Source organism: Nicotiana tomentosiformis, chromosome 4, assembly GCF_000390325.3.
Source record: "Nicotiana tomentosiformis chromosome 4, ASM39032v3, whole genome shotgun sequence".
Taxonomy (NCBI): domain Eukaryota; kingdom Viridiplantae; phylum Streptophyta; class Magnoliopsida; order Solanales; family Solanaceae; genus Nicotiana; species Nicotiana tomentosiformis.
In genome coordinates this window covers 104814002-104885450 of record NC_090815.1, presented here as the reverse complement: position 1 = coordinate 104885450, position 71449 = coordinate 104814002, and the positions used below count along the sequence as shown (strand labels likewise).

At 37.2% G+C, this 71449-nt stretch overlaps 7 protein-coding genes and 2 long non-coding RNA genes across 11 annotated transcripts; 7 read left to right on the top strand and 2 right to left on the bottom strand.

Moving 5' to 3' along the window:
• Nucleotides 1-1314: 1314 nt before the first annotated feature.
• LOC104107868 (uncharacterized) lies at nt 1315-4917 on the top strand. The gene is made up of 3 exons (XR_688889.4): nt 1315-1719; nt 1947-2067; nt 4658-4917. It is a non-coding gene; the product is annotated as an uncharacterized lncRNA (long non-coding RNA).
• A 14425-nt stretch (nt 4918-19342) lies between these two features.
• LOC138909061 (uncharacterized) lies at nt 19343-21627 on the top strand. 3 transcript variants are annotated; one of them, XR_011415564.1, is made up of 4 exons: nt 19343-19628; nt 20725-20809; nt 20906-21025; nt 21115-21627. XR_011415564.1 is itself a non-coding variant. In XM_070200100.1 (4 exons), exons 1-4 carry the CDS (start codon nt 20453-20455, stop codon nt 21227-21229), a joined length of 345 nt encoding a protein of 114 aa, XP_070056201.1. In that variant the 5' UTR covers nt 19637-20452; the 3' UTR covers nt 21230-21627. The 3 variants fall into 3 exon arrangements, 1 of the variants encoding a protein (XP_070056201.1); XR_011415563.1 differs by lacking the exon at nt 19343-19628 and adding an exon at nt 19637-20509; XM_070200100.1 differs by lacking the exon at nt 19343-19628 and adding an exon at nt 19637-20509 and having other exon boundaries at nt 20757-20809.
• A 7024-nt stretch (nt 21628-28651) lies between these two features.
• On the top strand, nt 28652-30412 carry LOC104107869 (small ribosomal subunit protein eS21-like). Its single transcript, XM_070200102.1, has 4 exons — nt 28652-28792; nt 29326-29434; nt 29552-29684; nt 30186-30412. Exons 2-4 carry the CDS (start codon nt 29385-29387, stop codon nt 30249-30251), a joined length of 249 nt encoding a protein of 82 aa, XP_070056203.1. The 5' UTR covers nt 28652-28792; nt 29326-29384; the 3' UTR covers nt 30252-30412.
• A 14124-nt stretch (nt 30413-44536) lies between these two features.
• On the bottom strand, nt 44537-46843 carry LOC104107870 (purine permease 3-like). Its single transcript, XM_009616781.4, has 2 exons — nt 46085-46843; nt 44537-44957 (listed from the first exon to the last, which is right to left on the bottom strand). Exons 1-2 carry the CDS (start codon nt 46784-46786, stop codon nt 44598-44600), a joined length of 1062 nt encoding a protein of 353 aa, XP_009615076.1. The 5' UTR covers nt 46787-46843; the 3' UTR covers nt 44537-44597.
• A 3387-nt stretch (nt 46844-50230) lies between these two features.
• LOC104107874 (uncharacterized) lies at nt 50231-51492 on the top strand. Its single transcript, XM_070201512.1, has 3 exons — nt 50231-50440; nt 50528-50632; nt 51283-51492. The coding sequence occupies exons 1-3, from the start codon at nt 50231-50233 to the stop codon at nt 51490-51492; spliced, it is 525 nt and encodes a 174-aa protein (XP_070057613.1).
• Nucleotides 51493-61668: 10176 nt separating this feature from the next.
• On the bottom strand, nt 61669-62366 carry LOC138910283 (proline-rich receptor-like protein kinase PERK2). Its single transcript, XM_070201510.1, has 2 exons — nt 61845-62366; nt 61669-61710 (listed from the first exon to the last, which is right to left on the bottom strand). The coding sequence occupies exons 1-2, from the start codon at nt 62364-62366 to the stop codon at nt 61669-61671; spliced, it is 564 nt and encodes a 187-aa protein (XP_070057611.1).
• Nucleotides 62367-62506: 140 nt separating this feature from the next.
• Nucleotides 62507-64173, top strand: LOC138909060 (uncharacterized). The gene is made up of 2 exons (XR_011415562.1): nt 62507-63583; nt 63932-64173. It is a non-coding gene; the product is annotated as an uncharacterized lncRNA (long non-coding RNA).
• Nucleotides 64174-69580: 5407 nt separating this feature from the next.
• On the top strand, nt 69581-69913 carry LOC138910282 (uncharacterized). Its single transcript, XM_070201509.1, has one exon. It carries the CDS (start codon nt 69581-69583, stop codon nt 69911-69913), a length of 333 nt encoding a protein of 110 aa, XP_070057610.1.
• Nucleotides 69914-70207: 294 nt separating this feature from the next.
• Nucleotides 70208-71248, top strand: LOC138910281 (uncharacterized). Its single transcript, XM_070201508.1, has 2 exons — nt 70208-70838; nt 70887-71248. The coding sequence occupies exons 1-2, from the start codon at nt 70208-70210 to the stop codon at nt 71246-71248; spliced, it is 993 nt and encodes a 330-aa protein (XP_070057609.1).
• The last annotated feature ends 201 nt before the right edge of the window (nt 71249-71449 follow it).

The window sequence follows — 71449 nt, the reverse complement described above, 5'->3', positions numbered from 1 at the left end:
GGGACAAGATTTCGGGGAAGGGGTGGGCTCTGATGGAGTTTTTAGCTTTTTAAATTTGGGGGGGGGGGGGGGGGGGGGTTCTGTGGCAAGGTCCAAATATACCCATGTACTTTCGAAAATGGTCTAAGAATACCTTTCGTTATATTATTGGGTTATCTATACCCCTACAGTCATACTTTGGGTTCAAATATACCCCCCATTTAAATGGAGGTACACGTGTCATCGTCCTTTTGGTCAATTCTAAATACCTCCTAATTAATTAAAAAGACCCATTACCCATACCCGAAAAGTAAATTTTTTTTTTTTGTAAAAACTGGAATTTTTTTTTACTAAAAACTAAAAAAAACGAATTTTATTTTTTCAGTGTTTACAAAAATACTACTTTAAAAAAAACTGAAAAATATTTTCTAAAATAATATTTTTGTAAAAACTGAAAAATAATTTTCTAAAGCAATTAAAAACTGGAAAAAACTGAAATTTTTTTAACTAAAAACTGAAAAAAAAAATCTTTTTTCAGTTTTTACAAAAATATTGCTTTAGAAAATTGCTTTTCAGGTTTTTTTTTGTTTTGACAAAAACAATTGCTTTAGAAATTATTTTTCAGTTTTTTTAAAGCAATATTTTTCTAAAAACTCGAAAAAATATTTTCGATTTTTTCAGTTTTTAGTAAAAAAACATTCAGTTTTTTTCAGTTTTTACAAAAATATTGCTTTAGAAAATTGCTTTTCAGTTTTTTTTTTTCAGTTTTTACAAATTATTGTTTTAGAAAATATTTTTTAGTTTTTTTTAAAGCATTTTTTTTGTAAAAACTGGAAAAAAAATATTTTTGTTTTTTTCAGTTTTTAGTAAAAAAAAAATCAGTTTTTTTTTAAGTTTTTACAAAAAAAGTGCTTTAGAAAATTGCTTTTCGGGTATGGGTAATGTGTCTTTTTAATTAATTAGGAGATATTTAGAATTGGCCAACATGACGATGACATGTATCCCTCCGTTTAAATGAGGGGTATATTTGAACCTAAAGTATGACTGTAGGGGTATAGATAACCCAATAATATAACGAGGGGTATTCTTAAACCATTTTCGAAAGTACATAGGTATATTTGGCCCTTTGCCATTTTTTAAATGGGTATAGCGCATGCATTAGATGCGTTATACGTGACTGTCTTTTCAAATTTAAGTATAGCGTATCTAATATATGCGCTATACCAAGAGTTTGACCGCCTTTCCAAAATGTAATTCATGCGGTGTACTTTAACGGGTGGCTATAGCATATGAATTATATCCGCTATATATAAAAATATTCCCAATCATTCTTTCACCTATTTTGGTATTTTAAGTCCAAAATAACAACATTTTGATTCCGGACTCCTGCACAGCCTCCATTACCTGCTAGATTAGAGGTGTGCCACTGTTGGATTGTGTAATCGGACAGTGAATGTACACTTCAACGACGTCATCTTATCCCTGACTCATAGCTACCTTCCTAAACCGAACACAAATTCTACTTCTATTTCAAAAAAAAAAATACAAATACTGAACGGTCTTTGGCAGCACAAAACTATTATTCAACGTGTTAAAATTCACCATCCCTTTTTATTGATACTTTCAAGTTTTTCTTACATCTTACATCTAGGATTTCGAGGTTCCTTCAGTTTTTCTTTCAATGGCTTCTAGCTCTCATAGAGGCGGTGATTTCTACGGTGTTGCTTCCTACAGATCCAGGTATATACCAAAATAAGAAAAAAATTATCATCTTCTAAAACTACAATTCATTACGGTCTAATTGCTTAAACGATTTGAATTGTGATAGAGAAGTGTTCTTTAACAAAAAAAATTACCAAAAGCATAACCTAATTAGGAGAATATTAACATAAATACACTCTTTTGCATTTTTTGGGTTTATTTTTGAGAAATTGAGTTGTTTTTTTTTATTTTTTTTAATTGATCAGAGATGGATTGAACACGAGGGTGGTACGCGGTTCAGATGAAATACAATTGCATATTTATCATGCACGGGGACCTACATGACGAGATTACAGGTCTCCGTAAACAAGTAAAATAGCTCAAAATGTATGTTTGCCTATCACCTTGTCTTTGGCTTTGAATTTTTGTTTTGTATTTGTGATAACCCGATAGGTCATTTTGAGTATTAACCCTTAATTCCGTGTTTCGAGATCTCCGTTAGCTTTGTTTGATATTTCTTGGTTTGCGTGTGTGGTCCGTGTCACAATTTGAAAAGCTTTTATGAGAAAATTTGAAGAAAATATGATTTTTGGCTTTAAAAACAACTTGAGTTGACCACGGTCACATTTTGTGAATACGACCTTGGATCGATATTTTGACGATTTTGGTAGGTTCGTATCGTGATTTTAGACTTAAGCGTATGCCCAGAATCGAAATTGGAGGTCCCTAAAATGATTTGACTCATATTGCCGAAAACTAGCATTTTGAAAGTTTGAGAATTTACTAAGTTTGACCGTAAGTTGACTTCTTAGCTAATGGGTTCGGATTTTGATGTTGAAACTTGAAATAGGTCTGTATCGCTATTTGAAACTTGTTTGCAAAATTTGGTGCAATTCGGAATTGATTTGACATGATTCGGACACTTAAATATGATTCTAGTTGTTCTTGAGTTTACTTTGAAATTTCATTTGTTTTGAGGGTTGATTTGTTGATTTAGATGTTATTTTGGTTATTTGATTGCGCGAGCAAGTTCGTATGATATTATTACACTTGTGTGCATGTTTGGTTTGGTGCCCGAGGGGCTCAGGTGAGTTTCAGACGTGTTTCGGATGAGATTTGCTAATGTGAAGATAGCTGGTGCACTTCTGTTGCTGGTGTTCTGCTGCAGATCTCGCATTTGCGAGGCCTGGCGAGCCTCGCTTTTGCGAACAAGAGTTCGCATTTTGCGAGCATGGGCTGGACTCGGTAATGTTGCATTTGCGAGGAACATGTTCAGATTTGCGAACTATCAGAGGTCGCATTTGCGACTCAGTGTACTCTTGAGTCTGCTTCGCACTTGCGAAGTTCTTGACCGCATTTGCGATGGTGGTGTCTTCGCAATTGCAATCTTTTTGTCCCATTTGCGACTTTTGCTCTTCTGTGACAGGGTTCGCATTTGCGATCCTTGTCTCGCATTTGCGGTGTTCGCAATTGCTAACATGACTTCGCAATTGTGACACTTGCAATTGGGTAAAAGAGAGAAAAATGAGACTTAGCTCATTTCACACCATTTCTCAACCCTAAACACTCTAGAGGCGATTTTCCAAGAGACTTTTCTTCCCAAATTCATTGGTAAGTGACTTTAATCCATTTCTTTTCAATTACCCATTACATTTAATGAGATTTCGACATTAAATTTAGGATTTCCAAGGTAGAAATTAGGAATTTGGGTAGAATTGAGAGTTTTGTAAAATTGAGATTTAGACCTGTAATTGAGGTCAGATATCGAAACTAATCACATAACCGGGCTCGGAGGTGAATAGGTAATCGGGTTTTGGTCCGAACCTTGGGTTTTGACCAAATGGGCTCCGGGGTTGACTTTTGTTAACTTTTTAAAAAATGATCAAAATTGAACCTATTTCGTCTGTGGGTAGTTTCTAAAGTTTATTTTGAGTCATTTGGTCAATAATTTACTTGATTTGATTGGTTCAGAGGTTTGTTCAAAAGGCAAGGTCGTGGTTGATTGATTGCTTGAGTTACGGAGTGAGGAAAGTGTTGGGCCTAACCTTGATTTGAGGGAATTAGGAAGCCTTGAACTACATGTTATGTGAATTATGTGGGAAACGGCGTATATGCGAGGTGACGAGTGTATATACGCCGTTATGATATTTGCTTCCATGTTTTCGTTATTTCATAATATATCTTGTTTCACGCCTTAATTGCTACATGCTTTATTGACTTCTATGCCATAGTTGTTATTTGTCATTTAGTTATTCTTGTATCAAAATGTCCATCCCTTCCATGGAGTGACTCCATGCTTATTTGCTACTTGCTTTACTTGCATATCTAAAATGTCATATGTCTTACTTGCTTTATAGTTTTGTAGTGTTTGTTGCTTTCTATAACGTGGTTACACTTGTATGAGTTGTCTAATTGATAGATACCGATGAGTTGGTAATGTTGAGACATTCGAGTTGTTAGAGATTCTTTGATTATTTTGTGATTCTTTATTGCTTCGTACATTTACTCTCTTGATGTATAAATTCTTGTAAATTTTGGTTGTTGAATTGCTACTGTTGATTGAAATTGCTTGGGGAGCGGGTTGCATGCCGCAACGGGAATTGAAAGGTAATGAATTAAAATGGAGGAATAAGGACGAATTGTGAAATTGACAGATGATGATATGGTGGGATCGGGTTGCGCACCGCAACGGATTGTATATGTTATAATTGTTTGTGACTAATGGATTTGCCTCGGTATTTTGAGATGAGTTTATGAGATTTGTTATTCTGGGCTCTCTGGTAGTTGGATTTCGAGTTCGTTTTTATGAGTTAACTGCTTTACTTTTATTTTTGTCTTTCCTATTATTATTATTGCATACATGTTATTGTAAGTGACCCTCCTTAGCCTCGTCACTACTTCGTCGAGGTTAGGCTCGGCATTTACAAAGTACATGGGGTCGGTTGTACTCATACTACACTCCGCACTTCTTGTGCAGATACCGGAGTTGGTCCCAGCGGCGCTAAGTGAGATTGCTCGGATCTAGCTATCATTGAAGACTTGAGGTATAGCTGCACGGCGTCCGTAGCCCTGAAATCCCCTTCTTTTTCATCTTAGCTGTTTATTTTGATTCAGACAGTTATATTTTATTCAGACCATTATCTGTAGTACTCTAGATGCTCATGTATCTGTGACACCAGTTTCTGGAATTGTATTTGGATTATGTCGTTTATTAGTTTATCACCTTATTTCAGACTATTGAGTTTTATTGTTGTTATTTGATTTGAATTGTTAATAATGGTTAATAAATATAGCTAACATTGGTCTGCCTAACAAGTGAAATGTTAGGCGCCATCACGGTCCCGGGGGTGAGAATTTCGGATCGTGATAGTATTTTTCTTGGAGTATATCTTTTCATAACCTGTGGCGTCTTTAAGATATATGTACACGTCAAATTTGGTGATGTGTTATGTCATGGTGAGTATATCCATTTTAAATAAGGTGATGCGTTGTGTTGGGACACTGATAGCAATATTTCTTAGAAAACCATTTTGAAACTTGTTAGGCATAGAGGCATGTAAATACGCTTCTTGAAGATAGTTGAAGACTCTCCCATGAACAAACGAAAGTATACTGACAGTACTATTTCGGCATTCAACTAAACCAAACAAGGTTGTATTCAAGAATGTTACTCTCTATCCTTTAATTTAAAATTTCACCTTGGTAATAGAAACATCGATATAATGTGTTATCTTTATTTTGTCGTACCGTACTGGATAAAGAAATTTTTTAATTAACCCAAAGATTGTCGCCTAGTGGTCAATAAGGTGGATACAAATGTTGGAGACCAGGGTTCTAATCCATCATAAACAGAAAACCTTAAGGTAATTTATTCTCATCTGCCTAAACCTTGGTGGATAGAGTCATCCAATACTTGTACCGTTTGGAGGTAGCAGGTACTCGATGGAATAGTTGAGATGCACACAAGTTGATCCAAATACCAATATTATGAAAAAGATTTTAATTCACTCTTTGGCTTTACATTTTCATTGGAAAAGATATTCTGGTGCCCCCTCCCCCGAGATATACTTTGCATAATAGCACATTGTATAGGAACTTCTTGTTGGATGGAATCAATTGTTAGATTAAAAAAACATGAAGTTTGACTGTGTATGGAGCAAGCAATGATTTATTCCTAGTCACCGGTCTTGAAGAAAGGTTGTGTTTCACAATAAAATTTAAACGACTTTGAAGCCTATGTTGCGTGGACTCTTAATTTTAGTCGTCGCATATGTATCGAGACGACACTAGTACCGGTACGGATGTGGGATTCGTACTGGGTGTGGTCAATCGAGATCGGGTATTTTTACCATAATCCATAGACAAATATGAGGAAAAATAAAAAATGAAAGATTGAATTTTAGTTGCTCCTTGCTAGTGCCTAGTGCGTACAACTTGAGAAATTCCCAAAATAAAATATTGAATTATTGGCAGCACTCCACAACCTATAAACTTTTCACATAATATTTCTCATAATTTAGGATATTTTTATAGATATATTTTTAGAATTTTGAATTATTTTTAGCCGAATCCCCGCGCCCGTATCCATATCTAGATCCAACCCCCAAATTTTAAAATTTAAATTATCAAGGATCTTGCCTCTAGATCCGCACCCGAATCGGATACTCGTACCCCAGTCCGAGCAATATAGTTTGAAGCCCATGATTCCTTGTTTCACTGGTTTGTTATGTCTCTACCTCCATACTTCAACTGGTCTTTGAGGTAGATGCTAAAGAGACATGACTGCTTATATCTAGATTGTTAATTCGTCCTAGTAAAATCTAAAAATGGTGGATCAATGTCATGTTATCCATATAGTTCATTCACGACTGGCTCAAAGAGAGGTTATCATTCCTATATCCTGTTTGTACAACAACAACAATAATAATCCAGTAAAATTTCACTAGTGGGGTCTTGGGGGTAGTATGTACACAAACCTTACCCCTACCCCGGAGGAGTAAAGAGGTTGTTTCCGATATACCTTCGGCTCAAGAAAACGAAAAGAGACAATAAATCAGTAACAGCAACAGAAGCCAGAAAGAAAATACCGGCATCATAAGAGCCAGAAAATTGATGGAAAAGCAATAACAATAACCATTAATAATGGCATGGTGTCACGACCCCAAAACCGGTAGTACAAGTCATAAGCTATACTGAGTTCACTAGAAAATCTCTAAGTACAATTATTCCAGAATAGAAATAAACTGTACAAAAATAATATCCGAAGGCGACTCCGAGGCCTGCGAACGCGACGGTCGGTATACCTTGAAGTCTCCACAGAAATATCTGATCCGCTATCTAACAATCAACAGACTCTGAAATACCTGGATCTGCACAAAAATGTACAAAAGTACAGTATGAGTACACTACGGTCGGTACCCAGTAAGTATCAAGACTAACCTCGGTGGAGTAGTGACGAGGTACAAGTCAAGACACTTACTAGACAAATTAACTTGTACAGTATAGAAGTATAAAACTAATAATGGAAAGCGGAAATCAGTAAATGACAACAAGAACCAACAAGTGATATAAACAATAAAGCAATAAGAACACCATGAAGTATCATTAAAACCAAATAAGGAACACAAAGGACAATCAATTAGTCAAGCCGAACTAACACAAGTTTCACAACGAAATCACTCTGTGATGCTTCATCTCATAGTCACAAGTCACGGGTCTCAACCCACCATTATATACTCACGGCACCTCGTGCCCACATCTCGCATCGCAACCGCACGGACAACTCACTTGCCAAAATCCTAATCCGTCCGGCATGATCACAGGCTCACATTCACAATCCGCCCGGCATGGTCACAGGCTCACAATCACAATCCGTCCGGCACGATCTCAGGCTCACATTCACAATCCGCCCGGCATGATCACATGCTCACAATCACAATACGCTGGGCATGGTCACGGGCTCACAATCACAATCCGCCCAGCATGGTCACATGCTCAATATCAACATGGAACAGATAATACAAGAACACATGGGCATAATCAATAAATGTCAAGTTTCATGCTCCTAAGCTAGCATGCTACGGTGTATGCTTGTGCGAGTATGCTACTGTTGCCCAAGTCAACAAGTAATATTAAAGACATCGAATAGCTCATCGAACAACAAAGCAAGTCACGTTAGGTGTATGACAAACACAAGAAAAAACACACCATCACACGAAAATCACCAACACAATGTCACCAAACCATCACACATCGTCCCTGATATTGCCACCCGTATCACTCCGCCCTGACATTATCATTAGCCACCATTATCTATCTTATAACCACCCGTATTACTCCATATAATAGCCACCCTTTCGCTCCGCCCGGACAATAACACAATAGCCACCTGTATCACTCCGTACATTCAATAACAGTGAGATGCCACCCTTATGCGCCGCATAACAACAACGGTGAAATGCCACCCTTATACTCCGCATAACAACAACCCAACCACACAACAATTCACATATGCTATCATCACAACAACACAACATATCAACTCGTATCACAAGTGCCCGTAGGCCACAAACTTTCCAAAGATTCAACAATATCAATATTTTTACCACAAATAGCCCATGGCTCAACACACCGTATATAGAATCTCAATAACAACAAAATGAACGGAAAAGTAATACAACAAGGAACAATACCCCCTTTAAATATAACTTCAATTAGAATAAATTAATGACTCTCGATAACTTCAATTCCAATTAATTGTTTAAGGATAACCTCGATAGTGAAAGTACTTCCATGAAATGGTAAACTTTGGACTCTAGTGTATGAGTTAGGCTAACAATGAAGGAGATGGCATGAACTAGTACCACGTCTAAATGCATGAGAACAACCCGGCAACAAAGGGATATAACGTGACAATAATTTCAACTAAGAGTAGCTCCACAATAAAAGAAATCACATAATGATAAAAGTGATAGCAACTCCAAATAAAGCATATAAGAGCAAACTCGACATGTAAAGAATGTGACATGTAACGGCAACTTCAAATAAAGCATGTGATAGTAGACATGACGAATAAAAGATATAACATGTGCTAACAATTCCAAATAAGTACATAAAACATGCCTAAGAGTCTAGACCGGTTAATTTCCACATATAAGCCCGAGTACTTACTCGTCACCTCGCGTACACGGCTTTCACATGATACAAATAGTACAAACGACTCAAATCCTAAGGAGTAGTTCCCCCACACAAAGTTAGGTAAGATACTTACCTCAAAGATGCTAGACCGATACTCTAAAATGACATTCTCGTGTGAAACAACCTCCGGACGGCTCAAATCTAGCCAAAATAACTTAATATTATAAATAAAAACTATAGGAAACAATTTCGGATAATAATGCTTCGATCTTTAATGAAAACTAAACAGTCAACCCCGGGCCCGTACCTCAGAACCCGATAAAATTCACAAAATCCAAACATCCATTCCGATACGAGTCCAACCATACTAAATTTATCCAATTTCGACATCAATTCGTCCTTCAAATCATCATTTTATATTTTTGATAGTTTTCACAAAATTCTCATTTCCCCCCAACTCAAACCACTAATTTAATGATAAAACAAGGATGGAATCATAAAATAAAATCAAATCCGGATAAAGAACACTTACCCCAATCCAACACGTGAAGAACCCCTCAAACATCGCTTAAATTCGAGGTCCACAACTCAAGATATGATAAAAATGGCCAAACTCTCGAAATAGAGTACTTTTATATTCTGCCTAGATCTTACACATCGCGATCGCGGAACATTCCTCGCGATCGCGAAGAACAAAATAAAGGCTGCCAAAAATAACCTTACGTGAATGCGCAAACACAGCCGCGAATGCGACTCACAACGACCTCCGCTTATGCGATCGCGAACCAAGTTGTGCGAACGCAAAGAACAATAAACCTGGCCTCCCCAGCATAGTCGCCCACTACGCGATCACATAACACCTACCGCGAATGCGATGAAGCAACCTACATAAGCACGCGATCGCGGACCATTCTTTGCGAACGCGAAGAAGGAAAAATGGTCAGTCACAAAACAGCCTAAGCGATCGCGACTGGCACTTCGCGATCGCGACTGGCACTTCGCGATCGCGAATAAGGACATCAGACACCAGAATTCTGCAGTCCAAAACATGGAGAAATGGCCCGTAGCACATCCGAAATACACCCGGGGCCCCCGGGACCCCGTCGAAACATACCAACAAGTTCCATAACATAATGCGGACCTGCTCGAGGCCTCAAATCAAATCAAACAACATCAAAACTACGAATCGCGCCTCAAATCGAGCTTAATTAACTTATGAACTTTCAACTTCTACAACTCGCGTCGAATCATATCAAATCAACCCGGAATGAGTTAAATTTTGCATGCAAGTTCCAAATGACACGACAGAGCTATACCAACTCCCGAAATCGAAATCCGAACTCGATATCCACAAAGTCAAACTCTAGTCAACTCTTTTCACTTAAGCTTCTAAAACCAGAACCATCCTTCCAAATCAATCCCGAATCATCCGAAATCTGAACTCACCACACACGCAAGCCATAATACATAATACGAAGCTGCTCGAGACCTTAAGCCACCGAACGAGACACGAATTCTCAAAACGACCGGTCGAGTCGTTACATATGGTATGAAAACGGAAAAATAGTATAAACACAACTTTAATCACTAGCAGTCTAAGACAAAACACTATCAGACTAGCCTCACCCCGGCACGATTAAAGAAAACGTTCAACTACCTCTTAACTTTCAACTCTAATGCTCGACATGCACACCTTCCTGTCAAGGGCCATTTCCTCGAAAATCTGAAGTCGCGTCATGTCCTGCTTGATCACTTCTCCCCAATACTTCTTGAGTCGTCCTCTACCTCTTCTCATACCCGCCAAAGCCAACCGCTCACGGCTCCTTACCGGGCATCTAGACTTCTTTGCACATGCCCGAACTATCTCAGCTTCGCTTCCCGCATCTTGTCTTCCATGGAGCCACGCCCACCTTCACCACAATATTTCATTCCTAATTTTATCTGGCCTAGGGTGCCCGCACATGCATCTCAACGTGCTCATTTCTGCTGCCTTCATCTTCTCGATATCACGTATCCTGTCTGTGGCTCCATAAAATGAAATCATGAATCTTAAGCCTGAATCCCTCCTTTTCTGGTCTAAATCAACTTGGCCCATAAATATCGATTTCTGAATTTGGGCTCAGCACCTCTGCTTTGATGTAATACAACTCCCCATTTTTCATAATCGACTGCCAGTCTAGCCTTAATTGATGCCTGAACCCACATTAATATCGAAAAGCTTCAAATGGTACCAAAAAATATTACTGTTGCTCTGTCTCCAACTACTTCCCATATATTATATACCTTAACAATTAAGTTTTTGTATGTTGGAGTTTGTTTGGTGTTTATGTTCTGAAGGCTGGATAACAATCTAACTCTCTCCTTCTATAATTGCTAGGCATTGTAATTGTCATTACTGTAAATATTTTGAAAATGATAGTGTACTCGTAGCCTTCGTTTGCCTTAGGTACTCCATGCCAACCTGCCTGAATGCCTTTGTTGCTCTATGCTTTTCTTACAGGTTTTCATGTACTTTGAAAGATATACCCTTGTTAGATCTAATGATAAGCCCAAACTTGATTCCATTTTTCTCTTTTTTTCTTTGTACTTAGGGTAATATGTGCTGGGATATTGGACTACAAACTGTATAAATTCAACTGATTGTAAATCTGAATATGTATTTTTAAGAGTTATACCGTCTAGCAAACTGCTGCAACTTTAGATTTCTTCAACCATTAGAGGTTGTAAACTTTTCTAGAGTGAGTGTGGCAATGCTTATAAATGTGTTGATTGGTCGGTCTATCTGAGATTCTCATTATGTATGCTTCTTTTATTAATTATGGAATCATCTTGTAAGTTACATAACCTTTCCATTTTCTTAAAAAGTTACACTTCTCCCATTATCACAGCAAATGACATTGATCAAGGCTCAAGCAGGGGTAAAGAACAATATGAGATGGTTGAATAGGAGTATCATCCAGGAAGGATCAAATCATGTAATGCATGTTGTTCTTTTTGCACTATTTTGCTTCTTTGTGATATATTTGCTGTCCAAATTTTCACGGAGATAAGGGCAATGTATTGCGCTATTTTGCTGTTTCCTGGTGCAAGTGTTGATGAAGATGAGAGAAACACACAATCTATTCAAGGCATCATGGTCTGATTTTTAGTGATTGGTGGCAACAAGGGTACAACCGTAGAAACTCCATATATTAGTCTTATGTAAAGTTTTCTAATCTTTAGAAGCACCGAGGATTGTTGTTAGTTTTTCGTTTGGACTTTTATTTTTCCTTGTAATACTTGCTATATGGCAATGATCATTGTGTGCTTATCCTAGAAAAAAAGTTGATTATTGTCAATGGAGGATGCTTTATAATTCATTTGTTTTAACAACAGAGCCTGTTTTGCAGATGATGATGTCCGGCAAAATAGTGTATACATTTGATTTTAACTCTTGTAAGGTCTATCCTTTGTGCTATTCAATACTCTAACAGAAGGCTAGCGTGCGCATGCTTTTGAATTGTTTTGTTGCTTGTTTGCTTGATCAGCAGAGGCTTGCTCCACCTTGCTTAGCCTAACTTGATCAATGACTCTTCTAGCTTATTCTGCAAAATAGGTTTCATTGTGTCCAACCATGCCATCTTTATGAAAATGAAACCATTACAGATGATCTTGTGGGGATGGACACTCCTCCCCTATTGGATTCCACACCTTGAGGTTGATTGATTCGTCATCCAGTGATGAGCATATTAACCTGCGACAGCATTATCTAACCAGCCGTTCAGGAAGAATTCCATTACATTGCTTTCATGGTCCATGAAGAGCATATTAGTTATCGTGCTTCATGTGGAGACACAACAATGTCAGTGTTGTCAGCTAAGTTGCTCCGACATGGCAGTTTAGGTGCCGTACCAGTGTCGACACGACACTAGTATGGGTGTGGGTATGGGATTCGTACCGGATCTGGTCAAACAATTTTGGATACTTTGACCATATCAGACAGAAAAATTCGAGACGAGATACAATTTGCTTCCCAAAATCAGAACTAAAACTAGGGTAAATCTAAAGAAAATAGCATACCTTATCTAGGAAATCAATACTTTACTTATCTACAACTTGAGAATAAAGAAATTCACACTTTACAAGCTAAGTATTCCACAAAATTTCTCATAATTTAGAGATATTTTTATATTTTAATTTTTTTCAATTATTTTTAGCCGGATCCCCCATCCGTATCCGTACTAGGATCCATATCCCCGAATCATAGAATTTACATCTAGAAGGATCCGACCTCTAGATTCGCACCCGTGTCCGAGCAACTTAGGTTGTCAGCACTTTCACCTGATAAAGGATATTGACATTATTTCAGTGATTACCTGCATGCTACTGAAGTTTCGAAGCAGGGAAATGTGAATCTTACCGATGAAAGTTTCTTGGTAAGCTTTAGTTGTATATTTTATTCTGTAAAGTACCATTGCTTCATCTAGAGCAATTATAGAGTACTGACGATAGAAAGGGGAACATATTTACCTGGTAGCCGAAAGATAGATCTTCTGACTGAACTACACGTAGAACACATCCTTCTACCCTTGCACTTTCCTTAAATATATCAGTCACAGCAGTCGCATTCTTGAACGAGTAGGGACCTCTTCTCTATCAGCAGTGTAAGTCTTATAATTGAAAATCCTCTTTCATTCATCTCTCAACCTTTGCCTGCAGGATTAAGGCCACAGTAACTCCTAGCCTTGCAGCGCATCAGGTAAAACACCTTTAGCATACTGTCTTGCCTCATTTGGCCTAGATCATGCCTTGTGACAATGGCTTTCTCAAAACAGTAAGGTACATCTCCTCTATCAAAACCTTCCACCTTGACTTCACCAAAATTCGCTTGCATAAGTTATTGGATCCACGATCCTATTCCTAATCTCAGAGCTATTTTGGTGTTTATTTTCCTAATGCTGGATAACAATCTAACATGAGCCATGAACAACTACATAAGTAGTTGTTTTGGAATCAAGACGGAGAGTGAGGTGCATAAGATTCGATAAAATCGACTAAGTTTACGAAAGGTCTGTCTTCCAGCAGGATTTCGTGAAATTTGTAAGGAATTTGGAAAAACGCAAAACATTAAAGTTATAGCCCTTTGAAATAGCTTTCCAATGATATGTTGTGGATCCCGAACGAATCCTTGTGCAAAAAGTTATATGTATTTTACTGGACAATGCGCAGTATGCGCGCCAGCTGTTCCCGTGTACGGCCGCGCTCTTGTGGCAGTGCCACTGCCTTTGATGCGCGATCAGGTGCGCGGTTGGGCCTTCAGCTGCGTGGGGGCGCACCCGGGAAGCCGTTTTATAAGCCATACCTTGTCCCCCGCACCCAAAACACGAAAATTTTCTCTAGAAAGAGAAGTTCTCAAGAACCTAACTTCCTCCAAGGTCCCTCCTCATCCAAGGTAAGTTCTAAAGATGATTCTAATTTGATTTCAGTTCTCCAACACCTTATTAACATGGGTAAACCCTTCAAATTATTAGATATTCGATCGAGACATCATTGTTGAGAAAAGAAACCCTAGAACTCGGATTCAAGAGGATTGAACGACAAAAGGTAATATCTTCACTGTCTAATTGATTATAGCATTCGATTAATGATTATAGACTAAGTTCATGAGATATGACTTGATGGGTTTGATAGAAAATCATGAATGATTATAGGTTTGGGTTGTTGATTATTGATTAAGGGTGTTGTTTATCTTATGGATGATGAATAATGGTATTGATTATAGCAAGTTGAGATTTTAGGATTTTCTAGGAGTAAGAGAATGTGATGTTGGGTGAAGAAACACCCAACTATAGCAAGTTGAGATTTTAGGATTTTCTAGGAGTAAGAGAATGTGATGTTGGGTGAAGAAACACCATTAATGAGGGCTATGAAGCTTTATACTCACCAAGTGTTTGATAAAATACCTAACTGACCAAAATATGAGTATTATTGCTAATATGGAATCCCTTTTACTTGCATTGATATAGATTAAAGTTGAAAGGGTTGGCGAATGTTGTATTACGCTCAAGAGCAGGAAGTTAAGGTATGTGAGGCTAACTCTCTATGTTTGGGAATGTTAATGATTCTCCCTATATTACGTTTCTTTTACGACGTTACTAATTGCCTCAGAAATATAGTTAAACCTAGTTCCTTGAATAGTTACAGAACTTCTATTCTCTAGCTTCATAACTCGTTCATGACTTTCATTCTGAATGTTGTGAGCTCAGTGCGTAATCAATATAGACTTGGGTTTGATGCCTATGAGTCTCAGTCTAGATTACTCAGCATGTCATAAACAATTGAAGTTTCAGTTTTCATAATTAGTTCAAGAATACATGTCTCAGTCTAGTCCTATTCAGTATTCCATTATCATGTAACTCAATATGATTTAGTATTTCAGCATCACATATTGCAGTATGATTCTCAGTTTCTAAATTTAAATCCCTGAATGTTGAACACCTGTATTTGGGCCTGAGGCCGTAGTTTATGCTTCATGCATGTTTGGGTCTGAGGCCGTAGTTTATGCTTTATGCATTTTTGGGCCTGAGGCCGTAGTTATGTATACGTATACTTGAGCTTGAGGCCGTAGCTTGTGCACATATATATTGGACCCGAGACTGTAGTTATTCAGATAAACAAGTGGTTCATCATTCAGAAGAGGGAGTATTCATATCCTTACTTCAGTTATCAGTTATCAGTTCAGTTATCAGTTATCAGTTCTCATTTCAACTATCATTTATCAATGCAGTTTCAGTTTCAGCAGTTATCATTTCAGTTATCAATTATCAGTTCTCTGTTATCAGCTCAGTTTCAGTTTCAGCATTTACAATTCTTTCTTTCAGTTGCTTTACATATCAGTGCAATTCAAATGTACTGACGTCCCTTTTGCCCGGGGTCTGCATCTCACGATGCAGGCAATGATTTACAGGTTGACGATTCAGAGTGCTAGGATTCTCGTACCAGCTATTTGGTGAGCCCAGTTCTTTCGGGGCATTATCATACTTTACAATCTTTAGTATTTCCAATCAGTTAGTATTTTCGGTACTTCATTAGAGGCTTCATAGACTAGAGTAACAGTTAGACAAAGTCGCATGCTTTTCATGTTAAGTAAAGTTGGCTACATATATGTTTCAAACTTATGTTAGTGTTTTCACACTTTGATTTATATCATTCAGACTTTCAGTATATCAGCATGTGTTAGTTTATTTTTCACATTCAATATGTTATGATATCACATGTTGATTCAGCCAACCGGTTGGTTTGCTCGGTCACATGTAGTCAGGCACCAGGTGCCGTGTTACGTCCAGGCCCAAGTTCGGGACGTGACAAAGCTTGGTATCAGAGCACTAGGTTCAAGTGTCCTAGGGAGTTTATGAAGCAGTGTCCAGTGGAGTTTTCTTTATATGTGTGTGCCGGCCACGCATATAAACGGTTAACTACCAAGACATTCAAGATTGTCTCATTTTTTTCTACTCTATATCGTGCCATAAAGTTTAGAGCAATAGGTAACCTTCTCTTCTTATCGAATCCCAGATGTATTGAATACCCAAGCGACGGGCAGGAAAAACCCAAGGTTCTAGAGAGGATGATTGCCCATTAGGGTATAATTATGGAGTACGGGTTGGTAACAAATGAGACTTGAAATGGTATAATGGATAGAAGTACAAATTGGAGCATAACCTTATCAGAAAGTACAAAAGAAATTATCATATTTTATGGTTATCAGTTTACCTCAGTTACCAGTTATACAGTCTTTCAGCTAGCAGGTTTATGGTTATTCAAGTACACAACTATTCAGTTATTAGATACCAGATCTCTAATTTTCAGTATATCCAAATTCTGGTGACTTTTGAGTAAATAGTGATGCCTATGGGTGCTAAAAGAAAATGCGAGTAACAGTGATTATAGCAAAATCTTTTCATGTTTTAGGTCCGGATTAAGACCCAGCACTCACCGGATTGTGCAGGAAGTGATTTATCAGATGATGGTACACTATGAATGAGAAGTTTGTGTATGGTAGTGTATCTGCATGTGTTTTACCTCACAGAACAATTTTATTTTAATTCTTGGAAATAGAGCCACATGTTAGATGATGATAGTTCAATTGTTAGACCCCACGGTATAACGGGTTAAGAATATAACAGCAGTGGGCATAGAATTGATCACTATAGTTTTGGACACGAAAGAGCTTAAGGGCAAAATACCTAGGAGTCAGAAATGTTTGTTATTACCAAAGATGTGTTCTTCATGCAACTTATGCGTATGACTAAGAAAATATGATGTACGAAATGAGAACCAAGAGCAGCCGATATTGAATTTCAGGGAATGATTTTAAGTTGTTCAGATTTATTCAAATTAGAACTAGAAAGTACCATGTTAGTAAGTTACTATAAGAAGCAGCTATTATTGTGAGATAAAAGATATGACAGTCCCCCCCAAGTTATGTGACTAAGTGTTTACCCCGGATATTTGTAGTCTGATATGATTTTGAAGTGTATAGGAAGTTTGGGGTTAGATATTCCAAATTTATTTAAGACAAATGAAGTTTCCCTAAGTGTGATCCATGTACATAGTTAAAAAATAAAAGGAAGCTAGTATGCGACAGTAGAATAGGGTCGGATGGTGAGGGAAGTTAGAAGATGAGAGAAACACACAATCTATTCAAGGCATCATACAAATGCTAAGCAGTGGTCTGATTTTTAGTGATTGGTGGCAGCAAGGGTACAACTCTAGAAACTCCATATATTAGTCTTATGTAACTAACAGAAGGCTAGCATACACATGCTTTTGAATCGTTTTGTTGCTTGTTTGCTTGGTCAGCAGAGGCTTGCTCCACTTTGCTTAGCCTAAGTTGATCAATAACTCTTCTAGCTCATTCTGCAAAATAGGTTTCGTTGTGTCCAACCATGCCATCTTTATGAAAATGAAACCATTACAGATGATCTTGTGGGGATGGACACTCCTCCCCTATTGGATCCCACCATGCACCTTGAGGTTGATTGATTCGTCATCCAGCGATGAGCATATTAACCTGCACCAGCATTATCTAACCAACCCTTCAGGAAGAATTCCATTACATTGCTTTCATGGTCCATGAAGAGCATATTAGTTATTGTGCTTCATGTGGAGACACAACAATGTCAGCGTTGTCATCACTTTCACCTGATAGAGGATATTGACATTATTTCAGTGATTACCTGCATTCTACTGGGGTTTCTAAGCAGGGAAATGTGAATCTTACCGATGAAAGTTTCTTGGTAAGCTTTAGTTGTATATTAAGTACTATTGCTTCATCAAGAGCAATTATAGAATACTGACGATAGAAAGGGGAACATATTTATCTGGTCGCCGAAAGATAAATCTTCTGACTGAACTTCACGTAGAACGCATCCTTCTACCCTTGCACATTCCTTTGCAAATATATCAGTCACAGCAGTCGCATTCTTGAACGAGTAGGAACCTCTTCTCTATCAGCAGTGTAAGTCTTATAATTGAAAATCTTCTTTCACTCGTCTCTCAATTTTTGTCTGCAGGATTAAGGCCACAGTAACTCCTAGCCTTGCAGCGCATCAGGTAAAACACCTTTAGCATACTGTCTTGCCTCATTTGGCCTAGATCATGCCTTGTGACAATGGCTTTCTCAAAACAGTAAGGTACATCTCCTCTATCAAATCCTTCTACCTTGACTTCACCAAAATTCACTTGCATAAATTATTGGATCCACGATCCTATTCTTAATCTCAGAGCTATTTTGGTGTTTATTTTCCTAATGCTGGATAACAATCTAACATGAGCCGTCAACTTAGGAGAAAGGGAAAAAAGAACTACTATATTTGATTTTTATTCTCTTAATGCTGGATAACAATCTAACATGATCTAAGAATTTAGTGCTTTTTGGCGTTTATGCTATAGCTTTTTTGGTGTTTGTTTCCCTACTGCTGGATAACAATCTAATACCAGCCATGAACTTGGGAGAAAGGGGAGAAAAAAATTATATTTTATTGATCTTTTTTGGAGTTTATTTTCCTAATGCTGGATAACAATCAAGAACTTAGTAGAAAGGGGAAAAGAATTATATTTAATCTTATTGATGAGGAAAAAATTTGCAACTGCTAACCTGCATTTAGTTCCTCGCTCCTCTCTTTTTTCTTTTGCTCTCTCCCCTCTTTAATTGCAATTGTTAATGTAAATCTTTTGTAAATGAGTGTACTGTAGCCTTCTTTTGCCTTTCCTTAGGTACTACCCTGCCAACTTGCCTGAATGCCTTTGTTGCTCTATGCTTTTCTTATGGCTTCTCTAGTGCGTTGAATGATACATCCTTGTTTAGATCTCCATATTCCATCAACTGACTATTATAAGCCTAAACTTGATTGCATTTTTTTCTTTTCCTATGTTCTTGAAGTGTGGGGATATTGGTCAACAAACTGTATATATTCAACCTGTTTAAATTTGAATGATGTACTTCTAAGAGTTATCCCTTCTAGTGAACCTCGAGAACTTTAGATTGCTTCAAGCCATTAGAACGAGTAAGCTTTCTAGAGTTAGTGTGACAAAGTTTATAAACGTGTTGATTGGTCGGTCTATATGAAATTCTCATGATGTATGCTTATTTTATTGAATATTGAAACATTCTTACTAGTAAGTTACATGACTTTCCTATTTCCTTAAGCATTTATACTTTCCTAATGTCACAGCAAATTACATTGATCAAAGCTCAAGCAGGGGTGAAGAAGAACACGAGACGGTTGAGCAGGAGCATCATCCTGGAAGGATCAAACCATATGATGCATGTGGTACGTTTTCCACTATTTTGCTTTTTTGTGATCTACTTGTTGCCCAAGTTTTCACGGGGGTAAGAGCAATCCTATCTTTTTGTGCTGTTTTGCTATTTCCTGGTGTACGTTTTGATAAAAATGAGAGAACCACACAGAAAACATCATACAAAAGCTAAACAGTGGTTGTTTTTTAAGGATTGGGGGAAGCAATGTTGCAACTGTAGAACTCTGAATATTAGTCTTATGTAAACTTTCCTAATTTGTAGAAGCACTGAGGGTTGCTATTAGTTCATCCTTTTTCTTTTTCACTTGTATCTTCTTTGTGATACTTGCTATATGACAATGATTACTGTGTGCTTACCTAGGAAAAAAGTGATTATTTTGCAATGAAGGATGCTCTATAGTTCATCTGTTAAAACAAGAGCTTGTTTGCAAATAATGATTTCTAGCAAATCAGTTTACACATTTGATTCTAACTCTTACAAAGTCTACTGTTAATGGCGCTATTGAATACTTCAACAGTAGGCTAGCATATACATGCTTTTGAATCATGTTGTTGCTGGTTTGCTTGCTCCAGCTTGATTAGCTTAACATGATCGATGACTCTTCTAACCCATTCGGTAAAATAGGTCTCGTTATGTCCAACCATGCCATCTTTATGAAAAAGAAAGCACTGCAGACGATCTTTGGGGGATGGACACTCCTTTCCCATTGGATCCCACCATGCACCCTGATGTTTCATCCCTGATTGATTTGCCATCCAATGGTAAGCATATTGGCCTGAGCCAGCATACTCTAACCATCCTTTTGGATAGAATTCCATCACGCTGCTCTCGGGGTCCATGAAGAGCATATTCGTTAACTGTGCTCCATATGGAGACGCAACAATATCGGTGCTGGTGAGCACTTTCACCTGATAAAGGACATTTGTGTTAATTTCAGTGATTGCCTGGAATTACTGCAAGTAGGATAATATGAATAGCTTGTTGGTATTAGTTGCTTGGTAAGCTTTAGTTGTATATTTCACTGTGAGTTACTATTGCTCCATTGATATTTTCTGCGGTAATTACTGAATACTGACGGAAGCAAGGGAAAAATGTGTACCTGGTCGCAGAAAGATAGATCGTCTGACTGAACTACTTGCAGAATGCAGCCTTTGACTCTTGCACATTCCTTTGCAAATATATCAGTTACAGCAGGTGCATTCTTGAACGAGCGTGAACCTCTTCTCATTAGCAGAGTAAGTCTTATAATTGAAAACCCTTTTTCATTAATCTCTCTACCCTTGCCTGCAGGATTAATGCCAGAGTAACTCCTAGCCTTGCAGCGCAACAGGTTGAATACCTTCAGCTTATTCTCCTGCCCCATTTGACTTGTCTCATGCCTCATGACAACGGCTTTCTCAAAACAGTAAGGTACGTCTCTATCAAATCCTTCCACCTTAACTTTACCGAAATTAGCTTGCATAAGTTGTTGAATCCATGACCTCCATTCTTAATCTCAGTTCTCCCCAGTGGAATAACACCCATCTTGTTGGCTTCACACACTTATATTTCATTGACCATCTCACAAAAGGAGCCACTGCAGATAATCCATGCCACAGATTTTGGTGGTCGTAATATGTGTAGGATACGAATGTTAAGCCTTCCAATAGAATAGCAGAGTCGGGAAGACTTTCTCGCCATGCCAAAGCATATGAATTCTTTGTGCTATCCTTAGTATCCCGTCCCTTAAAGCAAAGAAGCCGTCCTTTGGATGCCTTGGAAGGGAAATACAAGTGTTCTGCTTCATTTTCCTCGCGTGTATCGTTCAAAGAGCTCATAAACCATGTGTGGCCAGTTGTGGCTGTTTCTCTAAATCTAAGGACCTGAAGGGGGAGGAAAGTGATAGAGTCTTTGAGCTTTCGCCGTCATGGTTTCCTTGACATCAGAGTAATTCTCTTGGGAATGAAAAGCACATCTTTGAGACCTTGCTGATAAGGAGAAATCAAAAGGAGATGAATACTGGATATGGAAAAGGATGACAACAAGAAACACGGAGAAAAAGAAGATGCTGATGAATTTTGTGGTTAAACATTTGTTCTTGCTCCGAGTGCACAACTTCAAATGATGCTCCATTTTCATGAGTTTTGCTCGATATGAATCTTTTTAACTGGCAAAGAGAAGCAACATAAGACTATTTTTCTGGCTTTTAGGAGCAAACTAGTCTCGAGATTGGAAGTTAATCTATACTATAACAACTTACGGATGTATGCTCGGTAAATACTTTTAATTCAGAACTTGAGCCATGTTTTGCGTTAGCTTCATTGTTTTTGCTACTTATTTCTCGTTTCGTCAACCTTGCATTAAATTCTTCGCAGTTAACAAATTATTTTATACTTAGGAATCCGCCTTCTATGGTCCTTGTCAAGATTCTTAGAGTACTAATGACGAAAATGATATGGCTGATCTCTAAAGAGGAAAATGGTTATTAATGTTAAATTAACCACACTCAAAAAAATATTATCACATATCAGACGTTGAAATTGAATTAAAATGTGCAATCTGTTATAAAATAAAAACTGTAAAGTAAAGACAATTATAGAGAGAAACTGATATACTATTCAAACTTCAAACTTATATACATAATGGACTGAAAACTCCTCTATTTAAAGAAGAAAGGAAGTAGCTACAAGACTTTTCTTTAGCTGCTTGTAAGATGTCTCATTGAGCTGCTTGCAACCTGCCTGTTTAATAAGAAATTGCTGTAAATTATCTCATTGAGCTGCTTGCAACCTGCCTGCATCAGCTGTTTGTAGATAAACTTCAACAGAGTACTAAATGGATAATCTTCTTCAGGAAGATTATCTATAGCGGAGTAATAAATGGACATCCACAATATAATTATTTTCATAACACTCCCCCTTGGATGTTCATTAAAAGGTATTGTGCCTCGTTAAAACCTTACTGGGAAAAACCTAGTGAAGGAAAAAGAGTATACATATTTAGTAATACGCATTTCTAGCTGCCTCATTAAAAACCTTATAAGGAAAACCCTGTGGGAAAAAACCTTAGTAAGGAAAAAAAAAATACATCGCGTATTTTACTCCCCCTGATGAAAACCTTATTTCAAATATTTGAGTCTCCGCATTCCAATCCTGTATACCATCTTCTCAAAAGTTGAAGTTGACAAAGATTTAGTGAATAAATCTGTCGGATTGTCACTTGAACGAATTTGTTGCACATCAATGTCACCATTTTTCTGAAGATCATGTGTGTAGAATAATTTTGGTGAAATGTGCTTCGTTCTATCTCCTTTTATAAATCTTCCCTTCAATTGGGCTATGCATGCAGCATTGTCTTCGTATAAAATTGTGGATCTTTTATCACACTCCAAACCACATTTTTCTTGAATAAAATGAATCACTGATCTCAACCATACGCATTCCCTACTTGCTTCATGAATAACTATTATCTCAGCATAATTTGAAGAAGGAGCAACAATTGACTGCTTTGTGGAGCACCATGATATGACAGTACCTCCACATGTAAACACGTACTCGGTTTGAGATCAAGCTTTATGGGGATCAGATAAATAACTTGCATCTGCATAACCAACAAGATCTGCACTACCTTTGTTAGCATGAAACAAACCCATATCAAGAGTTCCCTTTAAATATCGCAAAATATGCTTAATCCCATTCCAATGTCTCCGAGTAAGAGAAGAGCTATATCTTGCTAATAAATTAACAGAAAATGCTATGTCAGGCCTTGTAGCATTAGTAAGATACATAAGTGCACCAATTGCACTGAGATAGGGTGTTTCAGGACCAAGGAGTCCATCATCCTCTTCTGGAGGTCGGAACGGGTCCTTATTCACTTCAAGTTATCGAACAACCATTGGTGTACTCAATGGGTGCGCTTTGTCCATGTAAAAGCGTTTTAAGACCCTTTATGTATAGGCAGATTGATGCATAAAGATCCTATTTGCTAAATGTTCAATTTGCAGTCCAAGACAAAATTTTGTCTTTCCAAGATCTTTCATCTCAAATTCTTTCTTAAGATATTCAATTGCCTTTTGGAGCTCTTCTAGAGTTCCAACAAGATTTATGTCATCAACATAAACAGCAAGCATAACAAATTCTAATGCCATCTTCTTTATAAAAATACATGAACAAATAACATCATTTATGAAACCCTCTTTCAGTAAATAGTCACTAAGGTGATTATACCACATGCGCCCAGATTGCTTTAAATCATACAAAGATCTTTGTAATCTGATTGAATATATTTTTCGAGATTTCGAATATGCTTCAGGCATTTTAAATCTTTCGGGGATTTTCATGTAAATCTCATTATCAAGTGACCCGTACAGATAAGTTGTAACCACATCCATCATATGTATTTCAAGCCTTTCACGTAAGGCTAAACTGATGAGATATCGAAATGTTATGGCATCCATAACGGATGAATATGTTTCTTCATAATCGACTCCAGGTCGTTGTGAGAATCCTTGTGCGATAAGGCGAGCCTTGTATCTTTCAACTTCATTTTGGTCATTCCGTTTTCGCACAGAAACCCATTTATGACCAACTGGTTTTATACCAGCAGGTGTTTGGACTACTGGTCCAAAGACCTCTCTTTTAGCAAGTGCGTTCAATTCTGAATGAATTGCTCCTTGCCATTTTGGCCAATCAGATCTTTGTTGATATTCTTTGACAGATCGGGGTTCACAATGCTCACTATCTTGCATAATATTAAGTGCAACATTATAAGCAAAAATATTATCCACCACTATTTCAGATTGATTTAAATTAATCCCATCACCAGTAAAATTTATTAAAAGTTTCTCGCTCACTCGAGTCTCGGGTTCAGTGATTTCTTCAGGAATCTCAGAACTAATCAGATCTTGGGTCTCTTCAGGAGATCCCCTTATAGTATCGTTTTGATCATTTGTCGATTTTCTTTTTCGAGGATTTCAATCCTTAGAACCCAAAGGCCTACCACCTTTCAGGCGTGCTTTAGGTTCACTAGTTCTTTTGCTAGTAGATGGTCCTGCTGGGATATCAATTCGTGTAGGCACATTCTCTGCAAGGATATGTGACTTAGTTATCCTTTTCAAATCAGTAAATGCGTCTGGCATTTGATTTGCTATATTTTATAAATGGATGATCTTCTGAACCTCCTGATTACATATAGGGGTACGTGGATCAAAATGAGATAATGATAAAACTTTCTACACAATTTCTCTTTTGATTTCCTTTTTCTCTCCCCCTAATTGTGGGAAATTTATTTCATCAAATTGACAATTTACAAATCGAGCAGTAAATAAATCTCCCGTCATTGGTTCAAGATAGCGAATAATAGAGGGTGATTCAAACCTAACATATATTCCTTACCTTCTCTGCGGGCATCTTACTGCGCTGTGGTGGTGCTACTGGCACATATACAGCACATCCAAAAATTCGTAGATGGGCAATATTTGGTTCATGACCAAAAACTAATTGTGACGGAGAATATTTATTATAATGTATCGGTCTGAGACGGATAAGTGATGCTGCATGCAAGATAGCATGACCCCAAACAATAGTGAGCAATTTTGTTTTCATAAGTAGTGGTCTTGCTATCAATTGCATGCGTTTAATAAATGACTCTACAAGGTCATTTTGAGTATGAACATAAGCTACAGGATGTTCAACTTTTATCCCAACTGATAGACAATAATTATCAAAAGCTTGAGATGAGAATTCTCTAGCATTATCAAGGCGAATAGCCTTTATAGGATAATCTGAGAATTGTGCCCTTAATCGAATTATTTAGGCTAATAGCTTTGCAAACGCCAGGTTGCGAGATGATAGTAGGCACACATGAGACCATCTTAAAGATGCATCTATTAGGACTATAAAATATCTAAACAACCCACTTGGTGGGTGAATAGGTCCACATATATCCCAATGTATACGTTCTAAAAAGACAGGGGATTCAATGCCAACCTTCATTGGTGATGGTCTAGTGATCATTTTGCCTTGATAACAAGCATCAAAAGAAAATTCATCATTTGTAAGAATCTTCAGGTTCTTTAATGGATGCCCACTCGAATTTTCAGTAATTCGCCTCATCATTATTGATCCAAGATGGCCCAAACGGCCATTTCAAAGCACAAAAGTATTTGAATCAGTAAACTTCCGGTTTACGATAGAGTGTGCTTCAACTGTACTAATCTTTGAATAGTATAAATGAGAAGATAAAGTTAGTAACTTTTCTACAATGCACTTATGGCCAAAAACATTCTTTATAATACAAAGATATTCCATATTCATTTCATCTATCGTCTCAACATGATACCCATTTCGGCGGATATCCATAAAACTCAACAAGTTTCTTCGGGACTTGGAGGAGAATCATGCATTGTCTATAATAAGTTTTGTTCCCTTAGACAGAAATACAATAGCTTTTCCGGAGCCTTCAATCAAACTTATATTACCAGAAATTGTAGAAACATTTGCTTTTTACTCATGCAAATAAGAAAAGTATTTCTGATCTTTGAATATGGCATGAGTTGTTCCACTATCAATTACACAAATATCTTCATGATTGGTCTTTGATCCAAATATAATTTGAGGATTATCCATATTCTTCAAAATGACATAAACAAAATAAATATGATAGTAAATATTATTATCAAAGCATAACTTTTATTTATGTACAACTATTACAAATCATACTATCTATTACAAACAACAAAAATTAAAATATTTACATCTCTACAGATTCACTACCGATCACATGACTTGTTTCTCCTTCTAGGAGTGCAAAGTAATCAGCTACATCCAAATGCATGAAGTCTAAATTATCTTCACAAATAAAATTTGCTTCAGCATTTTTCTCTGTCTTCTTCAGGGAGGCTTGATACAGCTCTACCAGGTGCTTTGGCGTACGACATGTACGTGACCAGTGCCCTTTTCCTCCACATCTATAGCATGCATTTTTTGACTTTGCTGCTTGCACCGCTTCATGCTTTTGTTCCTTCCTTTTCCACTGCTGGTGGTGAGGAGGGTTCTTTGGTGCATTGTTATTACCACGATTAGAGTTTCCTCCCCGACCACGACCATGACCACGACTGGGGCCACGTCCTCTTCCACGCTTAGCTTGGTGGAAGTTCGTCTTATTCACTTCAGGGAATGGATAAGGACCAGTAGGTCGGCTTTCATGGTTTTTCATTAATAGCCCATTATGTTGCTCGGCTACAAGAAGATATGAGATAAGTTCAAATACTTTTTGAATCTCATCTCTCGATATTGCTGATGCAGGAGCATATTCGAGGTATGAAAAGTGGTGAAAGTTTTCTCCAACATATCATGATCAGTAATATTATCACCACATAGTTTCAATTGAGAAATAATTCTGAACATAGCAGAATTATACACAATAATAAATTTAAAATCTTGTAGCCTTAGATGAGTCCAATCATAACGTGCCTGTGGAAGAACGACCATCTTGAGGTGGTCATATCTATCTTTTAAATTATTCCACAGTATGACTGGATCTTTAACAGTAAGATATTCCATTTTCATGCCCTCATCAAGGTGATGGTTAGGAATATCATTGCTTTGGCACGGTCTTGATTTGGTGCCTGATTTTTATCTTTGATGGTGTCTGCCAGACCCATCGCATCAAGATGAATTTTGGCACCAAGCACCCAAGACATGTAGCTTTTGCCCGATATATCCAGGGCTATAAATTCAAGTTTAGAAAGATTTAACATTATTTAGAAAAAGAAAGTTCGTACCTGTGATACTTTTCGAGATGACAGAGCCTCGTGCTGATAACGTGTTATAAAATAAAAACTGTAAAGTAAAGACAATTATAGAGAAAAACTGATATATTATTCGAACTTCAAACTTATGTGCATAATGAACTGAAAATTCCTCTATTTATAGAAGAAAGGAAGCAACTGCGAGGCTTTTCAGGAAGCAGCTGCAAGGCTTTTCTTTAGCTGCTTGTAAGCTGTCTGCATGAGCTGCTTGCAACCTGCATGTTTAATAAGAAGCTGCCGCAAATTATTTCATTGAGCTGCTTGCAACCTGCCTACATCAGCTGCTTGTAGATAAACTTCAACAGAGTACTAAATGGATAATCTTATTCAGGAAGATTATCTATAGCGGAGTAATAAATGGATATCCACAATATAATTATTTTCATAACACAATCATGAAAATATATACTTCTACTAATTTTGAGTCTTTTCCAAACTGGCCAAGTTTTGGTCTTACCAAGTGCATTTAATTTTGTAAGAGAATTTATTTAGTTGAGGATCAACAAAATCAGTAGTATAATCTAAGAAGTTTTTGATAAATCTGCTATTCTACAACATCTGTTGTTTAAGGGGTAGATTACACTACATATCCCTATAATATGATTTAACTGCACATCCAGTTTTTGTATTTTAAAATCAACTAATTATAGTATTTATTTAATGAAAATTCTACATAAGTATTAGTTTCAGTAGTATTTCCTTTTTACAGGGTTGCGAAGTGCTTAGATTGAAAAATAGACATATCTCAAACTAAGTATATTAAAATAGAATAACTAAAAAATAAATTAGAGTTACTAACATAAAGTTCTGATATATTTAATCTTATGAAATAAGAAAGAGAATAAAAATGTTATGAAATGTAAGAAAGGGAATGATATTTTTGTCAAACACTTCTATTGAAAAGGAGAATAAATATTATTGAAATATACATCTTTCAAAACTCTTAAATAGGAAATGAGCACAAGTTACTTAATAAGAATACAGTCATTAGTTTGCACTAGGAAATGAGCACAAGTTACTAGTAATAATTTTCTTGCACTTTGAACATATAAGCTATTCTATTAGTGTAATAGGATTTTCTCAATTATTTCATTAGTTTGATTTTTTATTATTGATATTTTAAGTTTATTTAACTAGGATTTTCGTTATATAAAGGGTTTAAGTTAAGTGTTTGATAAGAATAACACCGTTAATATATTTCTTACCGTTTTTTTCAAATGAGGCGGGTCGGATGGGTCAAAGGCGTTTGTTTGTAATTGCGGAAAACAACTAGGGTTATTTAAGTCAATCGGCGCTGATTTAGGGTTTTTGGTGTTTTTGCTATAAAACCTTTTAGCAGCTATCCCTGCTCTTCTCCCCCATAGCAATCGTCGGTGTCGGTCTTCCAGGTAACAATCTCACTCTCTGTGTGCACACACATTTTGCTTCTCAATTTCATAGGCCTTTGCTTTCTGTATTATTATGTATTATGTCAATTTTGTAGTGTACATCGAATTCCGTTGTATCTCTGTAATCTTTTGAATAAATAATACATGCTTCTTGTTCGTGCAATCAAACTTTATGCTGGAATTTAAAATAGGATTTCCTGTATAGCCTAGTGGATTTAGTACCATAAAATATGCTGTATCGTAACCTTACATGTTTCAATTTTTCAAATTGTTACAGTCAGATTTTCTTTTTGAAATTTGATAGTGTGTGCATCTATACGAGTGTGTACATTCAATCCAAGTGATTCAAACCTGTGTAACAAGAAGTAATTTCATCATATTTCATTTGATTCATACTTGCATCATGTCGATTGGGATGGTCGAAGTGTAATTAATCTTACTTGTGTGGATGCTTTTGAATTGTTGGAATACTTCTAGATTATAATTTATTATGGAAGTTTGAGTGGCCTTCTTTTTAATGATTGACTCTATAGGGCTAAATCCAGGAGCTTTTAACTTCTAAAGTCTGCTAGTGTAAAGCCCATTTGCCAAGATGCAGAACGACGAGGGACAAAACATGGACCTTTACATCCCTAGGAAGTGGTAGGTATTTCTTACTTCCAAACACTTTGGATTAGAGTCAGCTGCCCCTGGTCATTTAATTAAATGATGATGTAATATTAGTTTGTCCTAGATAATTAATGTACTATTTGGATGCAGCTCTGCCACAAACAGGTTGATCACTTCTAAGGATCACGCTTCTGTCCAGCTCAACGTTGGGCATTTGGATGAGTTTGGCCGATACAATAACCAGTTCACTACTTATGCTCTCTGTGGATTTATTCGTGCCCAAGTATGTTGCTTGTTGTTTTTGAATATCATGTGAAAGTAGTATTTACCTTCAGATTGTCTCTGTCATATCAAACATCTTTAGAGCCTTGTTGGCATTCCTGCTGTCTCCGTGCCTATGCTCTTTGGTCTTAGTTACTTGTAGCGTATCCATTTTAGATATATTTGTTTTAGTGCAAGGCTGTTTTTCTTGTCTCATTCTTCTTTCTGCGAAGTGCTGATCATTGATAGTGAGTTTTATACAAATTAATGGCAGTTTTAGCTTTTTGCGATTGTGGCTGGTATTCAGCTAGTCTTTTAACCTCCGTCAAAACTTGTAATATAAAGAGGGTGGGATAATACTGCGTATGTTGTTGTTTCTTTCAAATTGTTTTTAAGCTATGATTTGGGCCTATGGTTATTTTGATTGGTAGATTATTATCTTTGGATCTTGTTGTGTTGGCTTATTTTGTTTGCTTTTGCTGTTCATCATTTTGTGCAATTGATTTGAAAATTCTTTCTGCAGGGAGACGCCGATAGTGCTCTTGATAGGCTCTGGCTGAAGAAGAAAGCTGAAGTTGGACAGCAATGAGTTCCTATTTGCTTTTGTCTCGCCAGCAGTTCGTGGTTGTTAGTGGCTTGATCTCTTCTTTGTTTAAAGTTCATTATTAGACAAATGGAATTGCATTTATATTACTTTTTTACTATTTTAGTGATGTAACATGATTTTCTACTGTTAAGAAATTTTTTGGAGATGGCGGACCATTTAGCTGGTTGAATCATTTATGCTTTAGAATTTGGCTTTATGCTTCCTGTTGTATGCTCAACTTTCCTTTCATTTAACTAAACAAAAGGATATTATCGTTAATGGTTAGAGTGAGGTAGGGTACCCTGTTTCTCCCCTTCAGTCCTTGTTTTTTCATTCTAGAACCAAGCATAATGTTATTTCTTCAATCCTGAACTTTTGTGAGATACTTTGGATTGGAGCCGTAAATTTTTAATTTTCCACGCTGCACAGTTTAGTGCAACTGCAGTTCTAAGTCTAACCAGATCTGGCGTTGTGCTTTTGTGGCACGACGTTGATGTTTATCAAGACCAAAGTAAAAAAAGCTGCAAATTTATCTTCTCCTGGAAGATAGTTATGTACTCTAGGACGTAATTTCTTTGTAAATTCCTAGTAATCCGTGCAAAATGGGCTGTCTTGGCAAACTTAAACCAACAACCTGGCCATAGTTTTAGGCCCCTCTTGCCAGGTAAAGATAAGTGTAACAATGTGAACTATTCAAGTTATGTGAATTACATCCCACATACTATGAATGTTGCGTTATTAGTTATCTAAATACATTGGCTACCAGCTAACCTCATTAAAATAAACTTTTGACTTCAAGGGCACAACTCGCGCGAGGTATTATGACAACTTCGCATAGGCAGTGCAAAATGTGACGCCAACAAAGATTTTGTGTAATGTCATATTACATTGGGATTGATTTTCAATGCCCCATATTGTTAGAGGCCTCAACATCCTTGATCCATATCATAGCTACGCCCCACCTTTTATGGGCAAAATACAAAATTGATTTTTCGGTCGAAATTAATTACATTCGCTAGTCAAAAAATATAAAAAAATATGTATATTTTATGTATATAATACACATATATTAAAATAATATATTACGGCTATTATGGGAGCGGCTAAAAATATACTATCTCTCGTCTTTTATCAGCACTAGCTAATGAAAATTTCATTGCACCCCTTCGTATTGTTAAGGTCATTGCAAATCGGTATGGAAACAGAGACATGATTACGCATACACAGACTCCAAGTGAGACCAAATGCATTTAGCTTTCGGAAAAGTGTCATATTTATCCCTTTACTTTCAAAAATAAGCTATATTTATCGTCCGTTTCACCTTTTACATATTCTTACCCCTACCGTTCTACTTTGAGTTTAAAATTAACCCTCAGCCGTTAATCTACTCATCATAACTTTAAAAAGACATATGGCACTCTCTGGTTGCTCAAACAAATACCCACGTACTTCCTATTATTTCTAACTGACCAAGGTTAAGACCTATTATTTCTAACTGACCCAATTACGGGGATTTAAGTGGGAGCTTGGGTCGGTTAGAAATAATAGGAAGTAGGGTTGGTATTTTTTGAGCAACCAGAGGGTGCCTGTATACGGTCGAAATAGATTTTGGCTTTCGTAAGTCTGATCGAGTTCGAAAGATAAGCGATCGAAGTGAGACTTCGAGATGGGTTCCGAAGATGGTACAGACAAGCTTCGAACCCGAGGGGCCTATCAATATCGAGTTCGATATCATTATCAAGCTCGAATCCAAATCAAACTATGATGCAAAGTAAAGCTATCAAGCTTATGATCTAGAGACCGACCAACATTGACTCCGAATTAATTCAAGGGTCCGAGTCAGAATCGAGCTTAAGCCAAGATCGAGAGCTCGAGTCTGGATCGAGCTCAAGCCAAGATCGAGAGCTCGAGTCAAGATCGAGCTCATAGACAAAATCCGTTGCAATCCCACTAGAGGAGAGAATCTTGGCAGGAATTGTGGAAAAGTTGATCTATCATGGACTTCCCAGTGAGTATTTTTAATTATATTTAAAGTAAGATCCCTCTAATATAAAGGTGGAAAGTTATCATTTCTGTAAGGGCAGTTTTGATATAGAGCTCACATTGAAATTCAAGCACGATATCCTCTTATATTCAAGAGTTACTCTTTTAAGCCTAAAAAACTGATCCATCTTGCTTAGTCCTAAAAATCGTCTTTTTTACAACTTTGTTTATTTTACATTCTTTACAGTTCATATTTGATATTTCCTTTTATCCTTACGATTTGTATTAAGTTATATCACATATCCCTAGAACTACGTATAAATTTAACTCTATCCGTTTTTCGGGTAAATAGTTTGGCGCCCACCGTGGGGCTAAGGATAACAGTGGTTATTTGATACAAATCTGAAAAATTACGCCATTGTGTTTTGCACTTGTTTCCGAAAATATCTTGAATTTTGGATTAGCTATGACTAACCATCAATCAAATGGCTTCACCAATCGACAACGGAGCCGGCCTTCAAGACGAAAATAACAACTTGACACCCAGTACTGAAAGACCACTTGTTAACACCGTTGGAGCTCGAATCGGAGCGCCAATAGATATCAATTCACATGTAGCCATTGAGGCGAACCTATATGCTGAACTCGATTATAGCATCCATGGTGGTACTCGGTCTGCAGCTCGAGATACTCATAACGTCGAGGAAAACGGCATTAGCTTGCGTATGATTTTTAAAATGTTGCAAGCCCGATAGGCAGCAATAGCTCAGTTGTAGAGCCAAACCCAGCTACAAAGTAGGCCGGAGCCCAATCCACCTCGAGAAATCACCCACAGAACGGGGCCAACCATAGTGAAGTCAAATGAGCAAGAATCGGGGACTACTCCTGAAATTACTAAATTGCTCGAGGAACTCACAAAGCGAGTCGAAGCCAACGATAAAAAAGTAAAAACTTATAACTCTAGGGTCGATCAGATCCCGGGAGCTCCACTAATGATAAAAGGGTTAGATTCGAAAAAATTCGTGCAAAAACCTTTTCCCTCGAGCGCAGCCCCGAAACCAATCCCCAAAAAATTTCGTATGCCCAAAATTCTCAAATATAACGGAACGACCGATCCCAGCGAGCACGTCACTTCTTACACATGTGCCATCAAGGGCAATGATTTAAAAGGCGATGAAATCAAATCTGTGCTATTAAAGAAATTCGGAGAGACCCTCTCGAAGGGGGCAATGATTTAGTATCACAACCTACCACCAAATTCCATCGACTCGTTTGCCATGTTAGCAAATTCTTTTTGTGAAAGCACATGTCGGCGCCATAAAGTCGCAACAAGGAAATCGGACCTCTTCAAGGTAAGACAAAAGGATAACGAGATGCTGAGGGAGTTCGTATCTCGTTTTTAAATGGAACGAATGGACTTGCCACCAGTCACAGACGATTGGGCTGTTCAGGCTTTCACTCAAGGTTTTAACGAACAAAGTTCGACGGCTTCACGGCGATTAAAGCATAACCTGATTGAATACCCAGCCATCACGTGGGCCGACGTGCACAATCGGTACCAATAAAAAATTAGGGTCGAAGATGATCAATTAGGATTTGAACCCACTATTCGAAGGGGTACTAATCAAGAATGAGGTCCGATCGGGGATCGATACCAACCGTACAACGGAAGCCACAGAGTCAGTGAATCGAGACATAACCTCGGGCAAAATAACAAAAGAAGTGATCGAGGTCAAGGGTCCCGGGGGCCGATGAACAGAAGTAGGTTCGATAGGCCTGTCGGATCTAAGGAAGCACCTTGGCTATCGGAATATAACTTCAACATTGATGCATCCGCCATCGTTTCGGCTATCGGACGCATCAAAGATAATAAATGGCCTCGACCCATAGAGACCGATCCTGCCCAGAGGAATCCCAATCAAATGTGCAAATACATGGCACCCATGGCCACAGAACGGAAGATTGCAGGCAACAAAGAGAGGAAGTAGCCCAGTTATTCAACAAAGGGCACCTTAGAGAATTTTTGAGCGATAGGGAGAAGAACCATTTTAAAATAGGGATTTCGGCAAGCAAAACGAACAAGAAGAACCACAGCACGCCATTCACATGATCATCAGCGGCGCCAATATCCCTCAGGGACCAGTGCTTAAACGCACTAAGACATCGATTGTGAGAGAAAAACGATCTCGAACTCAAGATTACACACCCATAGGAAATTTGTCCTTCAATGATGAAGATGCAGAAGGGATCATACAACCTCATAACAATGCACTGGTAATATCCGTACTCGTGAATAAAACTAAAGTTAAGCGTGTGTTGATTGATCCAGGTAGTTCGGCCAACATCATCAGATTGAAGGTCATAGAATAACTCGGCCTGCAGGACCAGATCGTTCCCGCAACCCTGGTTCTAAACGGATTCAATATGGTATGTGAAACCACCAAAGGCGAGATAATTCTACCAATAAACGTGGCCGGAACCATCCAGAAAATGAAGTTCCACGTGATCGAAGGCGACATGAGATACAACGCCCTTTTCGGAAGGCCATGGATCCACAACATGAGAGCTGTACCTTCGACCCTACACCAGGTCTTCAAATTCCCAACATCGGGAGGGGTCGGAATAGTGTACGGAGAACAACCAGCCGCAAGAGAAATGTTCGTCGTCGAGGAAGCGAAACCAATATCCTCACCTTCGCTAGTAAAGGGATCGGGCTCAAAAAGGGAACGAGATACCAAATAGCAATCACAGACATCGGCCTTGACCCAACCAGATAACCAAAAGATCGAAGAAGATGATGATCAGAGGATCCTTCGATCCTTCGTGATTCCCGATGACTCCGACGCCACCAAATCAACGATTGAGGAACTAGAGCAACTCACACTAATCGAGCATTGGCCCAAACGGAAGGTATACCTGGGAACGGGGTTGAGCCCCGAACTCAGGAAAAAACTTATTCAATTTCTTATCGATAACATCGATTGCTTTGCCTGGTCCCATTTAGATATAATAGGGATCCCACCGGACATAACAACGCATAGGCTAAGCTTGGACCCTAGGTTCAGACCGGTGAAGCAAAAGAGAAGACCCTAGTCTGAGGTAAAACACGCATTCATAAAGGACGAGGTAACCAAACTTCTCAAGATAGGGTCCATTCGGGAGTTGAAATATCCCGAATGGTTAGCCAATGTAGTTGTAGTGCCTAAAAAAGGGAACAAACTTAGAATGTGCGTGGACTATAAGGATTTAAACAAAGCATGACCCAAAGATTCCTTTTTGCTGCCCAACATCGGCGCATGATCGATGCCACGGCCGGCCACGAGATCCTCACTTTTCTCGATGCCTATTCCGGGTATAATCAAATCTAGATGAACCCGGAGGACCAGGAAAAGACTTCATTTGTCACCAAATATGGAACATATTGTTATAATGTGATGCCTTTCGGGCTAAGAAATGCAGGGGCTACTTACCAACGCCTAGTAAATAAAATGTTCGAAGAACAAATAGGTAAATCAATGGAAGTTTATATTGATGACATGCTAGTTAAGTCCCTGCGCGCAGAGGACCATTTGACCCATTTGTAAGAAACGTTCGAGATTTTGAGGAAATACAACATGAAGCTCAACATCGTGGAAATGCAACATGAAGCTCAGGGAAGTACTTCGTCTTCATGGTGTCAAATCGGGGAATCGAGATTAACCCCGACAAAATCAAGGCCATCGAAAACATCACCATCGTGGCCAACGTGAAAGCTGTACAAAGGCTAACAGGATGGATTGAAGCCTTAGGCCGATTCATTTTGAGATCATCAGATCGAAGTCACAAATTTTTCTCTCTACTAAAAAATAAGAACGATTTCGCTTGGACCCCGGAATACCAACATGCATTAGAGGAACTAAAACGATATCTATCGAGCCCACCACTACTTCACACTCTAAAAATAGACAAAAAACTTTTGCTTGTACTTGGCAGTATCGGAAATCACAGTAAGCAGTGTCCTAGTTCGAGAAGAGCAAAGTACGCAATTTCCCGTTTATTATATAAGTCGGACTTTGGGTGAAGTAGAAACTAGATATCCGCACCTAGAAAAATTGGCACTTGCACTGATAAGCACCTCTAGAAAGTTAAGACCGTACTTTCAATGTCACCCCATATGCTGCGTATTAACCACTTACCCGCTTCGTAATATTTTGCACAAGCCCGAACTATCGGCCAAACGGCCAAATGGGTCGTCGAACTCACTGGGTACGATATCGAACATCAACCCCGTACGGCCATCAAGTCTCAAATTTTAGCAGACTTCGTGGCCGATTTCATGCCAACCCTCGTACTCGAAGTCGAAAAAGAACTCCTGTTGAAATCGGGTACGTCATCGGGGGTATGGACCCTTTTTACGGACGGGGCTTCAAACGTGAAGGGGTCTGGGCTAGGCATAGTTTTAAAGTCACCCACGGGCAACACTATTAGGCAATCTATTTAAACTACCAGGTTGACTAACAACGAGGCCAACTATTAGGCCATGATTGTAGGTTTCGAGCTAGCTAAAAACTTGGAAGCAGAAGTCATTGAAGCCAAATGTGACTTTTTGCTGGTGATAAGTCAAGTAAACAAAACCTTTGAAGTTCGAGAAGATAGAATGCAAAAGTATTTGAACAAACTACATGTCACTTTGCACCATTTCAAACAATGGACTTTACAGCATATTCCACGAGAGCAAAACAGTGAGGCCGATGCACTTGCGAATTTGGGTTCATCAGTCGAGGAAGGTGACTTGAGCTCGGGGACTGTTGTTCAACTCTCGAGATCCGTGATCGAAGAAGGTCACGCCGAGATAAATTCTACATGCTTAACCTGGGATTGGAGAAATAAGTATATTGAATACTTAAAAAACGGAAAGCTCCCATCGGACCCTAAAGATTCAAGGGCACTACGGACTAAAGTTGCTCGATTCACGTTGGCTTCAGATGGAACGCTATACCGAAGGACATTCGATGGACCATTGGCAGTATGCTTGGGTCCAGGAGATACCGATTACATCCTACGTGAGGTGTACGAGGGCACTTGTGGGAATCACTCCGGTGCAGATCCACTAGTCCAAAAAATAATCAGGGCAGGCTATTATTGGGTCGATATGGGCAAATATGCGAAGGAATTTGTTCGAAAATGTGACAAATGTCAAAGGTTTGCACTAATGATCCATCAACCCGGGGAGCAACTTCACTCAGTCCTATCCCCATGGCTATTCATGAAATGGGGAATGTATATCGTCGGCCCTCTGCCATCGATCCCAAGTAAAGCTAAATTCATTTTATTTATGACTGACTATTTCTCTAAATGGGTTGAAGCACAGGCGTTCGAGAAAATAAGAGAGAGAGATGTTATAGACTTTATCTGGGATCATATCGTATGTCGATTCGTGATACCCGCCGAAATAGTGTGACAATGGGAAACAATTTGTTGGTAGCAAAGTGACGAAATTCTTCGAAGATCACAAAATAAGAAGGATATTATCAACACCGTATCACCCCAGTAGGAATGGATAGGCCGAATCAACGAACAAAACTATCATTCAAAACCTAAAGAAGAGGCTGAACGACGCCAAAGGAAAATAGAGAGAAATCCTACCCGAAGTCCTTTGGGCATATCGAACAACGTCAAAATCTAGTACGGGGGAAACCCCGTTCTCTTTAGTATATGGGTCCGAAGCCTTGATACCCGTCGAAGTCGGCGAACCCAGTGCCAGATTTTGATACACAACAGAACTGCAAAATAACGAGGCTATAAACACTAGTCTCGAATTATCGGACAAAAAACGAGAAGCTACTCTCGTCCAATTGGCCGCCCAAAAGCAACGAATCGAAAGATACTATAATCTAAGAACCAAGCTCCACCATTTTAAGCCCGGGGACTTAGTGCTAAGAAAAGTCACCCTCAATACCCGAAATCCGAACAAAGGAAAACTAGGACCGAACTGGGAAGGACCATATCAGGTTCTCAAGAACATCGGAAAGGGATCATACAAGCTCGGCATTATAAACGGCAAATAACTATCAAGCAATTGGAATGTGTCACATCTAAAACAATACTACTATTAAGGTACGAGCCTCCCATATTCATTTACATTTCAAAACTAACCCATGCAGAAGTCCGATCAGGAGCTAAGTTGGATCCTTCAATACGAAGCCTTAGGTCTGAAAGCACGCGTTGCACTCTTTTTCCCTTAGACCGGTTTTATCCCAAATGGGTTTTTCGGCAAGGTTTTTAATGAGGCAACCAATGATCGTGCTGCACTCACAACAGTATCTGAGGCCTATTTATAATTGACCTCGAATATTGGGGAGGGGGGGGGGAGGGGCATTAGCCCTCAAATATATCAAGTTCTGATGCAAGAAAGTTATTTCGCAATAACGGAGTTCCAATAGGAAAAGTTGTAAGAGCCAAATGGTCAAAACGAACCATGCTCATCTAGTTGGCCCGAATCCAGACGTGAAACATGAACACATGTATAATGACTTGCAAAGAAAGTTCTCCTCTTTACCGATATCTTATATCCAAGAAAAATTCCTCTATTTAGGGATTTATTATGCAAACAGAAATAAGATAAACTCGACCACTAAGCCTACGGCCTATTTTTATTTTGAGTTCGAGCAAGCACTCACTCGACCATTACGCCTACAGGATACATTACTTCGAGTTCGAATAATTCACTCGACTACTAAGCCTATATGCTACTTTTATTTCGAGTTCGAGCAAACACTCACTCGACCATTATGCCTACGGGCTACATTACTTCGAGTTCGAATCACTACTAAGCTTACGGGCTACTTTTATTTCGAGTTCGAGCAAGCACTCACTCGACCATTACGCCTATGGGCTACATTACTTTGAGTTCGAGTCATTCACTCGAATACTAAGCCTACAGACTATTTTTATTTTGAGTTCGAGCAAGCACTCACTCGACCATTACGCCTACGAGCTACATTACTTCGAGTTCAAATCATTCACTCAACTACTAAGCCTGCGGGCTACTTTTATTTCGAGTTCGAGCAAGCACTCACTCGACCATTACGCCTACGAGCTACATTACTTCGAGTTCGAATCATTCACTCGACTACTAAGTCTACGCGCTACTTTTATTTTGAGTTTGAGCAAGCACTCACTCGACCATTATGCCTACGGGCTACATTACTTCGAGTTCGAATCATTTACTTGACTAAGCCTACGGGCTACTTTTATTTCGAGTTCGACCAAACACTCACTCGACCGCCTACGGGCTACATTACTTTGAGTTCGAATCATTCACTCTACTACTAAGCCTACAGGCTACTTTTATTTTTAGTTCGAGCAGGCACTCACTCGACCATTACGCCTACGGGCTACACTACTTCGAGTTCGAATTATTCACTCGACTACTAAGCCTACAGGCTACTTTTATTTCGGGTTCGAGCAAGCACTCACTCGACCATTATGCCTACGGGCCACATTACTTCGAGTTCGAATCATTCACTCGACTACTAAGCCTACGGGATACTTTTATTTCAAGTTCGAGCAAGCACTCACTCGACCATTACGCCTACGGGTTACATTACTTCGAGTTCGAATCATTTACTCGACTACTAAGCCTACAGGCTACTTTTATTTCGAGTTCGAGCAAGCACTCACTCGACCATTATGCTTACGGGCTATATTTCTTCGAGCACGAATCATTAAGTCAACTAATAAGCCTAAGGGCTACATCACTTCAAGTTTGAGTAAGCGCTCGCTCGGTTATAGAGGCTACGAAGTCCAAATTTGAGTAAGTTGTTTAAATCCTTGTGAAAACATTCATAAGGCGTGAATAAAGTCTTCACAAGACAGAAAATAAAACAGAAGCAAGTCGGCAAAAAAGGGAATATTTTTATATACAAAATTGTTTACAACGTAAAAATTAAGGACTAAGCTTCCTGATCATGCCCAGGAACAGTCTCATCTCTATCAGGCTCCCCCCATTCTCGGATCCGCTCTTACTCCCATCGTCTTCATCATTGTCATCATCATCGTCATCGAAAACCAAGGCTTCAACACCAACTTCGAGTTCTTTGGCCCTTTTTATCTCTTCAGTGAGGTCGAAACTACGAGCATGGATCTCCTCAAGGGTTTCCCTCCGAGATCGGCATTTATCAAGTTCAGCTAACCAATGTGCTCGAGTATCGGCTGCCTCTCTTGCTTGGACCTGGGCAGCTTCAGCATCAGCCCGATAGACGGCCACGAGTGCATCCGCATCGGCCTTTGCCTTTTCAGCATCAGATTTGGACTTGGCAAGTATAGAGGCCAACCGAGCCTCGAGCTCCTCTATTCTTCTTGCTGAACCCAGCCTTTTTCCTTCATTCTCTGAAGTTGGGTTTCGGCCGATAATAACTGGGCTCGAGCAGTTTCTTTCTCTGCAACAAAGTAGTCCATACCTTCTTTCCACTGCAAAGACTCTGCTTTTATCACGTCGACCTCCTCACGAAGCTTCCCAATCATATCAATTTTTTTCTGCAACTGTGAGACCGAAAAATTAGCCATCGTTCCGGTATCAAGCCTATAGGCTTTTAAAAGTATCATTACCTGCTCAGACAGATCGGTCTTATCTCGGTAAGCCTTGGCCAACTCAGCTCGGAGGTCTTTTATTTCTTCTTCCCTTTGCCCTAAGAGAAGTTTTAGGGAGTTCCTCTCCTCAGTAACCCATTGAAGGTCGGCCTCGTATCGACGCAACTCGTTTTGGGACCGAGAACATGATTCTGGATGAACTGCTGCTTCTTGCAAAGAAACAAGAGATGAAGTTAGAAACGAAAAGTAAACATAAAGGTAGTACCGATAAAATAATTTTAAGGCTTACCTGATTCAAAGCTTGCTGTACCCCGTGAAAAAGATCCGATTCATCACTAGTACCGGCAACGTCCTCGATACCGATAAACAGGTCACGAAAGGGATCCTCTCCATCATGACGTCTGTCTAGATCGAGGGCCCCCAAAGCTTGGGCTTCCCGAATCACCCCTGCGAAAAAAGCGGGGAAGGTGGGCGAACCTTCGATTGCTGCTGCCCCAAATGAATCACTTGGAGCATCTTCTTCGGTTCGAAGGGATTCAAGAGGGGCCCCTTCAGACATATCCCCCATCCGTTGGCTCCGATCGGATGCGTCTTCGATCTCCGATAATTCAGGGATTCCTCCCGAATCTTTCTCCGGTATATCCTCAGTTCGAGGCGGAGCCTCAAGAAGCATCATCGATCTAGCTGCCGATGGGCCATCGGTGGTTCTCTTCATTCGGGCCGCCAGCGCGGACCCATCCTTTTCTTCTTATTCTTCTTCGTCTTTATCCCTTATACGCAGAACTGATTCTACGGTCAAAGGAATGACATTCTTGTTCGGCTTGTCCTCTTCTTCAGTTTTGGATCTTCGGGAACAAAGGCTCTTTTCCTTTTATTTTCGTTCACCGGTTTTGGGACGGAGGCCAAAGTTTCTTCCTCGTTGGACAAGGGCCTCAAAACCGCATCTTTGCCCAAACTTACATATGGAAAATTTTATTAAAATATTTGGAAAGCATCTCATTCGAATTATCAAAGAGTACGAGAAAGGGGCTTACCATGATTTTTGGCCTCCCACCGACCCCTTGACAAATCACGCCATGAGCGCTCGAATTATGTGGATGTCGAAACAAGAGCTCGTACCCAGTTCTTAAGATCGGGAACTGCTCCGGGCATCCAGGGAACCGTTGTATCACAAAAAAAAGAGTATCGATGAGAAAAGAAATAAAAGAACAAAATAGAAGGAAGTAACAGCAGGATCACACTTACGTTTCATATTCCACTCCTCGGGAAAGGGCATCTTTTCGGTCGGAATCAGGTACAAAGTCCTCACTCGAACGAACTTGCCCATCCAGCCCTGATCCATGTCCTCATCAATACTCTAAAACAGAGCTTTGGTAGCCCGACGCTGAAGTTTTATTAACCCTTCTCGAAAAAGTCGAGGACGGTACAATCGAATAAGATGGTCGAGGGTGAACGACATCCCCTCGATTTTGTTCACAAAGTATCGGATCAAGATAACGATCTGCCAAAAAGAAGGATGGACCTGGCCTAGGGTTATTTGGTATTGACGACAGAAGTCAATAATAATGGAATCGAGGGGACCTAACGTGAAAAGGGTAAGTATACACATTCAAAAACCCTTTCACGTAAGTGGTGATATCTTTGTGAGAAGTAGGGATTATTATTTCTTTTTTATCCCAATTGCAATCTTTCTTTAGCTGTTTGAGATGCTTCTCGGTTATTGAACACATGTATCTCGATACTGGCTCACATCGGCCAGGGATCGATGAGCCTTTATCGACCTTAAAATCAGAAGTAAGAACACACCCCGGGAACGCACTCCTCAGGCCGTGGTTCTGCCGGTGTCTCATCGGCGACACACTGTGAAGACGAAGCCTTCTCTTTCTGAGGAATGGTTTTGTGATGTTTTCGCCATTTTCGAATTCAAAGGTGAGGAATAGAATAAAGTGACGAAGATTTGGTAAAATTGAAGAGGGGCTTTTTGCAAAGAGAAATCACAGATTTGCGGGCAAGTTAGAGAATACGAAAAGGGACTTGAGAAATTTGGAAGATTGGAGATGTAAAAGTAGTAAATGATGAAAGGAAGGGTTATTTATAGGTTTAAGCGATGGCGGTTCAGTATCAGCGGTGGCCGACCACCGTCTGACATGCATTAAATGCCTTGAAAGACTAAATCGACGGGACAGCTATCACGTGCGTCATGATCGAGCCCGATGGAAACGTCAGTTTATAATCTGATTGAGCCGTTGAAAAATCATATCGTTTCTCACCACATTCTTCCTGAGAAACGAGGAGACTATTTGTATACGGTCGAAATAGATTTCAGCCTTCGTACTTCTGATCGAGTTCGAAAGATAAGCGATCGAAGTGAGACTTCGAGATGGGTTCCGAAGATGGTACAAACAAGCTTCGAACCCGAGGAGCCAATCAATGTCGAGTTCGATATCATTATCAAGCTCGAATCCAAATCAAACTATGATGCAAAGTAAAGCTATCAAGCTTATGATCTAGAGACCGACCAACATTGACTCTGAATCAATTCAAGGGTCCGAGTCAGAATCGAGCTTAAGCCAAGATGGAGAGCTTGAGTCAAGATCGAGCTCACAGACAAAAGTCGTTGCAATCCCACTAGAGGAGAGAATCTTGGCAGGAATTGTGAAAAAACTGATTTATCATGGACTTCCCACTGAGTATTTTTAATTATATTTAAAGTAAGATCCCTTTACTATAAAGGTGGAGGGTTATCCTTTCTGTAAAGGCAGTTTTGATATAGAGCTCACATTGTAATTCAAGTACGATATCCTCCTATATTCAAGAGTTACTCTTTTAAGCCTAAAAAATTGATCCATCTTGCTTAGTCCTAAAAATCGTCTTCTTTATAACTTTGTTTATTTTACATTCTTTGCAGTTCATATTTGATATTTCCTTTTATCCTTACGATTTGTATTAAGCTATATCACATATCCTTAGAACTACGTATAAATTCAACTCTATCCGTTTTTCGAGTAAACAGTGCCACATCTCTTTTTAAAGTTTTGATGAGTGGATTAACGGCGGAAGATAATTTTAAATCCAAAGTAGAACGGTAGGGATAAGAATATGCAAAAAAGTGAAACGGAGGATAAATATAACTTATTTTTAAAATTAGAGGGATAAATATGACCCTTGTCCGTTTATCTTTTATCTAATCAATAGTTTGGATTGATCCACAATGTTAGTTCACAACACAAAACGTTTTCTGATATTCGTTTTAATACTCTCTCGGTCAAAATTTATTTGGTGCGATTAATATTTAAAGAGTTCAACAGTTTCTTTTCTCAGTTACATCTTTTTCAAGTGATTTATAGTCTACTTAATGTAATATCTTAATATGTCAATTTTATTTCGCAATAACTAAGATATCAGCCTCCAAATTTACAAAAGAATTACATAAAATATTCTCGTACTTTAAATCTTATTGCTCTTTTTTTCTTCTTTTTTTTTCTTTTTTTGTCACGGGAAGAGTATTAAGGCATTGTTGTGTTAATCATTGTACTCTATTTGGTAATCTTTCTTGCTTAAGAGTTAAGGGTGTGTTTCAAGAAAAAACACATGGAAAATTAGCTTAGCTTTTTCAAAGGTACATGTTAGCTTTCGATCGCAAATTTTTTATTTTCCCCTAAACTTATCCGTCACTACGATGTGTTCTCCTTTTTTATAATCCAATGCTAGATATTCTACAAAATAATACAATATAAAGAAGATTGACGATTTCACATTCATAATGAATTAACAGATATAACAACTAGGCATCTTTCATACGGATTCTAATGGAGGGGTACTACTTTGCGTATTTGTCATCTCCAGTTTTAAAGTTTGCTTTTCCTTCTTGTGTTGCTTCATCTCACCATAAAAATATGAAATGAAGCCCCAAATAGAGAGGAAAAGTGCCACTCCTTTTTCAGGTTGAAACTTTTCATGAAAAATAATAACAGCTAAGACTTCTGTAACTGGGAGCAAGACAGCAATAATGACACCAGAGAGCAAAGAGGAGGAATAAGAAATGACTCCAATGGCTCCCACAAAGAAGAATTGCCAAATAATGGCACTCCATACTAGCACATTATAGTATTTTCCTTCTCCAAGTCCAAATTGTCTTGCCTCACTTGAAATTGCCTGTAACAATTATTTATACTTATCAGTTTATTAAAAAATACAGTCCGGTGTACAAAGTATATCGTATTCATGCAAGATTCAGGGAAAGGCTGCAGCCGAAGGGGTATGATGTAGGGAGCCTACCCTGATGCAAGCATCAATGGCTGATTTCACAGCTCGAACAGAGACAACTTTACCGTTGCTCCAAGGCTCCGCTTCATTTATACTATCAGTGTATATAAATTAAATCTAAAATTATCTGATGTAAGAAATTTAAGTCGATCTTTACATGGAAATCATCCATGTGTAGAGTAAGTATTTTTCACCTAACTGGATTTACTGATAACAACTACCACATGATAGAAGCATGGAACACTGAACTGTAAAGGCTTGAATGCGTATGAATTATCACTGCTGCATTTACACCTGCCACACGGTACTACTATCTACTAATTAAGCTCACTCCATACCTCTTAACCTTATATGAATCTTATTAGTAATAGTTTTGCCAAAAAGAGAAATAAAGAAAAAAAGGCGGTCATTGTAAATACTCTTCCTATTTATTTTATTTTTCTTGCTTCTTTTGACTAGGGAAATTAAGGATTTACTAACTGAATAGGACTATAGGAGTATAAGTTACTCCTATCTAATTTGATAATAAACATTTTTTAAAATATATTAAAGTTATATAAAAACCAACTACAGTTAATTGTTCATATATAATAAACAGTGAGTTATAAGTAACTTGAAAAATAACATAAGTGGCCTATTAAACTACAATGATTAAAAAATCTTTATACTATCGGTATATATAACATAAATTCCTTACACTAAGTTAGATTAACTGACATTATATATATATATATATATATATATATATATATATAGCTTAAATAACTTAATTCAAAACAATTAAAACATTTGATAAAACAGATTAATTAACAGCGCTGCCCCCAATGTATGCATGAACGACTTGGAATATCTTTCAAGTAATGTCAAGGAATTAATACCTCCTTTAAATAAGATTAGCACTTTTTCCTCCATGATCTAATTTTATAGTAACATTATTCCAATGCAAGCAAACTTTCCTTCTAATAAAAAAATAAGAAGAAAGATGCTACGAGAGATCAGTTAGGTTATTGATATACCTTGAAGTCGTTGTTTATGATCATCCCAACAGTTGCAAAAGCAGAAGCAAAACAACAAATCACCATTTGAACTTCCAACACCAACGCATAAGTAATAGTTTGCGTTGCTTTAATGTACGTTAACTCCACCATTGGCATAACAAATCCATATAAAGCAGCAGCTAAAAGCGTCAAAACAAATCCTAATATATACTCTTTACTCGACTCTCCCTTTGGCCTATCACTTCCAGAACGTAGTGCCAAAACCACTGCTCCAACAGTCAATAAAACTATGGCATTAATAGAATGTGCCGTGAACTTTTGCTTTACGAGGAAAAAAGCAAAAACAGCTGTGAAAGCAAGTTGAGTTGCAAGAATTAGAGTAGAAGTTGAGACTGGTAATTTTGAATTTCCATAAGCATATAAATAATTGTCAACACCGGTAAGGATACCAAATACAGAACTTGCTAAAAATATCCGAGGAGTTATGAGGAAAAGTTTTTTGATGTTGTTTTCTCGACGTTGGAAATAGGCGATGGCAAGAGGGATCAAGATAAGTGGCCAACCAACAGTTTGTAGCCAACTCGAAAACCAAATTCTATTGCCACCGTGAAGGAAATAGAGGCGCATAATCAATGGACCACAACAATTACCAATTGCTAGCAAAATACAGTTTATGACAAGAAGAATTTTTCTCATTCTTTCATTAATATGAGTTGCCATTTTTGGGATATATGTTTTGTTTCTTCCAAAATTTAGACGAGAAATAAGACCGAGGGATGAAGCTTTTTATAGTATATTGTTAGGTTTTAGTTTTAATGATGAAAATAATATAATTGCTCTTGGTATAGGAACTCAAGGAAAGCATCCAAGATTAGAGAAATCAATTAAAGGAACTCAAGGAAAGCATCCAAGATTAAAGGAATCAATCAAAAACAAGGAAATCAATTTGAGATTGATTGAAGGGGAAAAGAAGTATCAAAGATCTTGCAAGATGATCAATCAAGTTGCTATTACTGGAAGGACCAAAAATCAATGAGTAAATCCGGCGTTATCATGACCCGTAGAAGGAAAGCTATTAAAGTCCTTTCATCAAGGAAGAACAACGGCAAATAACCTTATTATTGGAAAGAATCAATCTCTTTCCAAGGATCAAATCTCTTGGGTTGGCAAATCTTTTTAGCAATGGTCTCTTACAAAGTATTTATACACATCCTTAAGCCTTAAAAAAATATACTTTGATCGAACCAAATACCCTCTCTTTGTTCTACTGCAAACAAACATTGTTGCTTTATTAGATCTGTTGTGTAACAAGTTAGAGAAGAAAGAGAGAAAAATACTGGTGAGGCATTGTATCAAAAAGAAACGAGTGACATAGAAACTGAGTCATTGGTATAAACCACTCCATTCACGATTGTACTCCAGAAACTCATTCACTGAAAGAGAACTCCCTTGCAATCCAAGGGGACTGGACTAGGATTCACATTGAATCCGAACCAATATAAAAATTCTGGTGTCTTTAATTCCTGCACTTTATTTCTGCATATTAATTTCTGCATCTTAATTTCTGCTCTTCTTATTATCTCGTTATTACATCTAGTCGACTAATTAGAAAATTAGTCAACTAGTAGATATTAAAATATAAAAATAAATAATTCACCCCCCCTCCCCCCTCCTGTACTTTCATATATGACAAAAGGGGTAAGTTGGATCAAGGAAAGAAGTAAAGACAAGGGGTCATGATATCGACGTCAAGTTATGACCGTACTTAGGGCCGTCAAATTTGGCCCAGCCCAAATGACCCGACCAACCCGTCCAAGATTCGACTGGTCATTGACCCGTCACTACAAGAAAAGTGTCATTTACATGGGGATTTTACATGCAGGTAATACATGCGAATTTTCATGAAAAAATCTAAAATTCCTAAATATAAGAATATTGGACTTGCAAAAACGAGATTCCCGAGAAATTTCGCAAGTACATTTAGTGCCATCTAACGCGAAAATAACACCTGGGGAATTAGTTGGGAATTAAAGCTGCATATAACATATTCTCAGATAAATCCGCAGAAAAGAGAACAAAAAAATAATAATAATTTTTTCTTTGATAATCCGCATGAATATCTCTAGGTAGACTATATGCGAGTTTTGATAGGGATAATCACATGGGGTTTTACATGGGGATATTATTTACTTGGGAAATTATTTGGGGATATTGTTACTGCGAATCTTGTTGGGGATTTATTCGTAGGGATTTACCTAGAGATATACGTACCTGTGGAATTGCCTAGGGATATAGTTGTTGCGATTTTAGTTGGGATTTATTCTTGGGGATTTACTTTGGGATATTAGTACCTGCAGAATTACATAGGAATAAAGTTGTTGCGATTTTAGCTGGGGGATTTATTCCTGAGAATTTACATGGGGATATTTATACATGGGGTATTACTTGGGGAATTTCATGTGTTATTGAGCCACATGAAATACATTATAGAAGTATATTATCAACAAAATAATTGACTTTTATGGTATCTTTCTTTCAATTACGAACGATATGCTTCGCCTACTCCATGTCCAGTAACGCTCCTGTGCCCAGAGCGATTTATTAAAAAAATATTATAATTAATGATTATCAAGGAGTAGAGTGACTCGGTGTTATAGTCATTATTGTCGAGTAAACTGACTATAAAGGTGATATATTGGTTTGTATAAGCAATATACAAAGAACAAGATGATTAGCGTTGGATAAACTGACTATAAATATGATATATTGGTTTATAAACCAACATAAAGGTGATATAAGCAATATATTGCTTATATAAACTAATATATCACCTTTAGTACTCGACGATAATAATTATAGTAATCTTACTATCATTGACGTGATGATGCCGCATGTTGATTTTGGTCTCGATGATAGTAAGATTACTATAAATATTAATTTATTAATTATAGTTATCTTATTAAAATAATTGCTTAGTGAGAATTTTTTTTTTTATTTATTTCGAACACAATTGTAAGTACAACGATAAATCTCACTAAGACATCCAATCAATTACTCTTTGATATTAAAAATGAATAACTTTAGATCAAAGAATAAAATTTGAATCTGCACTTGCGGACTATATATAATTACATCAAATTGGGTAGGATAGTAAAAAATTAAAATGTTTTTTTGAATCATGTGAATTTTATTTTTTTAATTTTTTAAAAAAGTGAAAATAATATATTTTTTCCATGACCCATTATTCATCTGTTTTTAATGACATAGTTGTATTTATATATTCAAGAATTTTCAGTTAAAAAAATAGATTTATAAAAAGATAAGAATTATGCATAAAATTAACTAAATACAAATGAAAAGAAATAAAACGCACAATTGAATACGGAGCGCGCGATTTTTCCCCTCTCTCAGATGGCTCTCAATTTCAAAACCCTTCACATTGCAATACCAAATTCTAGGGCTCAAGGGTTTTTCCAAAATATAATTATTCTCGATCCAAGGCTTTCCTCTCACGCTCGGCCAAAGTCCTGAAGAAGGTAACCCGCATACCTTCTTGCTTCTTCATCTAGATAGTTTTCTATCTCCTTTGTCCATGGGTTCAGGCGCTTAAACTTTGGTCTTGTCATGATATTAGTCTTAATATTCATTATAGTTGTATTTGTCAATTTTCGGGGCCATTGTGAGAGTTTCTTCGAAGGGATATGTGGAATGGCTAAAATAACTTCATCAACTAATTCTTAAATGGCTAAAGTTTTTTTCTTTTCAGCGAACAAATACTTGTTTGAGTGAAATGATTGGAATCTAAGAATCTCCGCTGGAGCAAAGTTTACCTTAAATCCGAACCAAAAGTAAGATGTATGTGAATGGGTTAAGCAGTTAAAGATGCCTGATGCTATGCTTCAAATTTCGATAACGTCTATTTGGGATGAAAAGTAATGATTGCCACGTTTTTATGCAATGTCTTCTACTAATTGCTTTGGGATGAAAAGTCATGATGTTTATAATACAATTCATGTTAGAATGTTGGTGTGTAAGTTTATAGGACTGATTCAGATTTTATTTTGATATATGTTGTGTTATAAAATACTACAAAAAAGATTTAGATGGCTCCCTCATTATAATGGTGCTATACAATGCAATTTTGAGAAAAGGGCATCTTCAAGAATGACCCAACTTTTCCAAGATGTTAGAAAAGACTTGTCTGTGAAGCCAAATTGGATGGATGATGCAGTATTCAAGGAGATGAAGGAGAATTGGGACTCTCCTCAATTTAAATTAAAGTCGGAACAAAACAAAAAGAATCGCGATGCAAATGCAGGTGCCTCTGTTCATACAGATGGTTGTATACCTCATCGTATAATTTGGAAAAGATTGGTAATATATAGATCCTTTTTACTTTTTTCTTTCTAGAAAATAGATCATATAAATGTTGATAGCATACACATCTCCCTTTAATTACAGAAGGAAGCTACTGGAAAAGATCCTTCATTTTCAGAATTTTATTTTCGCACTCGTCAAAAGGAGAAAGAGAAAAGTTGGGTAAATGAGAAAGCTAAAACTGCTTATGTAAGTCTTCCTTATACAACATATATGTAATTGAAATTATTTAACTGCCATTACTCTATTAAGTTGATGTATAATTAGTTGTTTCAAGAAGAGCAGAGAATTTAATAATCCAACAAACTTATGCACAAGCTTGCTCTATATAATTATTCATTACCAGGGCCTAGGCAGATCTTTAGATTAGACCATTTCGAAAAACATAAAAGACAGAAAAGGAGAGAAGAAAAAGAAGTGGCCAAATAGCCATTATTTTATTGTAGTGATAATAAACCAGAGTAATATTAGTCTTTCTAAATTGGACCAACTAGCTTTATCAAATTAAAGCCTGTGATTGATTGTTTCTTATTGCTTGTTACTTAGGAGCATGAGGAGTATGAGGACTGTGTACCCATGCACTTTTTCCATCCACCTTGCTGCAAAGTGACAACTATTAGACAATTCAACACAAAAATCCCTTAATCATCATTCAGCTAGATAATTATAAGACTTCAAACAAAAATAGTTCTTTAAACAACTAAGTTTTCTAAATACTCAAAGGGGGCTTAACTCATGCTGCTAATGAACAACAGGAATTGGATGCCTCAATGACATAAGAGTTAGTATGTTATTTCTATGGATAAAATCACTAAATCTGTTTCAATGCTTTTGTGTAGAATAATTTTGAAAAAAAGAAAGAAGAATTATTTGCTTCCCAAAGTGCATCTGTTGATGGAGAAACTAATTCAACTAGCGAGCTATCTCAATTAAGTGATATGGATATTCGAGTGCTATCAGTTGGTGGAAAGAAAAAAGGAAGAGTTGTAGGTCTTAGCTCTTTGGGTCGATCTGTAAAAGTACCTAAGCAAACAACATCATATGTGTAATGATCCAACCGATCATTTTGACTTTTAGAACCCCGTTCCTAAAATAAATTTTTTTGTATGTACTTTTAATAATTTATGATTTGCGGGGATGGTTGGTTCGGGATTTGAAAGTGTTTGGGTTGAAATCGGAACACTTGGTTCCTTAAGTTGGCTTTAAAAGGCCAAATTTGACTTCGGTCAACATTTTAAGAAAACGATCTCAGAATAGAATTTTGACAATTCCAATAGCTCCGTATAGTGATTTTGGACTTAGGAGAGTGTTCGAAATTTTATTTGGAAGTCCGTAGTTAAATTAGGCTTGAAATGGCTAAAATAAGAATTTAAGTTTGGAAGTTTAACCTGGGAGTTGACTTTTTGATATCGGAGTCGGAATCCAGTTCTGAAAATTTTATAGCTCCTTTGTGTGCAAAATTTGAGGACAATCAGAGTTGATTTGATAGGTTTCGACTTCGAAGGTAGAAGTTTGAAATTCTAAGTTTCATTAAGCTTGAATTAGAGCATAATTCATGATTTTAGCATCATTTTAGGTGATTTGAGGTTTCAAATAAGTTTGTATGATGTTTTAGGACTTATTGGTATATTTGGTTGAGGTCCCGAGGGACTCAGGTGAGTTTCAGATGGTTAACGGATCAAAAGTTGGACTTAAAAAAGCTGCTGCAATTTTTCCTTCTGCTGGATATTCTGGGCTGTGATCGAGCCCAGATATCGAGCCCAGGGTCGACGGCCTGAGTCGAAGCCAGGGATGATGCTCAGTATCGAAGCCACGATCGAAGGTCCAACTCGAGGGCCAGGATCAAGACCCAAGATCGAGGGTCACGATCGAAGTCCCAGGCTTGATGCCATGATCGAGGCCATGACCGAGTCCCAGGCTCAAAGCCATGATCGAGGCCATGAACGAGTCCCAAGCTCGAGGCCATGATCGAGGCCATGACCGAAGCCCAGGCTGCCTAATTTCGAAGGCTGCCTGGGCAGTTTATAAAAGAGGATATTCGTCCCATTTGCCATTTTTGACGAACTTGAACTTGAGCAGAGGCGACTTTTGACAGATTTTTAACGGAAAAATATTGGGGTAAGTGATTCTAACTCGTATTTGGTCTACATATACAAGTATATCATTGTTTTCACCATAAATTAATGTTTTGAGATTTAAATTTGAAAAACTTTTAGAAATCTTATAGAAACGAATTTTTGAGATTTCGGTATTGATTCGGAGTCGGATTTGAGTGAAACTGGTATGGTTGGACTCGTAATTGAATGAGTTGTCGGATTTCATAACTTTCGCTGGATTTCGAGATGTGGGCCCTACGGACGAATTTTTAATTAATTTCGGGATTTTATTGAAAATATAGTATTTTCTTATAGAATTGATTCCTATAAATTTTAGTGATTGTATCGAATAATTTTTGGTTAGATTCGAGCCAATCGAGGTTGGATAATCGAGAAAAAGGCCTACTAGTGGATTAAATTGGAGCAAGACGAGGTAAGTCTCTTGTCTAATCTTGTGATGGGGGAATTACCCCATATGTATTAAATTAAATAATTGTTGCTAATTGTGGGGACTACGTAAGCATGAGGTGACGAGAGTCCGTGCGTAGCTACTATTAATGCTAAAGTCCGGATAGTTTAGGACTTAAAAATATGAATTACTTGTGTAAATTGTAGTCTTTACTTAATTAAATTATTTGATATATTTATATATGTTGTGAATTGTTAGATAAAAATATTAAAGGATGAAAATCTCATATGCTTGAATTTCTATTTAAATTAATTAATTGTTAAGAGAAAATGTTCTTCCTCCCGAATTTTATCTTATAATAAATATACTTTCCTTCCGGAGGTACATAAGAAAATGTCCTCCTTTCTTGGGAGCGGGCCGAACGCCTCGGCAGGATAGATGCATCTATGGATCGTGCCGCACGTCCCTCGGCAATGTACACGATACTCTGGATCGGGCCGAATAGCCTCGGCAGAAATCGTGCTTGATAATAATAAAAATTACACGATACTTGGACAGTTTATTGCAGCTTGTAAAGTTATTTGATAAATTGGAAATTTATTGAAATTGAATTGCAACTTGTAAACTATTTGATAAATTAAAAGTTTTATTGAAATTGAAGGATTTAATTAATAGATTGAAAATTGTTGCATTTGAAGGATTTTTATTATTTCTGCTAATTGAATAAAATTATTATTAACTCTGTGAATCATGCTGATTTGAATAATTATAATTTATTCCATTTATTATTGATGACCCTTAGTGAGTGTTAAAGTCTGCCATCTCGTCTCTACCACTTCGAGATTAGGCTTGATACTTACTGGGTACACGCTGTTTACGTACTCATGCTACACTTGCTGTACTTTTTGTGCAGGACCTGAGGCAAGTATTAGTGGAGAACCTATCGTCTTACACCCATATTATCCAGGGGCATAGTGGTGAGCTGTCTTTCTGAGCCGTTCTGTAGCTACCAGTGTCTCTCCTTGTATTTTTCATTCTGTCTATTTTTATTTCAGACAATATTTGAGGTTTTGTATAATCTACTAGATGCTCATACACTTGTGACACCAGGTCTTGACACACACATTGGTAGAATTTGGTATCTTATTATTTTTCTTTGATTTAAATTTTATCGATATATGTTTAATTTATTAGTTGGCTTGTCTAGCTATAGTGTTGAGAGCCTTAACGACCTATAGGTGAAATTAGGTCATGAGATTATGTGTCGGAAGAAGTTGATGATCAGATTAGAGCCCAAGTTCATGCTTTAAATGTTGAGTTATATAATCAGTTGGAAGAAGCACAACACCAAAATGAAGAGATGAGGCGCCAAAACAAAAAAAAATGAGGAAGGAGTTAGGAGACACAAATGAGAAATTAGCAGCACTGATAAGCATGTGGGTTACCCGGCATCATCTTCGGAAGACAATCAAGATTCTCAGAGTGATAATGATGATAACAACAACTTGGTAGATGGGTATGATCAGGATTGAAATACTTGGTAGTACTATTTAAGATTTACAGTTTAGACTTTTAATTTTTTATTTATTTAGGAATTATGCATTATTATTTATTAATTAATGGATCATATTGTGGATATATATTACTTCAGATTTGTGCAGAGTTGTTTGTTTGAAAAAAAGAGAGGATGAATATCATATGTATTGAATTGTGTGGAATATAATTTGAGACTAAATACTAATAAATTTGCTTTTGAAAATGTACAAGTTACTTGTTGATTTTCATGGGGAAGAGCCTTGAAGCGGATCAATCTTTTGTTGGAAATTTACCTGCAAATATACAGTACATGGGAATTTTGTTAGGAATTCTCGTACGAAATTATCCCATCAAATTCCCACGAAATTTCCTTTTTCCACGAAATTTTTAGTGAATATTTTCTACAATTTTCTTGGAGGTTTTGCTGCGGAATTACATGCGAATATTTACCCATGAAAATCCCTAGGCAAACAGTAATCCACAGAAATAAAGGTCGTAGATAACTTTTACCTACGAATTTTAAATTTCCCAGGTACGTTACCTAGGGATATATTGGCCGCAGGTACATTACCTAGGGATAGCTTAATTACACACACCCAATGATAATAGCTATGTAATTTAAAGGAATAAAAATTCAGCTTTGGATCATGAGTATAGAGTTAAGTGCTGAATGTTTAACCTGCCTAATGTATGCGCGAAAATTTTATTTTATGTATTTGACCCGGTCAACGGCAATAAAGCTTTTGAAGGCTATGACGTGCCAAACTTACTCCAAAAGGTCGAGGTTACCTCCGGAGGATAAATCGTTGTCGAGGTCAAAATAGCTTAGGACAAGACGAGGACAAGCATCTGCCTTGATCAGTACAAAGTGACGACCAACTTTAGGATTTAGATTCCCTAGATCGAGAATATTCTGATGGATATTCCTTTTTATTGTACGATCTAGAGTTTTGTGGCACATGTGCTCTTATAAATAGGAAAAGATATGTATCAAAGAGGGGATGGAACCTTTTGTAAGGAATATCATCAACATTCTCTTTATTGAATAGAAACAAAGCTTGACTTTGCACTTCCTTCCTTTTACCCATCTCTCCTAGTCTAAGAAGAATCCCAATATGCAATTGCTTGTCATCATCCTTCATTGTAGAAAGCATATATGAAGATTTCATCCTTGTCGGGTGACTTTTGTCTTATTTACTATTTCAAAGTTATTCATTATCATTTATTGCTATCTTTTACATTTATAAGTCTTGATTGCTCTATCATTGCTCTAAGATAGTCTTATCTAATATTACACATTAAATATTCTTCCTAAAAGTATTAGATCCGTTATTGAATATTAATATTGGCTAGGATTAACCCTGATTTTTAACATATCTAATTGTATAAAATCAAGATCTAATTTTTGGGTCATACACCTAATAACTAGGTTATGACTAATGAGTAGGATTAATTATTAAGTTGGTATTTAATTTCTTAGGGATGCATTCAACCAATCTTCATCGCTTGAAGTGACTCTTCTAGTTGATTAATTCGCAAAGCCATAAGGAATAAGATTATATTGGATGAAGGAGAAAGTCTCAGTTGGAAATGATCTAGATTTGGTTGAGATAGAGAACCAATCGTAGATATTGGATCTTTTTAGGATTAAATTCCATGAGATTATAAGTGTGAAAATTGATACAAGACTAATTAATGAATGTTACGGGCAGATCATTTCTTTTCTGCTATTGTCATTAATTTTCATTTATTTTGTTACTTTTTAGGAGAAGCTACAATATCTAATTTCTTCCGAGAAATAGAAGTAGAAGCTGAATTTTAATTTGTTCGAAGTTAAAAATATCCTTGCAATAAATTTATATTTTTCAAATTATCTCTTAATTTAATTTTTTTTTTCCACCATACCCTTTCTTCTCTTTTTTTTATTTCCAATCATTTTTTATTCTCATTTTCCTATTCCTCTTTGGAATATTTTCTCTATTATAAATAGATCTCTTTTTTAAATAGTAATTTATAAGAGTGGATCTTTAGTTTATATTGAATGGTATATTTTAATATATTTAAATCATCATATAAATAATAAGTAATATCGGGTATCCAATATTATTGCTTTGACATAACTATATTTATATTGATTAAAATTCTTAATTTATATTGTAACTTTATGTTTTTATTTTAGTTGAATTCATTTATAATAAATATTTAAATTCATATCTCTTTTTAAACTAATTGCAAACTGAATCTTTACTGTCTTTTTCATAATTGAATACTCAAAAGTACTTTTTGAAAATATTAGCCAAACATATTTGCTTACAAAAATTATTATTCAAATAAATTGGCCAAACACAAATTGTTAATTTGCAAAAATATTTTTCTGAAAAATATTTTTGAACAAAAATAATTTTTCAAATAAATAGTTTTTGACAGCTTGGCCAAACGGGTTAGGAGGAATCTCTCCAATATAACAAGTGATATTCCTTCCAACTTTTTGTACGATCATATTAGAGGCAAAGCTGTTTTTGCCATTACCAAGCTTCTAAGAAAAAGATCCAAATTAGTATGAACAAAAGGAGGCCCCATAAAGAGGCTCAGAGACAATTCAAAATTTAACATTAATTCAGTCCAATAATTGATGTTGATGGCACATGCATGTACATGTACTTTATATATAGAGAGAATAATAATATATATAGATAGATATAGTCCTCGTTTGGCCCTACATTTTGGCTTCATTTAAGTAAAACAAAAAATTGTAACATTGTTTGTTTACAAAATATGATCATATTTTGGGAAAAATATTTCAAATTCCTAAAAATTGGGCATATCTAAACATAACTTCAACTTTTAAAAATTATTTTTTAACACAACTTCAAAAACTCTTTTTTTTTCTTTCAAATTTCAATTAAATTTATGTCCAAATGCTACCATACTAGTTAATGAATGACAACCCCCACCCTCATTTATTTCTTTCCCTAGCCTATTTAAACTAAGCTGCACTATATGAGTATATATATATATATATATATATATATATATATATATATATATATATATATAGAGGCAGAGATGTCAGAACTTCCCGCTATTAAATATTTTAATAAATGATTCATTTATTGTGTTTGGTATGAAGATATTTTATTTTTGTCACTTATTTTTGCTTGTTTGGTTGGTGAGTGAAAAACCTTTTCTGAAAAATATTTTTTAGTGTTTGGTTAAAGAGTAAAAAATATTTTTTAGAAAAATAATTTTTTATGTTACACTTCTCACTCTCTTTCCCCCAAGTCCCCATGTTTCATGTGCTCCCCCCTCCCAAATACCCAATATTTTAAGGACTCTATTTTCTTTAATAATTTAATTATTCTTCTAAAAATTCACACAAACTAAAAGGAACTAATGTGCTGCTTTATTTTTTTTACGCAAAAATAACGTTGAAATTTGTGCTCTATAACTAAAAAGAAAATACTCATTTTGTTTGGTTGAAAAAGAAAGTACTCTTTCTACAACATGAAAATAAATTATTCATTTTGTTAAAATGAAAGAAAATACTTTTTCTACATCATGGAAAGAAAAAAAACTCATTTTGTTGAAATGAAAAAAAAAATATTTTTTAAATCATGAAAAGAAAAATACTTTTTTTGTTGAATTGAAAGAAAATACTTTTTACTACATCATTTTTGTAGAAATGAAAGAAAATATTTTTTCTACATCATGAAAGAAACTACTTTTGTTTAAATGAAAAAATTACTTTTTTATATCATGAAAAGAAAATATTAATCATTTGTTGAAATAAAAAAAAGTACTATATCTATAACATGATAAGAAAATACTATTAATAATATTTCTGTATAGGGTAGGGGATGAGACGATGGTGGGATTGGGTGGGGTTGGGGTGGGGCGGGTAGGTGGGGTGTGGGTTGGATTGGCAGGGGTTGGTGGGGATGAGGGATAGAGTGGGGATTGTTGAAAAAAAAATTTGGAAAATATTTTCCTCCAATCGGAGAAAAATGAGTTCACAAGAAAAATATTTTTTAAAACCTTTAAGCCAACCAAACATGGAAAAATTGGAAAATAATTTTCGAAAAATTAAAAGGTAGTAAATTTTATTGTCCTTCATACCAAACACCCCCTTAATTTTCTTGTTTAAGTCGGCGAGAGAAAAATGATCTGTATGAATTGCCTGGATTAGCCAAGTATCCACAAGTCTACCAGGCCATAATAATCAGTCAATCATCTCTAGATACAAAAAATGAACGACCAAACCTACAGCAGAGATCAACTTTAAGTTTCACTTATTTCTGATTTTTATATTGTAGACGTGGCTATTTAAATGGGTATTGATTCAACTGCTACTTAAAATTATGGAAGAAGCTTTGCTATTGGTGTGGTCATAAATACAAGTGGGTGGCGTCAGTCTTTTTCTTGGAGCAAACTAAATTATTTCCCTAAAAACAAGGGATACCATACTTTTGTTTATTATTTCCTATTTTAATTGGTTTTTTGATTTTTTTATGAACTATAATATTTGATTTTTTCAGATATTAATAAAGAATTAACTTTTTTTTTTCAAAGTTGTTTTAGGAGTGAAGAACCTAAATGTATTTATTGTATTTCTAATGAACAAATTAAGGTTAATATAGTCAATTTTATTGTTCATTAATACTAAAAATTAAATTCTTTAATATGTGTGAAAATATTAAAAAAAATCAATTAAAATGGACTTAGGATGAAAATGATCACACAAAGTCCGCGTATTGATCACTTTTTTCTAAGTAGGTGAAAATGCACATGTTTCAGGACTTAATACACTTTGACTAATATTCATTACTTCTTCGGTCGTATCTTATACTGGTGTTACTATTTAGGAAGCCAAATATTTTTTTTAGACTATAATTATTTAATTTTTAAAAATATTTTTAATTATTAATTATAAGAAGTTTTTAATATAATTTTTATATGTATAAATTTTATTTTTAAAAAATTAAAGAACTAATGCTCGAATTTCACTTAATACTCTGAATTAGGGGTGTACATGGACCGGATTGTTCGTTTTTTATAAACCAAACCAAACCAACTATATCGGTTTCGATTGGTTCGATTTTGTCTGTTTTTTCGGGTTTTCAAATTTTTTTAAATAAATATTATTTCAATTTTTGTTAAAGTTATAAATAAAGTTGTAATAAGTAAATATATGTTTAGTAAAAATTAAAGAAAAACTGACAAACATATGATTTATTAAAATATTCTTATGAGAGAATTTTTTTAGTAACACATGATAGTTATGTTTTTAGTGGTTTAAAAATAATTTTTCGTTAATGTATGCTTTCAAGTTTAACCAAATTTAATAATTAAACATGAAAATAAATATAAAACTAAAATAATGATATGTTCTATTTATTTTTGAAATGATCGAAATATCATTTCAAATTCGAAGAAGATATAAGATTTAATAGATCTTGGCATATGAATATGAAAGAACAAATAGATTGACACATTTCGATAAGAAAGCGATGATACAACCCATTATTTAAAGTAAATAAAAATGGATGCTTTTCATAGTTCTATTAAATACTATATCCCATGAGTGGATCCCAATACTTCTAGATATTTTTAAAGAAAATTCTATATAAAGTCTTAAAGTATATATAAAATTATATATTTATATTTCGGTTTGGTTCAAATTTTTTTACTCCATACCAAACTAAACCTAGTCAGATTTTTTAATCGGGTTGATTTGACTTTTCGGTTTGGTGCGATTTTCCGGTTCGGTTTTAATACCCCTATTCTGAATACCTTCACAAGAACAACACCAACAAATCTAACGTAATCTCACAAGTGAGGTCTGAGGAGGGTAGCGTGTATGTAACATAATTCCTACCTAGGTAGAGACATTATTTTCGATAGACCCCGGCTCAAGCAAAACACAATCATAATAGTATTTAGAAGAGATACAATAATAAAAAATTCCAGAAAAAAGCAATATCAACAACAAGATTCCGAATGCCTTCACAGTTCACATACATTGAAATAAGAAGGAAGTAATATTTTTTATTTCTCTTAATTAAAGTTGTTGAAGATCCCTACGTACATAGCTGAAACTTCCTAGTTCCTACCACCTGGGGTCTTGTCGAAACAACAAGCATAAAAAGGTTATATATGCACAAGCTATAGTGGGAGAAGAATAATGAGCATTACGTGACTGGTTGTTTTTTAGTTTCACTCTACCACTCCTTTCACATGGCAACTAATTTGTATACAAAATACTATTTTCTTAGTACTTATAAACATTTGACAACTGGTAAAATTCACTGGAGATTTCACCGGACTAATCAAATCACAACTGTGGCCTTCCCACTTCTAAAATAATATTGAGAAAGACAAAAACTTCATAGACACTCATTCTTTTGCAGAAAACATGTGGAAAGAAAGACTTCATACACTCCACACTTTTATCTCAGTAATGAACTAAGAAATAGCCTCCAGTTTGTTGTTATTGTTATTATTCTTTTGTAAATAGGCGTGGGTAATAAAATATCAAAGCAAAAGCTTGTGCGTATAGTAAAAGAATCTCGAGTTCTAATTTCTAAAAGCAATTTTACTACATTTTTGGTCATTGGAAAGACAATCATATACAAACAAGACAACGGAATAGGAATACTTCTCCTATTTGTACGGAGCTATTTGTTGGACCGTTTTTGTATAATGGGCGTAGAACGATTTGTTGGACTATCTTTTATGTATACTGGGCTTTCTTGGGTCCAACTAAATAGGATACTTCCCCAACAGTTTGGCTAAAGTGGCCCAAAGGTTGATAGCCCAAAGAATATTTAACTCTATTCCAGACTGATGCTTTCGTCGATTCAAGAAAACAAAGAATTCTTCATGTAGACTCACATATTCATGTATGTACTTTTAGAATGGATGGTTCTTGACATTAATGAGTGAGATGGACTGAAAGAATTCGAAAAAAATAAAGAAAGATCATGGCATTGATTGGGGAATTGAAGAAAGAAATAGTAAAGGAAAGCATGAGCTAGAAAAATTTGAACATAAATTACCAAGTTCACATTACCTGCACAGAACAGGAAAATAACCGCATAATAACAAGAAGGAAGAAAACTCATGCAATACACAAATATTGACAGTTAAAAGATTTAATTTACAACGTAACCAGAAGGCAGAAGTTATCAAGCATTTGTAGCTGGAACCCTGACTCGCTTCTTTTTCTTCTGGTATAAGCAAAAGAGAGCAATAGCAAACGCTAGGAAGAAGACACCGCCAATTGATACGCCTACGGCTATGATTGTTGTTATGTGTTTTCCACCTCCCCCAGGCGGAGGAGGAACAACATTAATACTATTACTTGTGGAGGAGAAAAAGTAGTCGACGGAATATTTGGTGTGGGAAGTGGTGTTAATGCTGAAGGTGGAGAGAGTGAATAAGGAACTTTACCACCTTCTGAAGGTGGTGTTCTTGGTGAAGAAGCTGGAGATTGCGAGGCATTTGGTGGTGAATAAGTTGGTGAAAGTGGAATCTTGGAATTGTTTGGTGATGGTGAACTCGGAGTTTGTGGTGGTGAAAGAGGACTCTTGGAATTGTTTGGTGGTGAACTCGGAGTAATTTGTGGAGGTGAAAGAGGAGGACTATTGGAATTGTTTGGTGGTGAAGTCGGTGTTTGTGGTGGAGGAGATGTTGGTGTTGGCAATGTTGGAGGAGGGTATGTAGGTGGTGTATCCTTACTACCACCAGGAGGTGTTAAATTTGGCGGTGTAGTTGAAGGAACCGCCGCCACCGGAGGTGGTGGTTTCGGATCATTAGACGGCAGGGTTGGTGGAGGTGGAGAACAATAAGTATAAGCCATTGCAATGCGCCTACGGGAAGGCATTTTTATTGCAATTATTATAGCTTTGTTATTAGGAAAGAGGCACCTACGTTGAATATTGGACTAGTTATATATATATATATATATATATATATATATAGTGCATTAATGTTTACGTATCTTACACAGTTTAAAGTACACTTTCAAAGTGGAAATGATTAAGGATATTTGTTGTAACCTATTGTTTTGAAACAAGAACAACGGGAGCATTTAATTAAAGAGAAACATATACGTAGAAATGATATAAGCATACAAACAAGAAAATCAAATTGAAATCAATGACATACTTGTCAAGCGCAGTTTTGTCCACTTAAGTTTATTTTCAAGTAATACAGCAAAGAGGACTGCAAATCCGTTCATATCGCCATATTTAACGCAAACATTCAACAAGAGCCGTGAAAATAACATTTACATTCAAAGAGAAATATGAATACATGAGTAGTCAGAAGTTATTTATTGAAAGCAAGGGAAATAGTATGAAGTCCCAAATAAAGGCCAGAAATGAGTCGGGAATGGAGCGTCAACAGAAAAGAGCAAGAGCAGAGGTCGCCGAAAAATCAGATTTCCGGCCAAAAATTCTCAGTATCGATTTGCCTCATGAAAAGGTCGCCAGAAAATTATAAGGTCAACGGAGAGAACAAAATCCGGCCAAAAATCCGGATCTGTACTTCATATAGCAACAGAAAATATAACAAGAAATAGAGACCAGACAAAAAGGGAACGAGAATAAAGGGGGTGGCTGCCTTTTCTTGAGAGAATGAGAGAGATGAGAGCTCTCTTTTGGACTGAGTTTTGCTGGCCTTTGGTTCTGGTTTTGGTGTCTGTTATAGGTGGCTTAAAGGAGGAGTTACAGTGGAGTTATTTGGTGAAAACTCTATTTTAGGAAGAGATCAGGGCTCCTCGTGCTCTCTCTACCATTTTTTTTAAATCTTTTTCCCCGGTTCTCTCTGTTTTCTCTCCCCTTTTTTGACTTTCCTCTTCCCCTTTTTAATTTTCCTCCTCCCTCTTTTGACTTTTTATTGTATGTATTTGGGGTAAAGATGAATTTACTTTTTTTTTTTGTGAGTGTCAGTGTGTGTTGGTGGAGGGATTATGTGAGGGAAGTGCACGGGGAAAGTGAGGGTGTGAGTGGAAAAATATTCACGCATAGTCAAAAATTAGGTGCCCACAGCATGCCCCTCTTTTCTTGGAAACATGAAGAGTTTTCAAGCAAAGACAAGGTGAGCGATACGACTAATTTTTGGCCATACCATTATTCAAAAGGAAAGAGAGAAAAAAGTGCAACCGAGTCCTGATTTTGGACGGCCTACATATCCTGGTTTATAAGGGAATCAGGTCGCGTGTAATTCAAGAAAAAGGATGGAATGCTGAGTTGGAGAGTCGAGTGAGGTTCCGTCGAGGCTCCGGTCTATAGTCGTGTTATTACATCAAAATCAAAAGAGACTAAATAATCCTATCAGCTATGAGTTACAAGATTCATATATATAAGTCTTCTAAAACGTGATCTTGAGTTTTGACTGGTTCTTTACGCATACTCTAATGTGAACCTTGATACTTGCTCGTTGCAGGTGCCAGTTCATTCTTCTACGGCCTCTTCTGATGAAGGCGGGAAATGCAATGCTCGTGACTTCAGTCATGTCTTGAACAGTTCACATCTTTTCATCCGCTTCTGCAATCTGGATTCACTTTTTTTTATTTTCTTTTCTTTATTTTGGATTGAGACTTCTTCTTCGCCTCAAGGTAAAACCTGCTCAGACACCAAAACAAACAAACAAATAAAATTTTTCTGCCCCTGTTTTCACTAGAAAAATTTCGTGCGTTATTTGTAACAAAAATCTATACTACTTCATTATTGAAAGCAATAAAAGGTCAGGATTGGTGTACCCTGGGAAAACATGATTCTTTGGGAATGGTGTACCCTGATTGTCTAAATGGTGCCTCAACTAAGGATTGGTGTACCTTATGTTGGGGAAATACAATGCGGAATAGTGTACCCTGATACTGGTAAGGAGACTAAGGAGTGGAGACCCTATGTCTAAAAAATAAAAATCAACTAAGAAGTGGAGACCCTATGTTAGAAAACACAACTAGGGATTGATGTACCCTGATACTGGTGAAGAAAAGTAACCAGGGGTTGGCACCCTGTATTACAGAAAAAGAATATAATCAGGGATTTGTACTCTATATTACTGAAATAAATATAACCAGGGGTTGGCGCCCTGTATTATTGAAATGGAAATGTAATCAGGGGTTGGTACCCTGTATTGCTAAAAACAAAGTGTAACCAGGGGTTGGTACCATGTATTACTGAAAGAAAATGTAACGAGGGGTTGGTACCTTGTATCACTGATAAAATACCGGATCCCTTGGGCGAAAAGGTTCTACCTGGGGTAAACTACCAAAAGCAAGCCTAGGCGAAAAGTACTTCTATGCGGAAATAGGAGCTGGATCCCCCTAGGCGAAAAGGTTCTACCTGGGTTAAGCTACGTAAAATAACCTGAGCGAAGAGTACTTCTACCCGGAACTATGAGCTGGATCCCCCTAGGCGAAAAGGTTCCACCTAGGTTAAGTTATGTAAAACATCCTGAGCGCAGATTACTTCTACCCGGAACTATGAGCTGGATCCCCCTAGACAAAATGGTTCTACCTGAGTTAAGCTACGTAAAAATACCCTGAGCGAAGAGTACTTCTACCCGGAACTATGAGCTGGATTCCCCTAGGCGAAAAGGTTCTACCCGAGTTAAGCTACGTAAAACATCCTGAGCGAAGAGTACTTCTACACGGAACTATGAGCTGGATCCTCCTAGGCGAAAAGGCTCTACCTGGGTTAAGCTACATAAAACATCCTGAGCGAAGAGTACTTCTACCCGGATCTATGAGCTGGATCCCCCTAGGCGAAAAGGTTCTACCTGGGTTAAGCTACGTAAAACATCCTAAGAGAAGAGTACTTCTACCCGGAACTATGAGCTGGATTTCCCTAGGCAAAAAGGCTCTACCTGGGTTAAGCTACGTAAAATAGCCTGGGCGAAGAGTACTTCTACCCGGAAATATGAGCTGGATCCCCTTAGGTGAAAAGGCTCTACTTGGGTTAAGTTACGTAAAACATCCTAAGCGAAGAATACTTCTACCCGGAATTATGAGCTGGATCCCCCTAGGCGAAAAGGTTTTACTTGGGTTAAGCTACGTAAAACATCCTGAATGAAGAGTACTTCTAACCGGAACTATGAGTTGGATCCCCCTAGGCGAAAAGGTTATACCTGGGTTAAGCTACGTAAAACATCCTGAGCAAAGAGTACTTCTTCCCGGAACTATGAGCTGGATCCCCCTAGGGGACAAGGTTCTACCGGGGTTAAGCTAGGAAAATGAGAGGTATGAATAGTAGGGACGCATGTTGAAAATAAAAGAAAATGGAGATTTTGAGGAACTTACCTTTTGTGATGTTCGTCCTTTGAGAATTGCCATTATGCGCTGCTTTATTCCTGCTTCAAACAAAGAAAAATTGTGAGTGTTCAAAGTGGTGGTCAGTCTGTGGCCTTGATGCCCTTACCGTGGTTGGGTGCCTTTTCAATGTATCCGTTCGCTTCAAACGAGAGCCCTGTAATCGGTCTTACCATCATTTCTTTGCATTTATTTCGACACGTTATACCGAAAGGGATTCAAAGAAAAACAACAATGGAATGGAGAATGAGTTTAAACAAGAGCTGTCCCTTTCGGAGAATAAAAATTAAAGAACTTATCTAGGAGTACATGTGGACTTCAATGAACATCACATGCCTTGGACCGGACGCCTGATCCTTGTAAACCCTCCGACCCTTAAAAATTCATCACAATATTTTGCCTCGAAACCGAGAAACCTTGCCCGGGATTGTGTCGATGCTAGTGACTGTGAGGATCCTCTTTTCGATTAGTAGTGCCCTTTGCGGGTTTTCACCAGCTGACCTCTCTCATTTTTCTTCTCACCATCGCCTTATAGTGCTCTTTGCGAGCTTTCACTAACAAGACTCTCTCATTTTAGCCTCTTTACTCCCTTATCGCCTTACGGTGCCCGTGAGGGTTTTCACCAATAAGATTCTCTCATTTTATTTCTCTTAATTTGGTTGCATCAGATCCAAGTGACTGTATCCTCTAACTTTGAACATTCTCGTTGATTGATCGGAAGGGCTTGAAAAGGATTTGGGTAAAAAAAGATTTGGATTGAATTACAACTTTGGAACCTTTCAGGCGAACCCATCGCCGAACCATTATAACATCTGCCCCAGTTTCAATTTTTGGGGGAATGTAGATTTTTATTTTGGTGTGACTGAACCCCAAAGAGAGGCTGCCTACGTATCCTTTCGGAATCAAGTCGAACGTAGTTCAATGCATGAACTTGTTTGGATATTGTTTTGTTTTCTTTTTGTTCTTCTTTGTCTTTTATTTTTTTATTTTTTTATTTTTTTTCTTCTTTGTTTTCTTTTTCTTCTCTTTTTTCTTTCTTGTTTCTTTTTTTTAATAACATCTTCAGGTTTCAAAGAGGGTAATCAAAGAAAGGTAACCGGCTCAAAAGGGTTAGCAAAGGATTGATGGTGTTTGAATAGCAAGAATGAAAGCATTTTTCATCCCAATCAGAGAACATTAATGCTATATAGAGGGTCAAACATAGTACCTTTTGACTGCATCCACGTTGACGGTAGTTTCAGGGATATTTCCTTCGATGATTCTCAAGTACAACGCTCTCTTTTGCATTACTCTCGTTACAATGTATGGACCTTTCCAATTTGGAGCCAATTTTTCCTTAGCTTCTTCATGAGGTGGGAGGATACGTCTCAGAATGAGTTGTCCTATTCCAAATTTCTTGGGCCGCACTTTCTTGTTGTAGACACAGACCATTCTTTGTTGGTACAACTGTCCATGGAAAACTGCGGCCATCCATTTTTCATTAATCATAGTCAACTATTCCAACCAGGTCTTGACCGATTCATCATCCTTGATCTCGGCTTCCTTTACATTTTCACTTTCACTTCAATCTTAATTTGGTATCAAGAGCCAAATTTCTTTTGGCACCATGACTATCTCCAATCAGTTCACTGTTAATTCCGCTACAGTTCAACCATCTTCTTCTATGTCAACACACTTTTCCATTATTTATTCCAACTCTCAAACTATGAATCTTCTTAATTTACTAATAAAACTTGATCGGGACAACTCTTACCTATGGCAATCCACTGTTTACTTTGTGTTTGAAGCCTTTGATTTGGAGGCTCATCTTGACGGATCTGAAATTCTTTCTCTCACCATTCCTACTTTAAATGCATCCACTTTCGAACCCATAACTAATCTAGCTTTCAGAGCATGGAAGAAAAAAGACAATATTCTCCTCATTTGGCTCAAAACCACTATTAACCAATTTATCCTGCCGCATATCATGCATATTTGCACCACTCATGAGGCTTGGTCCTACCTTTCCAACCTTTATAAATTCTAATATCATGCCCGAGTTATGCAACTTTACCATCAATTTCAAACCACGACTGAGGGCTCTTCTTCTATCATAGAATATGTTGACAAGAAACACACTATATCCCATAGCCTAGCCTTTGTTGCACATCTTATCACGAACAAAGAACTCATGAGATCTATTCTGTTTGGCATAGACTCTTCATATGGTCCTTTTCGCTCAACTATTAATGCTCAACTTGAAACCCTCACAACTAATTTACTTCTTGGTTTACTTCTCCAGAAAGAAGAAAAACTTGCAGAGGAACACAAAAGCTTTTCAACTTCAGGCTAATGTCATCTTTCACCAATATCCTAGCCATCCTCCATCCACCGGACAATCCAATCAACAGCTGTGACCAAAAAATGCCCATATATCCTTCACTCAAGCCAAATAACAATCCTTCTCGTCCTAATAGTCGTTCCTCTCCTCACATTATTTGTCAAATTTATGAGAAGCTAACCACCATGCTCGAAATTGATACAATTGTGGCAATACTAATTCTTATCCTCCAAACACATCCTCTATCGACCCATAAGCCGATATGGTTACTCCCAAGCTAATAGGGTTTCTCCCCGCAATTGTTGATAATTCATGGTTTATTGGTTTCGGTGCAGCTAATCATGTTACATCATATTTGTCTCAACTCTCTATTTACACAGACTATGATGGTGAGGATAAACTTGCTATAAGTAATGCCCACAAACTATGTATTCATAACACATGCTCTTCTGTCCTTCCATGTCCCAATCGCCCTTTTCATCTTAATAGCATTCTCTGTGATAGGTTATATGTACCTTGTTATATTTTGATGATCTAACAAACTTGACAAGAACTAGATAAGAAACTTGATACACATCCTCAATTATATGAAAACAACAAGACTTAAGCTGGAATTGTAAATCAACGCTTCAGGAGTCAAAGAATCAACACGGGGAACAGATGGACATCAGTTCCCCTGGTAATCGTACTAGTCAACTCTCCAACATCTGCAAAGTTGCTGCCTGCACATGCAACAGTGCGAAACAGTGCAGAAGTCAACTTCATTGGGAATGATCCTGTACAATCCATGCTTGCATCATTCAAGTGATGTCACCAATGTTACATTAACATTAAACCAAAGACAAAACATCACTTGAACTTTTGAAGAATCCATCAAGCACCCTCTTAAGTGACCAATCAATCTGGCAAGTGATTCTCAGAGCATCAAGAACAAAGAACAACATAACAACGGACCAGTTCCCTGTATTGAGTTATTACATATCCTTAGTTATGTTGTACCTTTGTTAAAGTTCTTTACTTGTAATTCCTACTTAGCTTAGTTAGAAGCATTGTGTAGGAAATATTTGTAAATCATAAACCCTTGTGTTTGTGTCTTGGCTAGAGTTAGTCGAGTTGTAAGTCTTTGTAATAGAGTTATTACAAAGTGGCTTGTAATAGAGTTGTTACAAGTTAATGAGGGATTAAGAGGTTAATTCCTAGATTATAATAGGTTATAATCTAAAGTTTGCTCACTAGTGAAGTTGAAATCCTACAAGGGTAGGTCGTGGTTTTTAATCCCGTGAGCCGAAAATTTTTCACGTAAAACTTCTTTGTGTCATTTACCTACTGCAGTATGCGTGTGTTCTATGGGAACTAATAGAGAACCTGGTTCTCTATATAGTTTGGTGGACCCTTAAATTCTATCAATTGGTATCAGAGCGGGTTCTTTCTATCAGGCTAACACCTAGAAAAGATCCTCATGGCTGCTCCACCAAACTTTGAAGAAGGTCAATCTACCTACAGGCTACCAAGATTCAATGGCCAATACTATGGATGGTGGAAGACTAGAATGCATGACTTCATCATGGCTGAAGACTCAGAGCTCTGGGACGTCATCTGCGATGGACCCTTCGTTCCCACAAAAACCAGTGGCAACCCAGCTGTAACAATCCCCAAAACAAGAAAGGAGTTCAATGGTGCTGACCGCAAGGCCATAGAAAAGAACTTTTGTGCAAAGAAAATTCTTGTCTGTGGTATCGGTCCTGATGAATACAATAGGATCTCAGCATGCCAATCTTCTAAGGAGATCTAGTAGGCTCTCCAAACAGTCCATGAGGGAACAACACAAGTTAAGCAATCAAAGGTTGACATACTTACCACATAATATGAGCTTTTCAAAATGAAAGATGATGATTCCATCCAGAACATGCATACTCGGTTCACTTCTATCATCAATGAGTTTCATTCTCTGGGAGAAATCATTCCAAGAAACAAACTCGTCAAGAAAATACTCAGTGTTTTGCCCAGTTCCTAGGAAAGCAAAGTGAATGCTATCACAAAGGCAAAGGACCTGCAGAAGCTAACCATTGATGAACTTGTTGGCAATATGAAAACCTATGAAATCAAGAAGAAGAAGAAGAAGAAGAAGGACAATGAGAGAAGAAAGCCCAAAAGGGATAAGAACCTGGTCCTCAAGACGGACATCAATGATTCAGGTGGTGAGGATGCTGATATGGCTTACCTAACAAAAAGATTCCAGAAAATGGTTCGCAGAAATGGAGGCATTCCAAAAAGGGGCAGTTCCAGCAAGCCAAAACATTATGACCTTTGTCATAAGTGTGGTAAGCCAGGACATTTCATCAAGGATTGTCCTCTCCTAAAGCAAGATCAATACAAACACAACACAGACAAAGCAGCTAAGAGGAACCCGGTTCCTGACAAATGCTTCAAGAAGAAAAATGCAGCTGACAATGTTGTGAAACAAGCTCTTGCTGCATGGGGAGACTCTTTCAGCAAATCTGAAGAAGATGATGATCAAGGCGACAGCTCCATGATGGCAGTGGAAAGTGAAGCAGCTAAGTATGACTCCATCTTTACCTTGATAGTACAGTCCGATGATGATGAAGATGACGATGATGATGATGAGGTAAATTTTCTAGATGTTCAAAGAAATATGAAGTCCTATTCTCCTAAAAAACTTATGTCTCTGGCAAATGTTTTAATTGATGCTTATCACAGTCTTATAAATGATAAAGATGCACTGACTCTTGAACTATGAGAAGCAGAACAGTCGAGAGATGACCTAGTAGTTGTTGTGGTGGATTTAAAAGAAACCATTGAGAGTCTGAAGAAAGAAAAGGATGTTTTAACTGAAAAAATTGCAAACGTAGAATATGAGACCATTGAGTATGTTAAGAAAGAGAAAGAAGCCTTGACTGAAAAGGTTTCTAGCATAGAGCATGAGAGAGATGATCTATTAGTAGTAGTTGTAGATTTGAAGGATACAATTGAGGAACTAAAAGGAGAAGGTAGGCATGAGATTCTTCAAAAGGGAAAGGAAGTTGTAGATAAAATACATCTTAGGCTTGAAGATGAGATAAAATCGGTGAAATCTAGTCTGTGTGCTGAACTTGAGAAGAACAAATAACTTCAGGAAGAATTAGGTAGAGTCAAGAGTGATCTTGAAAAATCACTCAAGTGGACCTGGTCCTCTGATGCTATCACTGCCATGTACACAAACAATGGGGGAAACAGGCAGGGAATCGGGTTCCAAAGGGAAAACACTCCCTACAATCCTCATAGCAAGTATGTTACTCTACCTGATAATTGGCTTTGCACTCACTGTGGT

Coding starts and splice junctions, on each gene's coding strand:
- LOC138909061 (XM_070200100.1), top strand. CDS start 20,453: ATGAAGAGCATATTCGTTAACTGTGCTCCATATGGAGACGCAACAATA. Junction 20,810..20,905: donor AAATATATCAGTTACAGCAG/GTGCATTCTTGA, acceptor CCTTGCCTGCAG/GATTAATGCCAGAGTAACTC. Junction 21,026..21,114: donor GGCTTTCTCAAAACAGTAAG/GTACGTCTCTAT, acceptor TCTTAATCTCAG/TTCTCCCCAGTGGAATAACA.
- LOC104107869 (XM_070200102.1), top strand. CDS start 29,385: ATGCAGAACGACGAGGGACAAAACATGGACCTTTACATCCCTAGGAAG. Junction 29,435..29,551: donor CTTTACATCCCTAGGAAGTG/GTAGGTATTTCT, acceptor ATTTGGATGCAG/CTCTGCCACAAACAGGTTGA. Junction 29,685..30,185: donor GTGGATTTATTCGTGCCCAA/GTATGTTGCTTG, acceptor TTCTTTCTGCAG/GGAGACGCCGATAGTGCTCT.
- LOC104107870 (XM_009616781.4), bottom strand. CDS start 46,786: ATGGCAACTCATATTAATGAAAGAATGAGAAAAATTCTTCTTGTCATA. Junction 44,958..46,084: donor TCATAAACAACGACTTCAAG/GTATATCAATAA, acceptor TAATTGTTACAG/GCAATTTCAAGTGAGGCAAG.
- LOC104107874 (XM_070201512.1), top strand. CDS start 50,231: ATGACCCAACTTTTCCAAGATGTTAGAAAAGACTTGTCTGTGAAGCCA. Junction 50,441..50,527: donor GTATAATTTGGAAAAGATTG/GTAATATATAGA, acceptor CTTTAATTACAG/AAGGAAGCTACTGGAAAAGA. Junction 50,633..51,282: donor AGAAAGCTAAAACTGCTTAT/GTAAGTCTTCCT, acceptor GCTTTTGTGTAG/AATAATTTTGAAAAAAAGAA.
- LOC138910283 (XM_070201510.1), bottom strand. CDS start 62,366: ATGCCTTCCCGTAGGCGCATTGCAATGGCTTATACTTATTGTTCTCCA. Junction 61,711..61,844: donor CTACTTTTTCTCCTCCACAA/GTAATAGTATTA, acceptor TGCTTATACCAG/AAGAAAAAGAAGCGAGTCAG.
- LOC138910282 (XM_070201509.1), top strand. CDS start 69,581: ATGGCTGCTCCACCAAACTTTGAAGAAGGTCAATCTACCTACAGGCTA.
- LOC138910281 (XM_070201508.1), top strand. CDS start 70,208: ATGAAAACCTATGAAATCAAGAAGAAGAAGAAGAAGAAGAAGGACAAT. Junction 70,839..70,886: donor TTTAATTGATGCTTATCACA/GTCTTATAAATG, acceptor TATGAGAAGCAG/AACAGTCGAGAGATGACCTA.